The sequence below is a fragment of the Argiope bruennichi genome, chromosome 3 (genome assembly GCF_947563725.1).
Source record: "Argiope bruennichi chromosome 3, qqArgBrue1.1, whole genome shotgun sequence".
Lineage (NCBI taxonomy): Eukaryota > Metazoa > Arthropoda > Arachnida > Araneae > Araneidae > Argiope > Argiope bruennichi.
The window spans coordinates 75,152,875-75,224,963 of record NC_079153.1 but is presented as its reverse complement, the minus strand read 5'-3'; the positions used below and the strand labels follow the sequence as shown (position 1 = coordinate 75,224,963).

The following is a 72,089-nucleotide window of genomic DNA, read 5'->3' as shown; positions in this document are numbered from 1 at the left end:
AAGCAAAAATCAAAGTTCTGTTCATCTTGTGGAATGAAATGAGAATTATCAGAATTAAAGCAATACTTTTACCTGTATTAAGATTAAAAGGTTAAAAATGCCAGCTTATAAGCGGGCACTAATGAGTAATTAACAAATTCTTCTGGAAAAGGAAGGAAATGGAGAAGATGGGATTCAGTCATTCCAACTTTGTCCATTTACATAAATCAGGCATTTATCAGAGGCCCCAGATTTAATAATGAACGCCCCGCATCGAAACTTTTTACGAAAATGACGCCTTCTATGGACTCACAGAGAAAGAAGAGGAGGAGGAATTAAATAGCTGTAAACCATTACCGTGAGATCGCATCAAGCCGGATTCCGGGAAACGAATGTCCGGGAATCCATTTTTAATATCCGAACGCATTTAAACAGGAGTCAGAGGAATGAAAAAAAGGGAGTGAGAGCCGTGCAGTCGCGTCCTGTCTTCCTACGAAAGTAAGAATTTTTAAGACCTGGAGGTAAAATCCCATTTCGCCCGGTAACATTTTTTGACAGCTTGATTTATTTCTTTAAATCATGATATCCGGCAAACTAAGGATTGAAAAAAAGAAGAGAGAGAGGAAAGAGAAGAGAGGTAGGGTGGGAAAAAAATTCCACCCCATCGAAATCGTCAGAATTCTTAACGTAATTAAGTGGCGAGGAAGAAGCTGTTATTAAATATAACTAATGGTTCAGAAACAGGGAATGTCACACAATGCACTTTTTGAAAATATTCGATTCGATAACTGTTTTAGTGCCTTAATGGATGCCTTAACGGAATCGGGAAAGGATGGTTTTCTTCTTTTTTCCTTTTTTTTCTGCATGCGGAATTTCATGACTATTCTAATTTCGCATATTCGTCAGCGGTGACATCGATTTGCGGGAAAGTTTTAAAAAGGCAAATCTTTTTCTCTCTCCCCCTCTCTTATACCGAGAGATAGAGAGTAGTTTTTCTATTCTTAGCTTTACTTTCTCATTGGGTACACCGTGGATTCCTCTGCGTTGTTTATTTAACATTTATGTGCTTTTTTTAACTTTCCCTTTTGTAGTACGATATATATCTTCCGCGCAGGACGATTTGGAATGTGAATAATCTCAAATGGAAATTAATGGCAATTCATAAAAAGATATCCACCTTTTAGTGGTTCCCTTCAGATTTTTCGAAGATATAATGTTAACGAACGTGACACTGCTAATATAAACGGAGAGAAGCGAAATCAGCTCTAGAAATGGAAGTGCAGCCTGGCTTTAAGTAGTTAAAACACTGTTATTATTGTTCTGAAATATAGGGTGTTCATTAATTATTGTCTGGGTTTCCGTACCTCATAACTTTCAAATAAAAAATATTACACAGAAACCGATTACGTATTCGTAAATTACAACTCAAAGAATTTTACGTGGCAACAATGCGATCTTAGTGCATTTGCAGTCTGGGTAATTATGACGTCATAAATAAAAATGGCGAGCGTGCAAGAAAAAGCAATGTGTGCATTGTGGTTTTTCGAAACTAAATCAGTCATAACTACTCCACGTCGCTTCAGGACCACGTACAAGAAAGATCCTCCTTCGGATAATTCTATCAGACGCTGGTTAACACAATTTCAGGAAACTGGTAGCGTTCTACACCGAAAGGGAGCGGGAAGACCGAGCACATACGACGATATGGAACGTTCTCCTTAACCGCCTTCAACTGAATGCCTACAAAGTACAAATTGTGCAAGCTTTACATTTTAATATCATTAATAAAATTCTTTGAGTTGTAATTTACGAATATGTAATCGGTTTTTGCGTAATATTTTTTATTCGAAAGTTATGAGGTACGGAAACCCCGACAATAATTAATGAACACCCTATATATTAGTTGCTTTGTTGATAAATTTTTACTTTCTTGCACACAAAGAGAAAATATTATAATTGTCAGAAAATGCGAATGCGGGATTTAAAGAATCTTCATTTTTCAGTTATCCCCTACTCAAAAGGAAAAGAAAAAATCATTTTTGAAATTATGTTTGTTTGTTTAGTAATGCGGTATCTTAAAAATGTTTTGATCTAGACTGATAAAATTTTCTACTTGATTTTTAGAAAAAAATTTCTAAATTTCTAAACTTTGAGCTAAATCCATTCACAGGAAGTCTAGCCTTCCGAACACAAATGAACATGGGTGGGTGTTAGCTCTCTACAGATCAGACCGTTCGACCTATAGCTACCAAATTTCGCACGTGTATATATTGGAGGTTAAAAATGTGCACCTCGGAGTGAATTTTTGAAATTTTTAATTTGAATTTTAAATAATCAAAAAATAAGCGAAATTTCAGGTGAGTGGGTGTTGTCTCTGTACAGCCACCAAATTTGGCACGTGTATACCTTGGAGGTCGAAAATATGCACCTCGGAGCGAACTTTTTCAATTTTTAATTATAATTTTAAGTAGTCAAAAAATAAGCGAAATTTTGGTTGTTTTTCGCAATAACTTCCGAAAATATTATCGTGCAAACATGATTTTTACATAACTTAAAGTTCAAAAAATTACTCTTTTAATAATACCAGTATTTTAGCTTAGGTTATAAATTTCTATTCCCAATGAATTTTTTAAAAAATATTTTAATCAAATATTTTATTAATTTATTTCACACAAAATAAAAATAAAATGTAACCTGCACGAGCACGTTACGCGCATATGGGGAAAAAATAGCTTTTAACAACGTTAACATTGACTAAAGCTCACATTAAAAAATAAGTTAACTATTATAACATATGAAGCCTATAAAAATGTAATTTTCAGCACGTGTGTGTATGAAATAAAATAAATATAAAATATGATATTTTCTAAAAAATATATGAAGTTTTACATACTTTAATATATACAAGATACCCACTCTAATGAGGGCCCAACTATTAATTTCTATCACTTCAATATTCAACGCATATATCTAATTAAAAATGGTCTAAATGAAATAAATACTTATGTTTTATGTTATTGTTTAGTTTCGATAAATAAATGTTCTAATGAATTCCGAATTTTATTTTTATTTTTTTATACATTTCCTCTATTCTGTAATTTATATTTAATAAAATATTCTTAAAAAAATTTCAAATCTTTTTGCAATAAAACTGATTGATTTTTGGAAATTTGAATTTATGTATTCTTTAAAAACGCTTGATCTCTTTATCGACCATCTTGAAAAAAATATGCCAAACAGCGCACTTAAATTTTGCCCAAAACTGATTGTCTAAAATGATGAAATTCTTGATTCTTCTAAAATAATGATAGGGGATACTGTGGTTAGTTGGCACCAGGGGCAAGTTGGCACTCGACTAATAGCGCTGTTAAAATGACAGTAGAAGTGGGAACAGAGTGAACAGGAAGTGTGACTTCATACAGAATAGGCTAAAAACAGAACGAGTACGACAAATCGAGTTTCGACTCTCGGCAGATCATTTTTGAAGCAGTAAAAGAGATATTTAATGAAGAATTGTTGTGTTTCTTCAAGAGATGTAAGAGATTTTACAATCGACTGCTGAACTATCCTCTTCTTGATGTCTTTTAAAATAAGTCAAATATTTAGTTACACAGAGAGATATTGGAAGGAATATTTCTTTTGAATGGGTAAAGAGAAAAGTTTCATTCAAACACATTTTAATTTTTAAGTGATGATTACATTATCAAAGAAATTAAAGTTAATATCTCCAATGCATTGCTTTATCATATATAAAGTTCCTTTTTCCGTTATTAGTTTCATACTATTTTAGTGTTTAGTGCAGTGTGGTCATATTTGGTCTTTACGCAGTAAAAATCTGCAAACCTTTTGGATATGCCCTATTTATTTCGAAACTGTTGGCCGACACAATAATAGTTCATTGTTGTCAGACCTCTTACAATATCTGTTATAATGTCATAATTTTATTATAACACGATATAAAAATATAGACATCCATTTCATAACAATATATCTATTATCTTTTCTATATTACCATTTCAATATGAATAAATAAAAAATGATACACGAGATACAATATGGTAATAATTGATCTATAAATATCTTCACATTTTTTGGGCCTGCGATTTATTACAAAGCTTTCAGCCGACACAATAATCGATAATTGTTGTCAACCTCTTACAATGGCTGTTCTAATGTCATAATTTTGGTATAACACAATGTAAAAAATATCGAATGTTCTTTCATAAAAAATATATCTAATGTCTTTTTCATACTACTGTTTCGATACGAACATATAAAAAATGATGCACTAGAAATGAATGTATGGAAAATTTTAAAACTGAAAACCTACTCTAGCCCAAAAAATTTTCATTAGTAAAATTCTTGCTCTATAAAATTGACCTTATGAGAAACATACGAATTAGGAATACGAAATTTATGCCGCTGTAAAAGTAATTATAAACACGTTAAGTACCATGTTTATCTCTTTCCTTTTTCACCGCTTCATTCAGCTGTTATTGACTTTGTAATTTTCTTTCTGACCTCATCAGTCACTATTGATTGACAATATAATTTTCGTTCAGGTTGCGTTGATCATTGTACATTTGCAATTCTATACATATTTAACAAATTATAAATTCATAGTAAATTTGTTGTTGTTGTTGTTGATGATAATGGCACTTGCCATGGACAAGCTCACTGACGAAGTCAGTGATTTTAAGCCAAGGGAGCGTCTCTTATTTTAGTAGCGCCAACTAGGGCCAAGATTACGTCTTAGCTACTCAAGCATCACATCCGCTTGCACAACCCCTTTTTACAAGGGGGAACATTCACACATCTCACAGATAGAACAGGAAGAACAACCATGCCCGAACCGGGACTCGAACCCAGGACGCCTAGGTCACGGGGAAAACGCGCAACCCCTATGCCAGGACGCCGGCAAAAACATTTGTCGGCTTCCAGCCTGGAACTGAAGACCTGCAAACCTAAGTGCCCCGCTCAATAGTAAATTTAAACCTAGAGATTACAAAACAAGTCACCTAAATACATGCAGTCTAATCGCAATGTTATGTATATCTCTGGTTGTTAGCATATTTAAAAAATCAGATATTGAAAACTAAACAGAATGGAGGACAAAATAAGCGTAGGTGTTAATGTGTTTACAGAAATATTTATTAACATTTCTACATCCGATTCAATAAACATAAATAGTTCTAAAGGATTCTTTATTTTCTTGTAGAACTGAATCTACGTACTACGGATTGAGTGCTACGACATTGAAAAAGCTCGATTACCGGCGAGGGGGTGGGGGCAAAGCACAGCGGTGAAGATGTTACTCATCGAACGAGTGAGTCGTCTTCTAAAAATAAACGATCTCTTGCGGTGTATTGATTATTCATTACAAGAAGCAAAAGTGATTTTGATGGAAATGGGGTGGAAAAAGTTTCTCCAGAAACAGGTTCGCTTCGTTATGTTTGCCTCTCCAAATTACCTCTACCCTCCCCCTTCAGAATATTGATCCCCTCTACGAAGAAATGCTTTTGTCCCACGTTCACTACTCAGAATTGTTTCTGTCCCATTCGATGCCAAAAAACACAAATCAGTTTCGAAACTTATTTCCATCCGTAAAAAATAATACTCTTTACATTACAAGGCCGAAAGTTCTAAGAAATTACATGTGATGTCTTCTAGTTAATTTCCTAATGAAAATTCGATGGAGAATAAAAAAGTATAAATGTTTTTTCTTGGTAAACGAAATAGAACGAAGTCAACGGTAATAATTACTCACTAATTTGACTGTAAATTATACGACTGTGAACACGTTTAATCTTGACAGTGGTGCAAATCTGATTATGTTTATATATATATATAATTTAAATCATAATTAATTTCCTCATTTTTATCTTAATTTAGCCCATATTAACTTCATTTTAAAATGCTCTCTTATTTCCTGATTCAATTCCATTTCTCATTTAATTAATTATACATGCACTCTATAAACAGCTAAACTCAATATTTTCTTACACTACGAGAGAAGGGATAAAAATCTTCAATGCTTACTAAATTCTTTCAAAGATGCCTAAGATTAACTGTCCTAAATAGATACATGTCAAAGAAATCCTTATAAAAATCTCATTATAAAAATCACTGAGGGAAAAATTTCGGACTCATTTGCTCTTCTGCTATTGTGTCGCAATGTAGACTGACGTATTTCTTACCACTTATTCTTGTAAATAAATTATGCCTCCAGGGATGGAAATACCTTATGAATAAATAAACGTTCATTTATAATTTATCTATTTTACTATTAGTAATATATATATATATATATATATATATATATATATATATATATATATATATATATATATATATATATATATATATATATATTTGAACAACTTTTTATTACTGCTTTAAGCTATTGCATTAGGCATGCAATACATGACACTATATTTGCATTCATACATCATGCCGAATTGAGAGGGGAGGGAGTGAAGTGGAGATTTTTGCTTTATAATAAAATTTTAAATCTGAAACAAAAGTTTAATTAGTAAAATTACAGGTATTTAAGTCAAGATTGTTACTTAGACCTAAAGCAAAATTTTTAAAAACGATTTAATCTATGTTTAGTCTGAGTAAAGCCTTTGAATTTCAACTCAGGTCCTGCTTCATAGAAGATTATATATGGTAAGAATTTCAGATCAATATATGCGTTAGTTTTTAATATATTAAACTTTTCCACAAAAAAAAGTAGGTTTGTTAAAAAATGCTGTAAGTGTATTTCTAACAATTTGAATTTATGAAGCAAAAATAATCTTTCTCTAAGAATGATATTCCATAATTTCAAAGGATTTCTGCATTACTGTTATTCAGAAAATGTTACGGATAAAAGTTAAAACAATATACCGTACAAAAAATGTCTCAAATTCGTGAAATCAATATTTATAATATATATTTTCAGCTGTTTATTAATGAAGAGCTTTTAACCAGTTTTTAATGATACATAAATATAAAATATTTGGTTAATTTAATAATAAGTTATTAAAATGTATTTAGTTACAAATAAATATTTGGAAACAAGGGGCTAATTTTTGATAAATGATATACTTGAATAATTACATTTAACCACTTAAACCTAAATGAAATTTGGTTTGCTATTCATTATTTTATAAATTAGTAATAATAAAATATTTGTTCAGTATACCCAAGTGCGGAAATTCAAATTATAACGGATAAAAAAAACACATTTCGCATACATTGTCATGTATTAAACTTCACTGAACAGAAAAATGTTTCCTGATAAATACAAACCAGCAGGAGTGATCTCCCTATGACTTTCTTGCTTACTCTCTAATCAACTCGTTGTGACAACAAAGCCTTGAATGGCAATTGTAACGAAATATTAACTTTTGGCGTGAATTCAGCATTTTTACTGAATCTATCGTTTTATACTTGGCGAGTTATTTGGCGATTAATTAATGGCATGCATTAATAATATCCAAAAATCGAATTTGTATTTTAAACACGTTTTTCACAATCGATTAAAACAAAAATTTGACACAAAACTCTACATGTAGTTGTAAAATCCCATATCAAATTTTATATACTTAAGTCATTATGTTTTTGAATTACCGTGTTTACATGCTTCTGAAATTACATATTGACAGACAGACAGTCAACCCGTAATTGTACTTGGCTCAAAATTTGAGAGGTGTCTATACTATTAATGTTAAACCGGTATACAGAAATTTATTTATCTAACTGGCTTCCGTTTGTAATTATCGTGTTAACTTGTATTTATATAGCCTCTGAACAGATTTTCTCGAAATTTGACAGAAATCTAAAAATTTGATGTAAAAGAAGAACACCAAATACCGGCTAGCTCAAAACGTTTTTAAGTTATCTTCTTGATCACCCTGTACTATAAATATATTCTCTTTTCGACTCTTGGGTAAAAATTCGTATCAAAAAATTGTCCCAGATATTGTTATGAGACCCCAATTCAAGAAAGAATTAATAATGATTCTAAAGAGAATAAAAAATGGGATTTTTGATGAGAAAAATATTTTTTATTAAAACTTATAAATATTTCAACATCCGAAATATTTCCAAGGGATTTCTATCGTAGCTTATTCTAAAACCAGATTTTTTATGGATTTTTTTTAAATTTTAAATTAATTCAAAGGGTATAGTAATATGATATATATTTTATGTCAATTTTTTGATCTACAAAACTAATAGTCTCAACAAGTATCTATTGTTTTTTTTTACATGTATCAGCTTTCATATGGAAAAACTTTATCAATAAGTCTTAAAAGATATCAATTCAATTAAAAATTATTAATAACACTAAACAAAGTCTAGTAATTTTGAAATAAAAATAATAAGTTCTTTTTAGTTATTCTCTTTTATAAATTTCAAGAGCATTCCAAATGAAATAGTAATATGGCAGCTATTTTTCTTCAATAGTGAAAAGTAGAAACAAATAGCGTCCATTTTTTTAGGCATGGACCATAGCTCAAATCTCGAAATTTTTCTTGGTTACTCCTGCAAGATTTCAACTCGAAAAAAAAATTATTAATAATTCCAACGAGAGGTTGAGGGAAACTTGAAATACTACAATTAAGATAAAGACCAAGACAATAAAAAAAAGTCACGAGAAAGTTCGTCTGAACCCAAAGTATCTGCCATTTCCTTTTGGCAGATGGGATCCAAACTGCTCCCGTAATGGTCGTAGAAATCCATCAATCACTACAGGTTTCATTCCGGACAGCCAAGGGAGAAAAAAAGACACAAAAGGAGATAACTTATTTTTCCACCAGTTTTCATATCTTGTTCTTTAGGAGAAGAAAGATACCATACTATCATATAGAGGAAACTGTAAGTTTTATAATTATGATTTTTTTTAAAGTTTATTTGCTTTTGATATGTGAATCAGCGAAAAGGCATGCGTTATTATTGATTAAAAAGTTTATTATTTATTTGAAATTCTCTTATTTTATTTTTATATTTTAATGACAGTTTTTGTCTTGTAGTAGTATATATTTTCACTTATGTCTTTATTGGTTATGTAAATTTTAATTATATTACTACGTTTTCATTGAAACTTCAAGGATAGCCTTTGTAAAAGATCTCAATTAATAAAGGATTGGCGAATTCAAGCACAGAATTGGCGTCTAATTTGGCGAATCGTTTTAATTAGAAAAAGTCTCTAAATATTGGAAGCTGGAATATGAATAAGCTGAGATATGGCATCTGATTTCGAGAAACGTTTTAATTAGAAAAAGCCTCCAGATAATAGGGGCTGGGGTAGAAATGGGCTCGAATACTGTGTTTATTTTGAGAAGTGTTGCGAAAAAATAACATGGATAAGAATAAGGATATACAGGATAAGGAAATAAGTACCAAAAAATGGATTTCATGTATAATTTTAGGTAGTATTTCAACAAAAAACGCCTCCAGATATGTGGTGCGTGACTAATTTACAGATAATGTTTATTCAAATCAAAATATTCTAAAAAATTGTTAATATAGGTTTCTTTTTTCTATTTTAAATATAATTGTTTATTTGTAATTGCAAATTCTTACACTTATGTTGTCATACTGTTGTCACTTATAAACGAATATTTTCCCACAGTAACCTCAAATGCAACCTATACAGAGACCTTAGCAAATTAAAGATAGGCATTGAAGTTAAGAGTTAGCAACTAATTTGATGAACCTTGAAGAGTCCATCATTTCACTGACTTAACTCAAAAGCTTCAGATTGTTTTGATTATACCCTGTCAAATTCAAATGATGGCTGTGTGAATATGGTAATAAATTAAAATATGTCAATTTCGTATTCTGTTAGATTATAGCGAAATCTCTCCTTTTGCCTAAACTCTGAAAAACTTAAGGGTTTTTTCAACATTTTTGCAGTCGAACTGAAAAAAACAACTGACCAAAATAGTTGGCTCAATTTTTATTTGAAAGTACTTAATTCTTCATTTAAACCAAGTGTAAAACTCGAACCATGAAAGTAATATTAAACTGAACGATGAAGCATGCTGTTTTTTATAAATGCAAGGTATCTAAGTTAATCAGCACCCAATAGCTGATTTTTATACTGTCAGAAATAGGCCTGTGCGTTCCCTTTCAAATGTGTTCTAAATGATGCGAAGAGGTAGGTTTTAAGGTTATTTTTAATGTTCTTGTTGTTTTTAAGTAAAGAAGTGTAATGTGGACAAATTACGAAATACAAATTTTTATACAATATCTTGTCATATTAGTGTTATTTTATAAAATATTTTTGACATAATAGCATTTTAAATAAAGTAAATTCCACTCTTTTGCATTAAAAAATCTACTCGAATTTGCTTTAAAAACTACTCTAATTTGCAGAAAAACTACTCTATTTGCATAAAAACTACTCTAATTTGCATAAAAACTACTCGAATTTGTATAGAAATTACTCGAATACAATTTTTTATACAATATCTCGTCATATTAGCCTTATTTTATAAAATATTTTTGACATAATAGCAATTTAAATAACGTAATTCTTTTGCATAAAAACTACTCGAATTATAAAACTTTAAATTTCATTATTTTAGGCCTACTAATTGACGTCTCGAAAAACGCCATGATTTTTTTTTTCATTGAAATGGTCTAAAATAGCCTAGATTATGATGATATGCATTCATGCATAAAACGGAGACCTTAATTTCCTTTTTTCAATAAATTTGACCTTGATATTTTTTAACTTGCAACATTCCGTTAATTATATAGACAACATAACATTCTTACAAATATATAGACAACCAATTAATAAAAGAAACGTTTTCAATCATTAAATTTCACATAATAATGATTTTGTTTAGTGATTTGCGTCTCTTTTTTTTTTTTTTTTTTTTTTTTTTTTTTTTTTTTTTTACATGAGAAACCGGATAGCAAAGAATTTTCAGAGAAATTTCGAAGAATTCTTTTGATAGAAATTCACATAAAATAAAAAAATCATATGTGTATCCCGTATTAAAAATAAAATTTTCTATAAAAGAAGCCATTAATATTAAACTGCTCCCAAATACATCTCCGTCAAGATTTAAAAAGCATTCATTTTGTTTCCCAAACTATTTCTTAAAAATTATTGGGATTTCCCTCACTGCTGTTGTTGTTTTTGCTCTTCCAAATTTTATTTATAATTTGAAGCAATAATAAAAGATTCTAATTCATTTTTGTATATGTAAAAAAAGTCATCTTTTGTAAAAAATGAATGATAATTGATTCAAACTTTAAAAATAAGGGTTTCGACCAGCCTATTATTTTAAACGAATCATCTTGAAATAAGTTATTTTTACGAGAAATATCTTATTCTTTCAGAGTCTTTGAAAATTATATTTGACGATACTTTTGTTCATGTGGTAATTGCCTTTATTACTGCATTTTTAAAGATCTTTTTTATCTTTTGATTGTTGAAAAATGTAGTTTCGTTTTTATAAAAAATAACTGATACCGTTAAGTTACTAAATACAGAAAATTGTCTTTATCCTTTTCTCGCACTCCAGAAAAATCAGTAATTCTATCATTTATGTTACATTAAATCTGTATAATAAATAAATTACAAGCTCAAAATGAAACAATATCTTTAAAAAACATTTTAATTATAAACTAACACCTCTCATCTTAATCTTTTTCCATATGAAAAAGATTTTGAAGAATTCATTAAAATTTAGGTTTCTTGATATAAGAAGTAAAGTTTTATAATTATCAAAAAAATCGGTATTGAGATTTTGATACAATTTTTCATCAAGTTTTATATCTTTCTGAGTTCGAAAAAATACACTTTCTAACTCCTTTATTCTGTTTATATACCTTCTCTGACACTGATAACAAAACAATGGAATATATATATATATATATATATATATATATATATATATATATATATATATATATATATATATATATATATATATATATATATATATATATATATATATATATATATATATATATATATATATATATATATATATATATATATATATATATATATATATATATATATATATATATATCTTAATATATATAAATTACGTGTCACGTTGTTTGTCCGCGATGGACTCCTAAACTACTTAACCGATTTTAATCAAATTTGCACACCGTGTGCAGTTTGATCTAACTTAAAAGATAGGATAGTCCTTTTTTTGAATTTTTAATTACAATTTTAATTATTAATTAAAAACTAACTTTCCCGCCAAAAAGATCTTTTCATTTTCCCCACCGCCAAATGAGTTAGTTTCCAACTAACTCATTTGGCGGTTTTTTCCCAACAGTCATGAGGCTAGGCTTAAGATTTTTCGGCTGATTATTTGAAATGATTCTATTTATTTTCTTAATGTTTGATGCATTTAAAATTAAACATTGTTAATTAATCGATCTTTCGGATTCATTCTTAAGTACTTTTTAATTAAAATAAAACAGAATAAAGAAAATTAAAAATGTCTAATCTGCATAGCGTTACCCCAACTGGCGTAGAAAAACTCACGCATTTGCGTTCCGTAACTGGGGTTGAAAATTCACGCATGCGCATTGTGTTCTGATTGTCGACATGACAACCATTATCAACGGATGATTTAAATTATTTTTAGGCTAGTTGCATGTTTTTGTAATTAAATTGTATTTATGTTAGTTATATATTTTTTTGTATACGCTTATAGTTTTAAATACATCGTTTTTTAAGTAGTTTTTTTAACCTGTTTTCAACCGATTACTTTAAACGATTCGTTTTATTTCCTTAGTGTTTGATGCATTTAAAATGAAACATTGTTAATTAATCGTTCCGGTCATGATGAATCTGAGAATATTTTGTTGACAAATTCTTGAAATATTACATAAATTAGGAAAGATATTCTTTAGTTCCCATAAAGTTTAAACGCTCAGTGACTGTTTTCAGTAATCATATTCCAAAAAAATACTTTGTTTCAGTAAAAAATATTATTATATTAATTGCAGATTAATCCTTTCCACTTTAATTTGAAGTATAAATTCTACGGGAACTAACAGAAAATTAGAGAGATACATATTACGTTATGACTGAAGGCGTTTATAATATTATGAGTGAATTATATATCAAAATTTGAAGTTTTAAAATATTTTGATGAAGAAGCTATTAAAGTAGGAATTGCATAAAATATTTAATTATTAAAATTTAAACGAACATTAAGATTGGCGAACCGGCTGGTCGCCAAAGGCGGCTAGTATATATATATATATATATATATATATATATATATATATATATATATATATATATATATATATGAAAGTATTAAAATCAAGTTAATAGGAAAATCAAAAAAACCAAATAAAATCCCTGCCTGAGGGTGACCCTTGAAAAAGTCTTCAGGCCAGATTCTTTTTTATATTTTTTTTGGTTCAATTTTTATTTGGTTTTTTTGATTTTCCTATTAACTTGATTTTAATACTTTTGTATCAATTCATCTGTGTTTTAGAAGTAGCTGCAGATGCGCTCTCTAAATACTATGAAGTTCTTTTTTGGTTAGTTTGAATAGGTAATAATTTTTAGTTGCGATTTCGAAACTGTTTTGTTTCGTTTTAATTTTAGTTTCGTTTTCAAACTATTTCTTACTATAGATTGGTTACTATATATATATATATATATATATATATATATATATATATATATATATATATATAATGCTCTGTGCTTTTATTCTCACCATCTTTTATATCAGATTCCGCGTCAAAATTAACACATAACGGTAACTATTTGATCTTTTTCCGCTCTTGCATTCATTTCTAATAGAACTTCTCATAATCTTGCATTAATATTCATATGAGCATTTTCAGAACACGGGATTCTTCGGATGTACCCGACAAGTAAAAGAGAGGGGATGCCGAATGGAAATGTCTCTCTTGTGGCCGGGATATTACGCGGAAATGGGGAAAAAGTACTTCAACAACAAAACGAACCGCTCACGTGCCACAAAAGGCGAAACGGGCGGAAATAAAAAAAAATGCAGAAAAATTCAGAAATGTATTCGATATTCGAATGTTTGTGCTGAAAAAAAGGGAGAAAAGAGAAAGAGAGAGAACCAAATTTCCCGATCGCTGTAAAGCGGGGTCGCCCTAGGGCTGCTCTCTCTCTCTCCGCCCCGGACAATCCAATATTCGCCTCATCGTATGGTAATTGCGGTGGGACGCCCCTCCCTTTCTGCCCGCTTTGCTACTAGAGTGTTATTTTTTCTTTTGCCTTCTTTTTTTAGCCAGCCAAAATGTCTCGCATTTAAATCGCGGCATATTTCGTAGGGAGGGGAGTAGTAGGTATGTGTCGAAAGGCGCCTCTAAACGGAGAATGCTGTATCGAATATTGTGTTATGGGAGGAGAAGGGGGGAGAGAATGCGCGAAATGGCCGTCAAACGACATTGCCAGGGAATGTGAGGACAGAAACTCCCCGGGGACAGCGAGAGACAATTCGCATTCAATAACTTTTTTGGCTCTCCACGAAGGAGAATGTTTTTGCTTAATAAAGGGAGACCAAAGCCTTTCTCCACCGATAAGTACTGGAACATTCTCCTAAAATATGCGAGCCTGCGCGGCAGGAAGTCTGATTTGTCACCTGCTGATATCGGCACCTTCAAGCCATTCGTTTTAGGAACTGAAACAACCTTACTAGAGAACTAAATGAAGTCCTTGGAAGCTCTGAGACCAAGACAGTCCCAATTTGTTTTCTTGAAGACAATATTACTTTTATCCCATTTCAATATTAAATGATATATGTAATCTGGAAGCTCAATTAGAAGGAAAAAGGCTTTGATTGGAATCTGGTATATCAGATAAGGTTTAAAACCATATTTAACAATAGAACAAATAGTTCTCGTTATGCAATATTTTTGAAGAGTTTTATTTAAAAGAGTAATTAAGACTTTTTTAAGTTTCAACATTTTATTTAATTGAACACTTGTATTATATGGTAAGAAAAATGCCAAAGTGTCAGGTAATCTTTTCTGAATTCTCGATGAGCAAAATGATAACAGAGTAGCAATGGCGCATGCGCTGGGTGTGAAAGAAAAGAGAGAAGAAGCACATCATCGTGCACAAGTTCATTCGAATACAATTCAAGTTCATTCAAATGCACTTCAAGTTCAATCAAATGCAATTCAAGTTCATTCAGGATGATATGAAAAAAATCTCTTCTGAAAACGTGCTACACATTAAGAAAATTGATGTCCAGGTTCAAAGCAAGAGAATAGTTCATTCAAGGAGGGATATTGTACCTGCATAGCAATGCACAATCATACACACCAATACAAATTACGGAATTCGTTATCTGGAATGGGAGCGATTATCTCTTTTGAACATACAGCTTAATATTATCCAATTAGATATTCACCTTTTTTCCTTTATTGAAATACTATCCTTACGTCATTTCAGAAGCAATGTAGAGGTGCAACACACTGTGAATAACTTCTTGAAATCAGAGAGTACCCTTTTTAACCAGAAAGTTTCTTGAAATTGTTTTCAGATACAAAAAATGTATAAATTGGTTAGTAACTATATAGGCAAATAACCGACAGTTTGTATTTTGTTGTAGTAGTATGCTTCCTCATTTTATGATGCATCATGCTTGTGATAATATTGCACCTATACTTTCTAAAAACGTATAGAATTTTACAGAAGGTTCAGCGGATCTCGGCTTCTTATAAAGAGTTCGACATAATTCTGGAATTTTCTAAAACCTTAAATCTTCGTGCCAAGTTTGTTGTTAAGGCTGGCGGAGATCATTGATCTGGCACCCATTCTGCATCGATTTAAAATTGCTATAAAACTCTAGACATTTTTAAATTACTCAACATCTATTAAGATCTACAATTTAATTAATCTCAACAATTTCTCAGAATCTGTTAAAAATATCTGTAATCTCTCTTTTCCAGAAATCTAACAGTAAAGGAAAGCAATATAACAAATTCGCAACAAAAAAATTTATACCTGTAATATATATTACAAGTAATCTATACTACTATTATAAATGTGAAAGTTTGGATGGATGGATGGATGTTTGTTAGTCAATCACGTCAGAACGGCTGAACGGAATTAGAGAAAATTTAGCACAGAGGTAGATAATAGTCCGGAATAGGACATAGGCTACTATTTATTCCGGTTAATTGAGTGGTTAATTTTTTATTAATTAAAAACTAACTTTCCCGCCAAAAGACTGAGGCCAAATCCCGCCAAAAATGAATAAGGCTTCAGTTTTTTTTTTTTTTCCCCACGCTAATCAGGTTAAGCTTAATGTGTTTTCGACCGAATATTTCAAACGATTATATTTATTTTCTTAGTGTTTGATGCATTTAAAATTAAACATTATTAATTAATCGATCTTTCGGATTCATTCTGAAGTACTTTCAATAAAAATAAAACATGAATTAAGGAAATTGAAAATTTCTAATTTGTATTGCGTTACCCCAACTGGCGCAGAAAATTCACGCATTTGCATTACGCCAACTGAAGTTGAAAATTCACGCATGCGCAGTGTGTTCTGATTGGTGACAACTGTGTTTTCATTTTAATTGAAAGTTTAAAAATTATGTGTAGCTATGTACTGTTGTAGCTATCTCAATCTCGATCGATAAATAAAATAGACTTGACTTGATTTTAAAAAAAACAGAGACTTGATTTGCTGATTTGTTTTATTTCAGGTATATTATATGCCATCAAAAACATAACTTGTAAAAAAAACCAAGTCTCGCAACTCAGTTCTTCTATCGTAAAAAGTTGTGAGATCCATGTAATACCAAGTCGGTCCATTTATTCAGTCCCTACTTAAGGGTCCTTCTGTCTTAAGTTATTACGTAATTAGCTAACCTAACAACATCTTATGGTGACCATATCAATATTAAAAATCTTTTATGGTTTAAATAAATAGATTGAATTGGCAATCGCATGAAAACACAATGCATTTTTACATTAAATTAGATTACATTAACATATTATATTAAATTAGTTTGCTTAGTGCGATTGCCAAGTCAATCTATTTATTTAAACCATAAAAGATTTTTAATATTGATATGGTCACCATAAGATGTTGTTAGGTTAGCTAATTACGTAATAACTTAAGACAGAAGGACCCTTAAGTAGGGACTGAATAAATGGACCGACTTGGTATTACATGGATCTCACAACTTTTTACGATAGAAGAACTGAGTTGCGAGACTTGGTTTTTTTTACAAGTTATGTTTTTGATGGCATCTCATTTCATTTTGTAGATAGTCCTTTTCTTATTTTTGTATGTAGTCTTCCCCTTTTTCTTTTCCGGTACTACTTCTTGAGATTCAGCCACAGTTTTTCTCAAAGCCCAGTCTCTGTCTCTATGGGTTTTTCTCGTAAGCTTTGATGTTACAATTTTTGACAAGTCTGGACGGTAAATGCTTCTTAGTCTGTTGTATTCACAAATTGAGGATTCCTGCTCTTTAATACTTGCAAAGTCGACATTTATTAGATGTAAGCCGTCCAGACTTGTAACTCTTGGAAGTGCCCCGTAAGCTTGACCGGATGTGAACGCTGTAGAACCAATATCCATCAGTGCATTATTTACACTCAGACCGTGACTTTTGTGTATAGTTAGAGCATAGACTATACATATGGGAAACGGTTCGCGATGAACATAAGCTTTATTAATAATTTCAAATTTAGTTTTGACCGTACTAGGCTCGTAAATATGTTCTTTATTAAATGCAATGTATATTTTCTTAATTAATTTTTGTATTTTCCTGATTAACCTTTACTCTTTGTACTATACCGATAGAATCATTAACTAAACCAAGACTCACGTCAACATTTCGCCTTAACATTTTTGCTTCTATTTTTATAATTATGTTCTCTTCCAGGCCTGCAGTCATAGAAGCATCGTCTTCATATTTTTTTATGCATTCACGAGCTCTTTTTGTTAGGTATCTGGGGAAATTTATGCTATCTACAGATGTAAGTTTTATTTTGGGATGTAGAAGAGATTTAAGCATTGCAGTATTTAATTGTTGACACATGTTTTTTGTAGATAATAAGCAAACGATATCATCAGGAAGTTTCGAGAGGTGTTCAATTATTTCAATTAATCTGTTTTCATTTGAATTGGATTTGAGAGTTATTAATCTAGTCGAGAGTAAGTCGCTGTCTTTTTGTGTAGTCACACCTAATCTTATTCTATTTAGCATTTCAACAGAGTCAAAATCATTGAGCTGTCGCATGTTAATTGTAAGTTCATCGTATATGAACAGTTCAGTCCACAGATTCGGTACACTGAGGGAATCTAATAACTTGTTAGTTTCAGCAGTTGAGAGTTTTTCAAAAGGTGACGCTGTAAAAGATCTCCGAAAACTGCAAGATGTTTTTTTCCAAACTACCCATTCTGATCGTCTCTTGTGTCGAATATTTCAGATAAGCGTAAGTAAATATATGTTAAACATTGGATATCATCGACACTTCGTCTATTATAAACAACACTACTTCTTTCAAATCTGATCTCAGAAGGAGCACTTCATCAGAAAGTGGTTTGTACTTCGGTGTTGCTTGTGTTCTACAGGCAGCTGCAATAGTCTATGTATAGTCAATCTATTCTATGTATAGTCAGCTATTCCTGTTGGAGCAATAACTGCCACTTTTTTTGTTTAAATACGTCTTAACCCAAATTTTCAGAGTTTTTATTAAAAAGCTCTTTCTAGTGCCACCAATTCCACTCACAAAACAGCGTAAAACGTCAGCGTTATTATCGGTTGTGTCCATTTTATTTGTGATCATATCGAAGACTCTTTTTTGATCGACATTAAGTTTTGCGATCATACTTTGAAGATCAGTTTGCTCTTCTTCTACCAGATTGATTCTCTGAAAGTCATCCATTGCGTTTGCAGCTTCCTGAGCTTCAAATTGACTTACTTCCAAGTTAGATATTGTTACAAACCTGTGATTTTGAGATTTAATTAATTTTTCCCAGCGAGAATAGTGTCATCATACGAAAGACCGTTTTATAGTAATCTGTATTGGATGCTGCCGGATGCCGATCCAGTGAAGCCAGAGCTTGGTGACAAACTTGGCGACCATTTGGCGACTTGGCGACGAATTTGCCGACAAAATGGATAATGCTCGAAACTTCGAAACATTTATCGATCCGTCCATTATTACATGGATATTTTAGTTTTTCCTTGATTTATACACTAAACACTAATTCTATTCTAAATTTGAAGCTTCTATGTCTGCTAGAAGTGCCTTAGAGTTTTGATGATCTGTCAGTCAGTCAGTCAGTGACAAAATTCACAAACTTTGACTAGTTATAATTCTTCAACTACTGGTTCAAATTTAATGAAATTTGAAATATACCATGTTTATATAAGGCCTGCTTGGTTACTGAAAATTCAGGCTTCTAGTTTTATCCACAACGAAGTTATAGGGGGTTGAAAATGGCCTGAACTGCTTCGAGAAAAGGATAGTACGGCCGTGCCGCTTGTTTTTGCTCGACTTGGCGGGGGCACTGCCGTGCCCCCAGATAAATAAATTGTTTTTAGGTTAGTTGAATGCTTTTGTAATTAAATTGTATTGATATCTATACTACTATTATAAATGTGAAAGTGTGGATGAATGAATGGATGTTTGTTAGTCAATCACGCCAGAACGGCTGAACAGAATTGGATGAAATTTAGCTGAGAGATAGATTATAGTCTGAAATAGGACATAGGCTACTATTTATTCCGTTTAATTGAGTGTTTAATTGCTTATTAATTAAAAACTAACTTTCCCGCCAAAAATTGCGAAATGAGTAAAGTTTCAGGGTTTTTTAACCTCCCACGCCAATGAGATTAGGCTTAACTTGATTTTGACTATTATTTCAAAAGATTCTGTTTATTTTCTTAGTGTTCGATACATTTAAAATTAAACATTGTCAATTAATCGATCTTTCGGATTCATTCTGTAGTACTTTTGAATTAAAATGAAACAAAATAAAGAAAATTAAAAATGTATAATCTATATTGCGTTACCCCAACTGGCGTAGAAAATTCATACATTTATGTTGCCCCAATTGGCGTTGAAAATTCACGCATGCGCAGGAGTAACAAAAGATAAAGCCATTGATGCTATAAATCTATTTCCATGCGTACGAAGTCGCGGGTAAAAGCTAGTTATAGATAAAATTGATTGGGATTAATGATGGTTTTTATAACTTCATAACATGCAATATATTGTAACAGATAATAATGGCTGGTGCAGTGTTTTAAAGAGGCTCGCCCTGCTTTATAGAGCTTAACGAATGAATTAAGATAGAAAAAATTATATAAATTTAATTTCTAAAAATGCATGTGAAAATATTGCTAAATACTCCATGTTAGGAATTTTTTGGGATTTCTTCCAAGAAATATAACTGAAATGTCAAGTAAGACTTCCTTAATGGGAGAATTTGATAAAATTCCAACTATATACAAATAATTCATTATTCAACGGATCAATATTTTCTTATATTACAGCAGAAAAAAACTTATGTGCCATTATATAAAACTCTTAATCCAAATATTTTAGTGTGCAAAGAGAAGATTTAAGAATCGGAACACAAGACTACTAAACAAAGTATCTTGGAATACAAACAACAAGAATCGCATCTGCATCTGCATGCATACAGCTGTACTTCCTTAAAATGCCTTCTTTACCACATTGAAATTGAAGATCGGGGAAGCATGTTTCTTTGAAAGAACCTTGAGGAAATATTAAAACCGCTGCCTCCTTTTTCCGATATTAGGAAGGAAATGGAGGCTGGATAATGACTTACTTCGATGATGATGGAGGCTAAAAATAAATTCCTTCAACGGAAAGAACACTTACGCGAGTCTTGTTCGAGCAATCAATACCCCAGTATGTACAGCCTGCGATATTTTCCCATCCACTAGAAGATCAGTCTAATTTTTCGGTTTAATCTTCCGCGGTAATATGTAAAGTCATAATTAGGATACTCTTTATAGCCATTTCTGTGATATATGAATCAATGAATTTGGCGTTGGGCATGAAACAGCGTTTCTCTTTTGTTTTACGCACTGTTTTAGTGCGGAAATTTAAATGCCATTGACAAAGCAATTGTTTAAACAAATATTCTTTATTCGCACAAGATTATTGGCAACAATAACATTGATTACAAATAGTTAGCCGCCCTTTAACGATTCACAAACTCTGGGTCTTTTCGGTTGTTTCAATTGTCCTGTTAAGTGCTATATATAACTGAATTGTTAGGTTAAGCGACAATAGTTCGCATTCTACAATGCCTTTCCAATCCTACCAACAGACGAATATAACTTTCTGGGCATGGATAATTGGTTTTCAGATTGGTTAGCGGCAATTCATATCAATAACTAACTCCATTATCGTTTTCACTTAGTATTAGATTTTAACAACACAAAAGATCCATATCTCATCACCCGTTAATGTTCATTTTGAAAGTGAATAAATTTCATTATGTTTGAGTAATAATCGCATAACCAAATCTGATCCACTTAATGTTTCTCTTAATCCGAGAAATATACAAACATCAAAGTGAAATACGAAGCCTAATCATATCAAAATGTTCCAATTCGATACTTTTAAAATTTCTTCTACTTTAAATATTAATTATCACTACTTTTCTGTTAATAAGTCGGTTAATTCTAATAAGCATCTTAATTTTGCTTCTTCAACTGCAATTAGTCTGCTAAACTGTCAATAAAGTGATCAATTTAATTAAAATTTGTTTCCATAACAGTGGCGCCATCTATAAGTGAATTTGCGAAATAAGTAGTTTCAAGTCTCTATAATGTTTGCAGCTATTCTTAAAACAATAAAATACACCAGAGAACAAGAAACATTTGTTTAGAAAAGCTCGGTTATGAACTTCACTGACCAGAAAAAAACCCATCCGTTAATTATAGAAAAATAGTGGTGTAGGTTGTTTGAAGTAAGAACAGGCGAAGTGCATACAAAGTTGGGTGCCAACTAGAGAAAAGAAAGATCTCGTGATTGTCAATCCCATCAAATGATGGTGGTTGAGGATCAGTTTTATATAAATTTACAATTAACACACATTTACCTGAATTTACAATCAACACACATATGAGAATTTGGTGGAATGATTCATATTTCTACGTATACAACTGATATTCAATGGAATTTTTATTGGACTGAATACTTTTATAATTGTGAAGCCGAGACATTTATTATTGCGCTAGGTCCAAACGCTTAACTGCACCACTAATCCAAACGATGTTATGTTAAATCATTTATATTCACTCTTATATTAAATCATTTATATTCTCTCTAGTATGTAATAGAGATTCGGGAAGTGTTGCGCCATGTCTATTGCTCATCTCTTCGCTTGACAGCTGTACAAAATTACGAAATCTACAATAATTATAACGCAGTTTCTGAAAGGTTGTGGTTAATATACAATAATTATAACGCAGTTTCTGAAAGGTTGTGGTTAATCTACAAAAATTATAACTCAATTTCTGAAAGGTTGTGGTTATCTACTACAAATGTTCAAAATATCATCCAATACTTTTTATTTTTTCATATTCCAAGTATGCGAAGAAAAGATTTTCAAAAATTTCGATCTCGAGATTTTGACAAATTTTCACATTTTAGACCTCTCCCAGTCCGAAAAACATAATTTTAGACTATGTTTATTTATATGCCACTCTTTCTGTCTTTGAACACGATTGTTCAAAAATGTTTTCAGATAAACAGATGATATTTAATATGCAGTCCCACTTAAACCATTTATTCTCAAGAAATATTTCTGTCCGACGGTATACAGTTGATAAACCTTACAGTTGCAAAAAGTAATTCAATGTAAAAGTAAATACGGTAAAAACGATTAATACAAGGCAAAAGAAATGTCTGAAATTGTTTTACAGTATTATCTCCTGGGTACCCACCATAAACTGTCATAATAATTATCAAAAACTGTCTAAGATTTCCTATTCTGCAAGTAATATAGATGTGGTTACAATTATTTTCATCATACGGATATCTGTTCGTGTGTATGTGCCATTTCTTTTTCTTTTGAGTAGCATATTTTACATTTGCTTTTGTCCATGTTAATTGGTTTTGTTACATTCCACTAGGAGGGAATCTTTTAAGTATGATGTATCCTTTATTATATTCAGTATTCTATTCCTTTAAATTGAATTTTTTTTTCATTGTTTGATATTACTACAGTCGTTTTGAGTTTTCAGTGTAATTACTAAATTAAATGATGATTTATTTTTTACAATATTGGGATTTTTTTAGTAGAAAAATTTCCACTGAAATTTTTATTTTTTGTTCTGCTTTTATTGTTTCATTATTAACTTAGTAATAAATGCATTGTCAGAGCGTATTGTTAAAATCACTTAGAAATATTTGTTTGTTTCTGTATCTTCATTGAATTATATTTAAAATGCTTGTCGATCATTTAAATCAATAGTAAACATAATATACTTTATTAAGCCAATAATTTTATTCTTTTTAAATTAATACTGCGCATTTCACATTATAGATGTTTTCTATAAAAACTCTCGTATGCAGAGATGCAAACTTTACTCGGATACTGAGAGAAATTCTGGAATGGAAGAATCTGTCAAGGCTTTTACGATAGCAATTGTGAATCCCTAGTCTTCAAGGAAAATCCTAAGAGATCAGCTGGAAAATCCTAGCATTACATCGAATCTGGAAAAGATACTAAATTCGGAAGAACAACCATATTGGCAAGAAATAGCTCGGGATAACCCTACCATTAAACGACACTATGCTCCTTGAAACTACTTACATCTTAAGTATGATGTTTTATGTCATATGTTGGAGAATGAGGATGGAAGTTGTCTATGGCAACTGATTCTCTCAGAGAACAGAACTTCAGATGTTTCTGCAGCAGGCACATTGCAACACAAGCGAAGTACGTTTTGGCGTCTTCAAATCGTTTAGGGAAACTCAAAAAGGATTTTACAAGAATCGTCATCGCGTCGATGTTGAGAAATGAAGCAGAGAATGTCACACATGGAAGTCCGAAAAAAATCCAAAGAAAGAAGTAAAGTTAGGAAAGCAACTCCTAAAGTGACTGAATGGACTCCATCAAAAATGTTTTTGGATCGAATTGTCCCATTGATCTGAGGTATCCTCTTTGGACGATCGAATGCTATGCCCTGTTCGCCGAACGAATATGTGAGGAATCTAAGGCATCTTTTGAAAGATCATACGCATTAATCATTGACAAATTTATTTGTCAAGTGAACGAATAAGGACACGAAACAATGTAAGAAAAACTAGCCACCGTTGTAAGTCGGATGGCCAAATTTGAATGAATAACCCCAAAGCCATGGACAAGTCTGAGATCGAAACTCCAATAGAACTGGAAAGGATATTATATTACCATTAGAAATTAAACAATGGTCATCAAATGACAAGCTAAAAGTTATTCGCATTGATCAAGTAGTCCCACACTAGGGTAATGTTCATTCTCTCTAATTAGATAACACTTGGGTTTTAAACTTTGAAGGAGGGAACAGTGTTACGAATCAGGTATATTGATTCCCCGAAGAATTAATTGCATTGTAAGGTAGAGAGATTTAAGACAGCCCTATCCCCCAGACTTGGCGACCAAATTTGATAATTTTGGCGACAAAAATGAAAGATCCCAAAGTATCCCAGAATTTCGGCGATAGATCCGTTAAAACTAGGGTTCCCATGTTTGTTCCAGAAGTTTCTTTGCTCTGTCATAGAAACTATAATGCTGAGAGACAAATGCCAGAATAGTCAGAAGACGCCAGTTGAGTTCGACTCAAGTGAAAAAATAAGTAAGAGTAATTGAACAATTCTGCAAGTGCTATTTGTGTAAGTTTCAACCGCGTTTTTTTTTTAACTTATGTATTTGTATTTTTGTGTAGAATAAAGCATCTTTTACAGTCATGGAGCCTGTTGGACGTTTCACCGTACACCCATCTGACGGATTCTCCCATAAAAATGTATAGAGATTTTCTTTATTTCTAAATATAACTGATAGAATTAATACTAATTATATTGATTAATTATAATTTGAATTCGATTATAATTACATTTATTTCAATCAACAAATAATATCAATCCTTTATTGCATTCATTTTAATAACTTAGTTGAAAATTGCCCTTTGAGGTACAGCAGCAGAAATAAATATTTGGATCTGTTTAAAGCTTTATATAGATTAAAACTATATATTTCACCAGACAGTAAGAACCAATTATTATGAAATTTCATTCTGGTACTTTTAGGAGTTAATATAAAATATTTTTACATCATTATGCTATCAAGGTTTGCTCCTTATAAGTTGATGAACATGTAGGAAAAATTCTCATAGGGAATAATCTCTTCATGTTTTATTTCTGTGTAATTCTTTTCACAATGTCTTCATTTTTATACCTAAAATTTCAAAATTTTAGGTATAAATTTTAGGTATTTATCATCTAAAGTGTTGGTCAAATTTTTTATCAAATCAGTCAAAAGATTTGCCGTACATTCGTATGACGTAAACGTGATAATACAAAAACGCAACATTTCAATTAAATGAAATTTGGCATGCAATCTCTTCACTGAAATTGTGGTAGTATGATAAATTTTGCTTTCAATTAGTTGAAAAGGGGCTTCCAAAATAAACATTCGGGTTTTTGTTTTTCATTATACTATGCAGAATACTTATGAAACCTATGAAAAACTCTAAAAATAAGAATCTGAGTAAAGGTGGTGATCTCGATTTTACCAAAGTTTCACAATTTCTTTCTAGAAAAGATACCATCTTTATTAAAGAATATGTGAGAGCGTTTCTTTAAGACCACTCTCGCAATTTTAATATTTTAAACAGAACATTGGGCCGCCCATAATATCAGTAGTAATGATTTTTTATCTGAATCAAACTTAAAAGAATTTAAAATTTAAAACATTTTTTTTTTTATCATGAACAAAATAAAAACCTAAAATTGTAAACTACAGTTACTTTATTATTTAATTTTATTCTTATGATGAATCAATGTATTTTTCCATTATCAGGGAAGTTTAGCTATCAGTAGTCGACAAAAATGGATTACAACGAAGTAAATAGTAGCCAAATAGTAACTAAACGTAATAAACAAATGTAGGCAAGTTAGTGCTGGTTTTAATCAAGCATAAGGCCAGTCGCCTCTAAGTTATACTATTGCAACTTTATTTCCTTGGTGTTGGCATGTCAAGCCTTACAATGTCATTAAACATTGCATTTTAATATACAATGCATTGTATATAATCAAATATTGTCGACAAAGTAGTATAAATAATAGCCAAATACAATAAGCAAGTATTGACGTCAAAGCGTGGTGCCTTAATACTGATACCGTGTTAACAGAAAAATGTCTAAGTTAAAATTATTCAAGATGATGTGCTACAAATATAAATATACTCTGGATGATTTCTCCTTGATTTGTTACTGGTTTGGAAATATTTAAACTCCTAGTTTAAAGTTTTAAACAAAATCTTGTATTCCTATCTTCAAAAATATATTGCACTTAAGTAATCATTTACAACTTTAATGCGAAGTATTTTGGGAAGAAATACCTCGCATTAAAGAAAGAAGGGAAAAGAAATGGGAAGGGGGGGTGCTTGTTTCTTCAATGTTTTTTCCTGGTATCTGTTTTAATGATACAAAGATGTGTGATAAGTACATTAACAAAATCTATTGAAAAAAATAAACTTTTTTTATTTTTTTCTGTATTATTTTATGTTTTTGATACACAACAAAAAAATAAAAGAATATAAACTTCTATATATTATTCAGAAAATAAACTTTTTTATTTTCTGAAATTTATTCTATATTATTTTATGTTTTCGATACACAGCAAAAAAACAATGTGTAAAGGGAACTAACATCTGTATAAAATTTCAATATTTTAGATGTTTATATTAGAAAAAAGGGGGAAATGCTTATTTCCTCTTATAACTACATAGACTATCATCGGATATCTTTAGATGAAATGAAAATATAAACTGAAATAAAAAAAACAGCTATGTAAAACTTGTGATATGACAAGATCGTGGGTCTAATGAATAAATGTAAATGTCATTCATCGTTGAAACTATAGTTAATGACACATTTGCATGCGCATTTGCTTAACTTTTGAGTTCAAACTAACATTTTAACGTATATGAAAACTAGAAGCTGCAATATTACAATAACATCAATAAGCTAATAACAACTTTAACCACAACAAAAACGTTATCATCGACTTTTGAAAAAAAGACCGTTTATTTTAATGGAAAGATAGCAGAGAAAGGAGGTAAAAATTTCATTTTACAGTCGACGCCAAATAATAGTACAGTTTGGACGAAACACAAAAAGTATGAAAAAATTTAAATTCCCCACCGAAATCACCGTGGCTTCTCTTGAATTCCCACCCTTTTTCGAATTCCCAAGTGGTAAAAATTTTGATACAAAACCAAGAGGCTCAGAAGGTAAACTTCTTCAACTTTTGTCGGAAGCATTGAATTTCACATACAAATTGATAACTCCTCCTGATCACCTTTGGGGTAGTCGCTCACCCAATGGAACCTGGAGTGGATTAGTTGGCCTGGTAAGTAAGGGTGAGGCGGATATGGCATTATGCTCTTTAGGTATTACCAATGAAAGAAAAGAGGTCGTGGACTTCAGCGAACCGTATATTTTTCAAGAACGGACATTTGCTACTAATTTTCCCAAGGTGTTACCCAAAATATATACTTATACCTATCCTTTTGATATGAAGACTTGGTGTGGGATTCTGATTGCTTTATTACTTGTTTCATTCTTATTGAAGTGGTTCAAGCTAGCAAAATTCAGCTATATGTTCACGCTTCTTTCAGTGCTTGGAAATCTTTGCAGTAGAAGTACTGATGAAGGAGAATTCGAGAGAAGCGTCTTATTGGTCAGTTGGTGGACATTTTCTTTTATTGTTTCATCCAGCTATGCCGCTGTACTTGCTTCAGTGTTAGCCCTACCAGTTTATGACAATTCACCGAAAAATCTAGATGAGCTTGCAGAATTTCTGAAACAAAAAAGATATCGGGTGGTTATTGTGAAAGATACGTCTTTCCTCATCAATATGCTTAAAAATCAAAGAGAAAACGTAGTGTATATTGCTGAAACAATGGAGAAAAACAATTGGTTTGTTTCAATGGAGAAATATATAGATGAGAGCAGTTTCGATGACAATACAGCTGTCTTGGGGACTGGCTTGTTTTTTAACTTCAAATTCGGAAAGGCACCTTTATCTACAAAATTTATTTCTGATGATATCACAGAGGTGGTAAAAGTAGGCCTGATTATAAACAAACACTTTTGTTGCAAAGAAGCTTTAGATACTGCCGTTACGAAAATTGTAAGAAGTGGCTTATATCAACAAATCGTTAATTTTGAGATTTACAAAGCTTGGTTACGTGCTGCAAACAGTAGCTTAAAACATGATGAAAACTTTTCTTTTGTTATAGAAGATGTTTTAGGTCCTTTTATTGTGCTTTTATTTGGATATTCTCTTTCTGTTGTTGTATTTTTATCTGAAATTCTGTTATATCACTCCTATTATAAACAGTTTATTAGATCGTAATATTTATCATATACATCATGTTAAGATAAATCATTCTTATTGTTCATAATACATCTGCACATTTTTTATCTGAAATTATATTTTAGCACACATATTATAAATATGTTATAAATTTATATAATCTGTCCCTCATAAATAAATTATATTTAGTTTTCAAAATATTTACACAAAATATTTACACTTATTGAAAAGTATTACTGAAGTATTTATGCATTCAACGTTACCATTGATTTCATTCTATTTATACTCTGAGTTTTGCTTCAATTTGATGAAAATACATATTATTATTGATTTCTATTTACAATGTATTTTAAAATTAATCATGATTAAAATAGATTATTGTTGCCATATTTCTAAACATATTGATAATATATTTATATGTGTTTTGATTTCTAATAATCTATTCCAAAATCCGCTTTGATCGTGATCTCAGTATGCTATAAAATATGGCAGGTTTCTCTATGCTTATAGTGCCACCTGTAAATATGACACATGTATACATATGAAATAAAATACTGTACATATGTATACATACCTTAAAATAAACGCCTATTTTCTATCTTTAAAGTAAAAGAAAATTATTATCGTTTACTATTAACTTACTGCGCCTGTAAATTTGCATTAATAATTATTTGCCTAACGTGAAATATTGTGACTATCATTTTAAACTGTAAGGATGTTTGCTCCTTTCGTTTCATTTATTAGCAACTGTATTTTTCATTTCATGCGTTATTATAGTCTATGAGGCAAATATTAATTATTAAAAAATCAATAATTTTAATTTAATATTCAAATTCTAATAATTATTTTAAACTTTCCACCAATGGCAACCAGTCGGTTCGCTAGGAACTATTTACAATAATACAAAATGTGTCGACTAATTTTCATTTGTGAAAAGTACATTTTTTAAAAATAGGTATCTTTTCAGATTACGACAAAATATTTATTGCTTTTAATTGTATTAAAAGTAAAATTACTAAAAAATGAAAGATTTATATATAAAATTATGATATAGCTGTATTTTTGCTCGGTCCTCAGTCTATTTTTGTTAAGAAAATTTAATAAAAGAAATTAAACGTTAATTAACTTATTTATCTGAAAAAAATGAATATGTGAGATCTCGATGACAGAGATTTATCATAAATAATACAGCTATTTCATAATAAATATTCTTTGTTTGCCGATATTTTATTAAATATTATACCTTATTTAATACATATTTCATTTTATTTGGAAAAACTTGTTTATTTATTATAAAAATATGCAAGGTAATAAAGTGATCGCTTAAAAAATGCTTATTTTTCTATTGTGTCGTTTTTTTCTCAATTATAGCATTTATAATCCTATATTTCTAACAGAGAATAGTAACAATTAATTCTATAAAGCTCTGAATAACAATTATTTTCACGGTTTATCCGGTCATGAAATAAAATTGAGCTGCGTATCAGAATATAACTTATTGAGATTTTCAGATTAGAATATTAAACAGGTGTTTAATATACTTATTTTTAAAATAATATTTTTCCCTTTTGGATAAACTGAAATTTTTTACTAAAGAACGTCTACACCTCATACACTATTTGTAAGTCTCTCAAAAAGCAATTGTAAAAAATCAGATAAAAACGTAAATAAAATTAAACTTTTCTTTTATTATTTTAAACTATTTAGGAAAAAATGTCGGATTAGAAAAAGTTAAACATTTTATTAGTGTTTAACCATAATGCAGCAATTTTGTTTGGGAAAAAGTAAAGTTTTATTGCTGTTTTTGTTTCATCATATTCAGAGCAAAGTAATTTATTAAATTTTCTTTAAAAAATATGCTTTATAATAGTCATAAAATAATGTAATAGTCATAAATTACATAAAATCGCTGTGCGAACTATCCATTTAAAGTAACAAATTTACAGGATTAATACATAATTAAGCCAAATTTGCTTCATTTGCTTAATTTAAATAATTTGGCTTAATTTAAACATAAATTAAGCCATTTTTTTAAATTTATTTTTCAAGTAGACCCCAATACACAACATATAAACCTAAGTATAACTTACATTCATCCATTTTTTTTTCTTTGCGTATCATAAAAAATCAAGTAGATTTAATATTGTTCTTTTTAGAGCTGAATTTCAGTCATTAATGTATCTATATTGGAATTGTTTTTGTTTTGATATGATTAAATTCCCATTTCTGAGAAATATTAGTTACATACTAAAGACAATTAAAATCTAGTTATTGTGACTGCTTTCTGATATATTCTTCTTGTACGCGATAATAATCCCATTTATTTGACTAGTCGCATTTAATCAACCATTTTTGGTCTAATGTGTGCGACTTTTAGACAAAAACAGAATTTATTTATCCTTTTAAGCAATTTTAATAAAATTGTGTCGTACATTTTAACGAAAAAGTCTTTCTGGCAAAGATTATAAAAGAATAATAGGATTACTTTCTTTAAAACAGCAAAATAACTATCAAATTTTGTTCATAAGTTTAACTAATAGCACCTAAATGTGAACATTTTTTCCACTTTTTCTTTAATTGCCTCCAAATAATCTCTAAATCAGTAGAAATGGTATCAGAAAGTATTTAGCATATTCTATAATAAAGATATTATTGCCTTATATCCCCATCCAACCCCCCCCCCCATGTCCAATCACAGATATCGGGTAAGGCCATGAATCCCACAAATGTTCAATATTTTATTTTCAGTATTACACACATGAGAAATGTATGATTTGTAATACAGTAAAAACCACAGAATAAGTATTTTGAATACATTTTCTTTCGTCCGACTGAAACCGAAATTTGACACAAAACTATAATTTCATGAAAAAAAAATCACCTACCAAATTTTATTTACTTAAGATTTTGTTTTTATATGGAAGGGAAAGTACAGAGTAACAATTGTCAACACTTTGGCGGATTTAATCAATTTTCTATGAATATCAGCAACTCTAATACTATAACTATACACAAGAATTTTTGAGACATCTCACGATTTGCAGTTATTGCATTCACTTGCCTTTGGATAAATAGAGAGGCAATCTTCTTTTAAATGATTTTCATTCAAAATTTTATAGTAATCAAAATAGTGAGTATTAAACCGCATGGTATATTTCATTTGTTTATCCCAAATGAATTTAAACTATCAGGTCCACAGATGAGCAGACAAATAAAATTCCAAAACTGAATTTTTCCGAATCAGTGAGTTCTGAAATACTTCGAAATTAATAGTTCAAATTTTTCGATGATTACAATACTTTTTTGCACTTTTTTGTATTATGAAAGTAACAATGATTCCAAAACCACACTTGCATTATTGCTTTATAAATTGCTAATAGTATGGCTTACTAGAATAAGGATACAGTTAGTTAAAATATCACGAAACTTCTCCATGCTCTGAGTTTTCTGATCAAATATAGGGAGCGTTCTTTAGATTTTTTTTATATAATGAAGTGAATAAAATGCGCTTTATAACTTATATCCAAAGCTGTACCCATTTATAAATGAAATCAAAAATAATGCTGTATATCTCTTTTTTAAAAGATAAAACGACAAGAGAATTTCACGTATCTAAATTATGAAGTCTTGAGCTTAAGAATTTGCATGCATGCTTCCCTGGATGGGCTTCTTCCAAAATTTGATATAAAAAAAATCTAATTTTGATGTAGAAACCACATATTAACTTCCTTTTATTATTCGATTTCAGATACTTCAGGTTCAAAATACTGAAAGACCCCAATTTTGTTTTCAAAGATAAGAAAAATTTGCTATTCCTGCTTAAAATCCGCAATGGTAGATCCTGCTCTGATAAATATATATATATATATATATATATATATATATAAAAATCCAAGTTTCCTAAATTTTTGCCTAATTCAGTCCATGTCAAAGTCATTTTAAAATATTCTCTTATTTCCTGATCTCATTCAGCTTTTTAAAACTGAAGATGTGTAAAAATTACTGCGCGATCAGTTGCCCTTGTCATAGGTCAACACGCGTATTGAAATCACGTGTAGTGATCATTTGTTTCGTTCCTTCCTTACTTCTGCTTTTGCTCCGCGTTGTTGTGTACGTGTTCTGCCCGCGTCTGCTTCTAAATAAATTGCTTTCCCGAGATGGATTAAAATGAATTTTAAAATGTAAAAAGTAACTTCAATGTCTTCAAACTTGCCTTCTGTTTGTGTGTGTGTGTAACATTAATTTTGGTTGTAGCAGAGTGCAGGTTTGAAGACGAAGACGAGATGTTGTATTTTTAATTTTGTTTTATTCTCTCTTTAATATTCATCTCGGGAAAGCAATTTATTTACAAGCAAACGCAGCGCAACTCAAAAGCAGAAGTAATAAAAAGGGAAGAAGGGCAAAAAGGAGAGAACAAATGATCACTAGTCTTATATAACATAAGATTTTCGGCCACGCGCCGATGGAATACATATGTTGTCCTCTGACAAGGGCAACGGAAGTACCATTTTCATTTGATACGTAGTGACACATTAGTTTTACAGGGGAATTAATTAAACCGAAAGTGGAATTGGATCACGAAATAAGAATAAGAATGAAGTTACAATGGGCTAAATTAAGATGATAAAATCTTGGAAATTAATTAAATTGAAATTTGAATTAAAATATCATTACACACACACACACAACACACACATATATATATATATATTTCATTGAATGGGCATTTGTGATCTTTCAGTGTTTTTAAAGACAAATAAGAAGTATAGGATTGTTTAAAATGTAAGACTTTTTCAAGAGTTCAAGGTCTAATTTTTTGAAAATTCTAGAAGGTTCTCTTCATATATGTAGAAATAAAAAGAAATAAAATCAGATTTTATTTATAAGATAAAATTTACTATTTAATCACATAACGATATTTTTTTTTTCGAGAATCTGTCGGCAATTTGCGCTAAATTCTATTCCTACAACGTTAAAAATAGCATGCATGAAGCTATGACAGCAAGCATGATTACTTTCAATGTTATTTATTCACTCTTTCGAATCAGGTTTTGTTCAACAACCTCGGAGAAATACATTCATACTGGAAGAATGGCAGCTGGAAATGAAAGTAATAATAAGAAGCCTTTACAACACACTTATATATTTACTGAAAAGTAGAAGCAATTAAAATCATCAAAAATCGGAGACAAAACAAGTTTTATCAGCTGACAAAAGTAAGATGCTCATAAAAAATACTCTAAGAAAAAAGGAGTTCTACTTATATTCGTAACATATTCTAAGATTTAAAACTTTTAAAATCTTTTATGATACACGTTGGAAATTTATTTTTTCATAGTGTTTTTTACCACGTCCTCCACTTTTATGATTTCATTTTGAAGTATATTTTTTGATAATAAGTAATTATTTTTAGCACCCTAAAAAGTATATGTTTATATATATATATTGGAAGGAATTAAATTAATTTGTTGGCGAAGATAGACACAAACTATGAATTCATGTTGTTTAAAATTAAACTTATTCAAATACATTAATTACTTTAAAATATGCTAAGGTCACATCAAAACTATTTTGCAGAAAATAATGATATACCATATAGCTTTCATATGATCAAAGTAGGTTATGGCTATTTCTTCTATAGCTTGCATTGGTGGCAAAATAAGGTGAGTTTTCAAAGTCAATACAATAATTGTTAAAAAATTAAATAAATTGTTTATCTACAATATTGTAAAGCCAAACTGCAATTTGAAGAACTTTAAATGGCTGAGTACTATAATAGATTAATATTGAAGAATCAAAAATGATGATCAACTGTTAATAACTAAGGTTTAAAACTTACAACAAAACATATATGGAGAAGAAATTATCACTAAAATAACATATTATCCTATAGATTATTTGCTTTTAAAGTTTTTATGTACATATAAACAAATGTAGAAATAAATGTCTGATTATTTTGTCTATAAAGGCATTATACAAATTTATAGTTAAAAATTTAAAATTTATTTAGTAATTATTAACAGTACAGTATTATTATGTATGGTGAAGCGGGACAGCTTCTTAAAGAAAAGACCGTCATTACGACGCACGAATCAACTGGAATAAGAGTTGATGAGAAATTAGTGCTGCCATCTTTTAGGTGACATACTAAATATAGACATTCCAATCATAAAAAATATTGATAACTGAAAAATTTTTTCCCATAACTTTAGCAATTAATTATGTTTCTCAATCTGTTAATTACTATTTTTTTGCTTTTTAAAAAATTCTCTATTTTAAACATATGCGAAGATAAAGAAAATTAAAAACAGTTCGGTGCTCCTTTAACTTTAACTTAGGTATAGAATTATTCTTGGACGTTCTTTTTCTTCCTTTAACGGTAAATATATAGTTATATATATATAAATTTAAATACCCAGGATCTTCAAATCTATTTATGTTTATCGTGTTTATACATTTCCTCAAATTCTAAAATAAGAATTCATTCCGCTGAATGTCGTGCTGCCATCTATTAGCCACAACTTATTTAACTATTTCATATGCAATTGTCGAAGATTAAATTAACTAATCAAAATTATTATAAACACAATCTAAAATTGAGATATATTGGTTTTCAAATAATGGTCTAAAAGAAGGAATCACATAGAGAGAGTAACTCGCATTCACACAAATTGCCTTTTTAAATTTTATACCATATAGAGAAGAATCAAATTTATATGTATCATTATAAAAGTAATTTCAGATTAAAAAAATCAATGTATTTAAAATCTTGCTTCTTTTATTTTAAAAATTAATAATTTCAATAAAATAATAATGGCAGTTAAACTGTATAGACAGTAATAGTTACGAGAACTAATTACCGGAAAAGAAAATTTTTAGTTTTTTCACTGATTGCGCTACTTTAATTTTTCTTTTAATTAAGAGTTAAAGCCAGGTTTATATTTATTATAGCACCTGGGAGAGTTTAAATAAATTTATTTGTTTTTATTGATTACAAGAGCAGTGGTATAACACAAAATTACAAAGTTTATGAACTTTCCAATTATAAGTCACCCTTTAAGAACAACGATTTTACTTACGATAACCTTAAAAAAGAGAAACTTTTAAAGCTTTCATCTTTATTATTAATAATGCAAAAATGTTAATAATAAATAAAAAATTAAAATGTCATTATTGCTGTGACAATTTAGTACTACTAATTCCCAACACTCAGATTTTTACATAATTAGAAAAATTAAAACGAATATATATCTCATGTGTAATATTTTTCACCTATTTTTTAGTATCTAAAATTAAAACATCATAAAAATAATACTTTATAAACCTTAATAATACCCCTTTTAACCTCTTTTAAAAAATTAAACTTGCAAAGTGGCGTTAAATATGCATTTTTTTTTCAAATTGCATTGATTCTTTTAATAATTTGCAATCACCGGCTTATATAAATAAAGTTTTTGAATCAGAATGTTCTAATTTTGTAAATAATTCTCAGAAAAGGCTCATTTTGCTTTCAAAAGAAAGAATTATTTATTCGAAGCTTGTTTTTTTAACCAATGAAGAGAAATTTTGCGAACGGTATTTGGCTGCGTAATCTTGAACTAAATAAGATAGCGACTCATTTTATCAGTATCAATGTTATGCTTTATCATAGGGAGCAAAGTAACTGCTGAAATTATCTGATTTTATTACTTAACAGACATTAAATTGATATTAAAAGCATATCATATATTTTAAACTATTAAGGAATGATAACAGAATATTTATCTGTATAAAATTCTATTATGAGATTCTTCTTTGTAAATGCTTAGTGAAGTTACTTTCTTCGTTCAGCCATTTGATAAGTAAAGAATATACTGGAAGATAACGTTTAATTTAAATAGGTGAGTTTTATTTTTTTATTAATTGTTACAAAAAAAATAAAGAAGGCGAATCTCCCAAACTTTATTCTAGAAACGCTGTTTGAAAAATTCTAGAAATGAATGTTGTATTTATCAAAAAAAAAATGTTCGATATCAATAACAAAATATTTTTTGAATACTAAATTGTATTATTTTTAAACTGCGAATTTGTTTTTTAGAATTGTAATTTGTCATTAACAATTACAATTACAAAAATTCAAAATTTTAATTCTTAAAACAATAAATTGTTTGTTTCTTAGTGGCAATTTAGTTTTAGATTGCTTTCCACTCTCTCATTTTTATTTAATTTTAGAAAAAACAAAATTGGACCAAACTTAAAATTATTTTTAAAAGTTGTTTTCTGTTTAATTCAACATCAGTCCATTAAAAAAAATATTTATATTTACTGCGTAAAAAAAGATATATCTGTTCCAAAACATAATAGTGATTATTTAATTTGTATATAAAAATAGAATAGTAATTATAATTATAACATGATTGCAATAATATAAACAGATCACTTATCTGCCATGCAAAACAATTCATGGATTATTTTCACTAACACTGTGTCAGTCATCTCTGAACTAAAATATTGACTCCAGCTATGTCATCATCAAATATTTACGACAAAAAATAAATAGTCACCCAACATAATAGAAACATTAAGGCCGGAATTTCAATTTTAGTGCTGAATTTAAACGTTGTAAATAAGATCCAAGTAAATAATTGGCGACAATACTGAATAAATAGCGTCCATACTTAGTAGCCATAGACCTTGGCATCTTTACATCGCCTATAGACTAATGGGAAAATGTCAAATTCCTCATTTTTAAAAATACATTTCATTGGTTTTTAACGAAGAAGCTTATTTATGCATGCATTTCTTTGTTGCCAGGAAGATACCATGTCTGTACCATATAAAGATTTCTTCGGCTTCCGAATACCTGTTGGTGCTGATTGGGAACGCTTCGAAAAAGCGTCTAAGCGCACCCTCAAGCATGAAGAAATAATAATTTCTTCCTACCCAAAATGTGGCACTACGCTCATGCAGCATATAGTCTTTCTGCTGCTACGTGGTGGAAAACCTGCGGATAGTATAGCCGAAGTCATTGGAGCCATACCTTTCCCAGAACAGGATGGTTTACCAGATGGAGTGCAAACTTTAGCCCTCAAGTATCATCTGCCTTTCAGGCTGACACCTTTCTCAAAAGATGCCCGTTATGTCTATGTGGCTAGGAACCCTAAAGATGCCTGCGTCTCCTATTATCATTTTCTAAAGGTAAGATAATGCTATTAAAAAGTTATTCTAGTCTTTCTTCCCACCGATGTGGGGAGAAAAGTACCAGAAATGTATGAATTCAGGTGTCGTCCTCGAGATCTGACAAAGTATAATTACGTATCTTTCTAAAAATTTATCGCGTGTGACTTAAACGGAATATGAATTTAATTTTAAAAGCTTGTCAGCCTGTTTTAAATTCTTCGTTTAAAAATGGACTTAAAATGATAATAATTTAAAAACAAGAAAAATGAAAGTTCTGATTTACAACAGTTTGAATACATTTTGAATTTTTACACAACTCTCTTTTAGTCTTCATCTCTAAATATAAATACTCACTGTGGAAGCATTTAATAGTTTATTATGTAATCATGCATTATTTTAGCTTGATAATATATTTATGCATGCATATTGCAAAATGCGTAATATGAAAATAATTCTTAAAAAAAAGAATTCTATAAAAAATTGATGTAAAACAAACTAGCGGCATTTTGATACTTTAACAACACATGACACTTCTGTTTCTAAAGCTCAAGTGGCCTGTATTCGGTTTAATAATGTAAGTGGAATTTATTTTTTTTTTAAAAAGAAAGAAAAATTACACTGCAATTAATTGCAAAGAAATATACAAGTGATAAAAATATGATTACTTACAAAATTGACAATAATTATAAAAACTAAAATGAAGAATGTCTGAAGAACAAGAATATACTGAATGAAATAATGTGGTAGTGATCGATACGATGAAAAAGTGAAGCATCGCATAATCTCCTTACAAAGTAAAATAAGGAATAGTACATAATGCGTCGAATTCAAAAGTACTTGAGAAAGCAATTATGTAAAAATGAGTTACCAGAAGAGGATTAAGAATGTGCCATGAATAAAATTCAGAGAATACTACTGTTACTGTCAATTGAGAATTTAATCATGTTAAAGATTTTTTTCTGTCAAGAAGAATTGCTAAGGACTATTTTATACCAAAGATCTTCCAGCGAAAGTGAAGATTTTTTTAAGGTGTTACGAATGAGTAAAACCAATGCCAGAAAGTGCATAAGGTCGCCAACTTCTTTATAAAAGCAAAAGCCATCATCTGATAAATGAAAAGGATAAAGCAAACAAGGATATTAATTATGTCCTCCGAAAAATAAATTATTTTCATGACTTCAGGCAAATGGTTGCAGTCTCACTGCTTTGATGACTTTATAAACAAATTAGCCATGTTTTCACTGCCCCAATGATTTTGTTCTTAAAAAAATTTTCTGTAGGGACTATTTTAGTTGATACTGAGACTTTAAAGCTCCCAATGATACGCCTTAGATAATAGTTGCTTTAGCGGGACTGCCAGCTGTTTAGTTACTTTGGTAACTAACATGCACTTTGATCTGCCTTATGAAGATGTGTGGATTTTGGATGCGAAGAATCTGATGTCTCTGGCAAATTAGTGAGATATAAGGGAGATTCAGTATTATAAAAATGTTAATTTTTTTCCAAATTTTAATTATTTTTTATTTTTTTACTTACTCGAAAAATTGCTTCTTTCTGTCTTAACAACTCGGCCTGAAAAATTGCTACAATATTGTGTTGAAATATTCTCGGTTCTCCTCACCATTCCAGGATTTTACAGCCGTTTTTAAATGTACAATAGAAGCATGCTGTTTCCATTTCTATTTTAGTATTATCTATGTATAATGTCGGATTATTATCCTTCTCAAAGGCTGTAATGTTAAGACTTGGTTTTCAATTTTAAACAATGAAAAGTGGATAATGACATTTTTTATTTTTCTTCTCATTTTTTGGAGGAGAATAAACCTTCGAATTCAGTTTCTTTGTTAAACTCGTGGCATTGCTGTAGATAGCCTCTTGCTGGGCTTTTAGATGTAGTGGTACGATATCTGTAACAATCTGCAAAGCTGCCTGCTGGTGGTATTATACGTTAAGATAAATTAGTAATTAGGAAGTTGATCCTTTATACAGACCTTTATTTTTCAACAAGAAGTTATACAGACCGTTTTTTCCCAATATAATACAGATGGAGAATGACCATGAGCTTGAATCAAACAGGAGCATTTCTCTGTGACTTTCTGATATCGGGTCCTTCAGAATTTTATTTTTGTAGTTCCCAAAGAGGACTTTCTATGCGGCAATGCAGCAGGTATTCTACAAATTACAACAAATAAAAAACTTCACACACAAAATGTAACGTGAGGCTATACTTAAGAATAAGGTCCGTTCGCCAAATTTGAAAATTTTGAGAGATCGATTTGAAGTTAAATGAGGTAATTTATTGCAACATTAAAGTGATAATTGAAACTAATCTGTAGTATGCGGTTAATACATAAGTATTCTTTTACTAAATAGGATCATTGAAAGGATAAGAATTTATGTTTGCATATTAAATATTTTTCAATAATCATTTCTTCTGGTTTCTGTTTTGAGTAACTTCCCTTTTAACTATTTATATGGATGATATTTAAATTATTCAAGTGCTCCTAATTTCAGTTAGAAATTCTAATGTATTTTTCATGTATTTGATGATTTTATGTCATACTTCTTACTAATGTTTTGTACATTAATAGAATCTTCCAGGATATTCCATTGAAAGCTTCGATGAATTCTTTGAAGCGTTTTTCTCTGGTCAACTCCCGTACGGAGACTTAATGGATCATGTTCTAGAATGGCACGAGGCCTCTACCAAACATTCGAATATTTTCTTCACAACTTACGAGTCATTGGTCAAGAGAAAAGAGGAGACCGTGAAAAATCTTGCGCAATTTCTGGGCCTTGCAAAGTTGGACAGTATTACGCTGAAAAGTAAGATGAATTGAATGGGATAAGTTTCCTCTTTATAAATTATTTAAATTTATTACAATCACGACACACAGATACTTTCATAGACATGTACTAAGAAAACATCTTTAGTTTCGTTAACAAGACCAGATTATCACAAAAATCCTAATGGCTCTGCAACAATTTTTCGGAGAAAGGCTAAAGATTTTATTTATTTCCAGGTATTTCCTGGACAACTTAATTTGATACTTTTAAATTATTTACGATAACCGTATATACGAGTTATTAAAATTGAACTATAATATCGTTTAAATTTCAAAATAATGTTTGTAATTTTTTTATGTTTTCATGCATGTTTCTAGATTAAAATTGATCAAATTGTTTTTACACTGACTGACTGACAACAATCTTATTAGAATATTAAGATTTCATTTAAAATATTTTGAATTTTTTTTTCTTAAACTACTTTAAATTAGTTTACTCTTCTAATGCTGAAACCAATTATCTTGAAACTGAATCCTTAAGAAATATTTTGTTATGTCTTTTAGTTAGCAACTGCTTAAAAAGGGATGCTTAATCTGCTTAAAACGTCAGGTTATACAGTTTGGCGCAGAAAAAGAGGACATCCAAGAATGTATTCTCTAAAACTATTTCATAATTTAAATCGGCAATATTTGGCGAAGTGAATTCATATCCTTTTCTCAATAGCACAGCTATCTTTAAGGTCGTAACTTTCCATTAAAGATGACGTTTTCCTGTGTTCTTGTGCTTGGTTATCACAATATCAGATTTAAAAATCATGAATAATTTCCTAAGTTGCCCCAAAGAATTAGATCACATATTTTCTGTCATCAAAAATAATTGTATTTGCATACATAATGATACATTCTCAACTTTCATCCTTAAATAACCTCAAAAATAACCTTTCAACTTAATAATTTCTTCCTTTATTTATTATTATTACCATTCAAACTATAATTTTTTGGTGATAGGAGATTGTTATATGACGGAGATAAAAAATTTTATTGTCTTAAAATATTAAAAATCAACATGTTCAATGATTCCCACTGAAATTTTATGCCATTTCTTCTGTAATATGTCAGTAATATATTTATTTTTTACTATTTTTTATTTTTTTATTTTTTATAATCACTAATATATTTATTCTTTGCTCACTTCGATCACTAACCTCCAAGAATTGCATTGTGATTTTTTTGAAGATCATTATGTGATCCCAGTTCGTTATAAAGTTATAATTTGTTATTATTAGTAGAAATGTAATAATTCTATATCAATTAATTAAAACTATTATTTATTATTTCTAAAATTAAAATTTTCTAGTAACAGAGATATATAATTGGTAATGTAATGTAATTTTCGAAATCAGAAATATGACATATATTTCATCAAAATCTGTCGACATAGTGCTAATAACATGGGAATAATCGCCTAAGATGGCGAATATTAATAAGAATAATTTAATTATGTCAATCAACTTTGAAGAAACTTCTTTTTGCCATAAAAATAAAATAATATCTTTATTACATTATTTTAAATTATACTTGAGCAATAATAATCGAGCAATCTTAAAGGCTAGTTATTCTTCAAAGAGGCGAAACTAATTACTGCTTCTCTAGTTTGGAAACTTTGCCTCTCTTAAATTTGTCTCTTAAATTCTGATGAAAAAACACATTTTCATTTAACATCACTCACATTTCATTCAGCTGACCTCGCAATTTGTTCTCCATCTCTCTTACCTGTTTTGAGTGTAACAGTTGATAATAATTTGTATAACAGTTACCATTTTCCATTAATTATAATCGATAATAGACATAATCCAAATACTGATTTCCGGCCACCTAAATATATTTTAAACGCAGCCAACTGGTAAAAGTTCACTTCACTAGCTAATATTGATACTGAAATTATTAGATATTCCACTATCGAAGATGCACTTAATTATAATGACGAAACCATAATTGAAACAGCAGATAAATCAATGCACAAGATGACTGGTAATTACAGAAAAAATAAACCTTGGTGGAATGCCGACTGCCAACAGGATTATAAGAAGCAAAGGAAGGCTTGGGATATATTCAGAAGATAATCCCACTACCAAAAATTTCATTATTTAAAAAAAAAAAAAAAAAAAAAAGCAGAATCCAGAAGAATTCAAAGACGTCATGGCAGAAGTTTGTTTCTGGCATAACATCAACTATATCCAGCAAAAGACTTTGGTATAAAATTTTAAAAATCTCTGGTGTCTCTTACTTGAATAGTATTTCTGTTTTAGTTGATAAAGGAAGAACAATACCCTTTAAAGGACATTGAAAAAACCATCGCCTACTGCTCATACATGCAGTAGCGAAAATTACCCCCTTACAATTTTGGAGAACAGAAAAAAAGCAGAAAAAACAAAAGTTACATTTTAATTCTTAATTAATCTATCCTATAACTGTGATTTTAATCTTCAGGAATTTCAAACAAGCCTCTCAAAGATGCATGAATTTACACCTGGCCCAGATAATATCACCTATACCATGATCTGATTCGATTCTTCTGTGACTCTATCTAACAATAGAGTCACAGAAGAATTTGTTGCATCTATACAACCGCATTTGGCGAGAACACCACTTTCCTACAATTTGGCAACAGGCTGTAACTATTTCTCTATTAAAATCAGGCAAAGATCCGACGAACCCATCTAACTACCCTGCAATAGCTTTGACAAGTTGTCTTTGTAACTTACTGGAAAGAATGATAAATAACTAATTTATTACCTGGAAGACAATAAACAACCATCCCATAGTAGATTTAGAAAGTGTCATTGCACAATCAATAATCTTTTGGCTCTTGAAACTGATATTAGCCTCTCTTTTCTCCAGAGAAAACATCTATTTGCCATCTTTTTTGATACTATGAGCTGTACATATCCTGTACAGGAATGAATATGAATTTTATCCAAAGGGAACTGCAGATTGCAATCAATAGTATTACTTAATGGTGTAACGATAATGGCTTTACTATTTCTGCATCGAAAACCGCTTGTGTCCATTTCTATTATAAACTCAATATTCCTTTTGACCCTGAATTAAAATTAAATGGAGAAAACATACCATCTGTCAATGAAATTCGTTTCTTAGGTGTTATCTTTGACAAAAAGTTCACCTTCTTGCCTCATATACAGCAGTTACGAAAAAAATGTGAAAGGTCTCTAAATATTCTGAAAGTATTCTCGACTACAGCTTCGGGGGGGGGGGATAACAGAATCTCCATGCTTAAGATTTACAAGGCTATTGTATTCTCTAAGCTCGATTATGCCTTTGCCAGGAAAAGTATTTTGCAAACATTGGACCCAATTCACTACGCAGCTCTTCATTTAAGTACAGGAGCTTTCACGACTTCACCCATTAAAAGCCTGTATGTTGATGGATTTGAACTTACCCTTGAATCTAGAAGCCAATGGCTTTCATTGAACTATTATTTTAGGATCGAATATAAAAATATATAAATCGAATAGAAATTGATTATATAAATTGAATATAAATTATCCATTTCATGATTTTGAACTGAGCCCATTCTTGATTCGATTAGCCAAAGCCAGGCAATCCTTCATTCCTGTATTTCATACACTCTTACATAACACTCTTGCAGATTTAAATCTATTCTATTTAAACGTAACTCTTCGCCCGAAAAATAAGTTCCCTCCTTGAAAAATTCCGGGTTTTTTTATTTTTAAACCCTTTTACACTCTTTACCAAATCTGATACATTGGATATCACCTGTCAACAAATCTTTCTTGAACACGAGCAGCATTATGCTGACTTTATTCCAATTTAAACAAATGGATCCAAATCAGCTTGTAGTGTATCTTCTTCAATTATTTTCCCAGATAATGTGTTTTCTTTTAAAATTAATTCTTTCTATTCAGTGTTCACAGTAGAGATAACTGCTATTTTATATGCACTGGAAGAAATTTCTGATGGTCTGCAAAAGCATTTCATCATTTACACAGACTCTCTTAGTGTATTAGAGTCACTTGAATCATTTCATCCTCAATCTCGTTATCATCCCCTGGTTTTAAATGTTTTGGATATTTTAAATAAACTAGCATCTCGAGATTTTAATGTTTTATTATGCTGGGTATCATTCCATGTTGGAATTGTGCGCAACTTAAGAGCAGATAAGGCTGCCAAATTGGCGACTGCCACAAAGAATACTACTACACCTTTGACAGACTTCAAAAAGTACATGAAAATATTTCTTTTAAATAAATGGCAAAGAAAATGGAATATTGAAAGCGAAAGCAAGCTTCATGGAGTTAAACCTACGATCGAACTTTGGCCTTCTCAAATTAACAGAAAAGCGGATACAGTTCTCACTAGATTACGAGTGGGTCATGTTCGATATACGCATCGTCATCTGCTGTTAAGAGAACAAGTTCCAATGTGTTCTCGGTGCTACTGCACTATGTCCGTCAAACATATACTTTCTGAATGCCCAAATTTTTATACACAGCGTTTACATTTTTTAAAATTTAATAATATTGTTTTATCTACTTTACTTGGAAAAACTCCACATGATAATCTCTTACCCTTTCTAAAATCAATTGGTTTTTATTCACATATTTAGTCTACTGTACTTTTTTTAAAGGTTATCTTTTATTAATTTCTATTTCACATTGTTTCCTATACCAAGGAATTTCGAAATTTTAACTTGAAAGAATTTTACCTAGTCTGAAGCAGCATGTCAAATCTATGGCCCTTGTGCTGAAAACTCCAAACCAAACCAAACCTTGGAAACTTTGTTCTATAAACTAAAATCGGCTAAGCTTCGATATACAGTCATTTGGCGCCGTGCAAGGTTGGCAATTTGGTAAAAGTGAATTTTAGTGTGCTTCTTGCTGCGTCAACAATGCCAAGTCGCCAATAAAGATGGCGGACAAAATAAATAAATACGTTGAAAAGAATTTTTTAACTTAAGAAAAACATCCTACAGCTTCGCTAGCAGCGGGAGCGAGAACCTAGTAGCTTCGCTAGCACATTGAACATAAGGACTGTGTGGATAACAGGAACAGTACATAACCAAAAGAAAAGAAAGAACGGAGAAAGAAGCAATCGGAACATTCGCCATACAAAATTTCAAACAAACATCCTTTTCCCTACTTCATCAACGCGTAAAAATATACATTCCACTCCTCCTTCAGACGATTCAGAGAATGCAGACGATTTCGTAAATTAAGAATTCAGACGATTTTTTAAAGCTGACATACAGACAATTAAAAATTGCAAAAGAATAAATATTTTCTGTTTGTATTCACATTAAAAAAAAGAAAGAAAGAAAGAAGAAAATAAATTTTAATTATAAGCTAAATTTTTTTTATTTAATAAACTTTTAAATAATCAAGAGCAAAATTAAAATCTTTAATCGATATTTTTTAATATTTTTAATTTAACATTTTTCATAATATGATTGTAGTTTATGTACAACTCAACCATTGCAAAAAGTAGTAAACAAAACAGCATTAGGGTTGCTAGAAGAGCGTTCCGGTGGGTTGCCATGTTGGCGACAAACTCGGGGGCACACTATTCTTCACTTCATCCGGTAATTTTTCATTGGCGTTCGGTTTACTATCATTATGCTACAGTTGTCGTTCGCGCCACATTCGGCCATTTCGCTAAAATTCGGCGATAAATTATTTTTTTGGTGAAAATGAAAGCTGTTCCCTAAAACCTGTGGTGACGCTTTATAAGCCAGATAACAGCTACAATACATGAGAAATTTCTTTTGTCTAGTGGTCTTGTTACTCGTCTACGAACCCAAAGGTTGCGAGTTCGATCTTCGCCTATCGCCAATTGCAACATTGGTGACCCGATGACGTGATACGCAAAAAAACCTTCATACAACTGTTGTGGCGCCCTCTACCAGAAATAAATAAAATCAAAGCTGATAAATAATCAGCCAATAAAAAATGAAAAAAAATGAAGCTGATAAACAATCGGCCAATAAATAAAATGAAACTGATAAATAATCGGCCAATAAGAGAAAAAAAAATGCAGCTGATAAATAATCAGCCAATAAATAAATAAAGCTGATAAATAATCAGCCAAAATAAAATGGATAAGACGCTACAGCCAATATATCACCACTAATAACAGCAAAAACAGGACAAAAAATCGTTCGTCTCACCTCCGACGCACTGAAGGGGGAGTAATGTGGTGACGCTTTATAAGCCAGATAACAGCTACGAGACATGAGAAATTTCTTTTGTCTAGTGGTCTTGTTACTCGTCTACGAACCCAAAGGTTGCGAGTTCGATCTTCGCCTATCGCCAATTGCAACAAACCTATAAACCTCTATTTCCTTCATACTGACTAGGTGTTCTTATGATTGACATCTTCAATATTTTCATTTGCTCTTACTTCTCATTTTAAACGATTTCTATTTATTATCGAAACTTATTGATTTACAGGGAATTTTTTCACATTATTCAACTCCAACAACTAACTTGTCTTACATTTTTCAATCGAGACAAGCAAGTAAACAAACGGAAACGAGCTATTGCCAAATTTCGATCAACAAATTAGACCTGATTTTGTGCTCACATAAACCTTATATATATATAGATTGGTATCATTATAAATCTAAAATTAAATGTATTTACAATTTTAATCGGTGAAGTACCAAAGTGCACATAATCAGTTGAACAAAAAATTGAAAAGAAGTGTAATATTTTCATGAACTTGAGTGGCAACACGTGGTAAAGAGATGTAATAATTTTAAAAGTATATTTGCATTCAGCACTAATAATTAATTAAAACATTATATTTAATATTTATATTATTTATATTTTTAATCAGTTGAACAAAAAATTGAAAAGAAGTGTAATATTTTCATGAACTTGAGTGGCAACACGTGGTAAAGAGATGTAATAATTTTAAAAGTATATTTGCATTCAGCACTAATAATTAATTAAAACATTATATTTAATATTTATATTTTTTCGTTACTTTCATAATATAGGGAAAAAAGTGTGTATTTTGGAACAGTATCTATTCTCGTTAATCTACTGGATCCGAAATTCGATACTGATAATCAGTTTTAATTTAAAGATTACATGCTAAAATTCCAACATCTACATTTATATCTTATCTTAAAATTATCTTGAGAGATGATAGAGAGTTATCTTGTTTACGTACATATGAAAACATATAATCGCAGATGATTAACTTGATGATGAATTTGTTACAAAATTTGAAACATTTATCTATCTAAACTTCATATATCAAAAAAGAAAAAAAAAACAAGTTAGCTGAAATGTCAAATCTCGATATTAAGCATTTTGGATTATAAGAAAACGAATGTTTCAAAAATAATTTCCAAAAATGGAATGTTGGATGAAGTTGAGTAATACCTTCATGTAAATCGAAAGCAATTTCATCTTGTCTTGGTGTATGTTAAATAACAGTTGTAAGTAACATAGAAACACAAGAGATAAACCAATTAATATACACATACAAATAAACAGTAGTCATACCATGAGGATCTGATAATTTAAGGTGAGGATCTGATACCATGAGGATCTGATGTATATTTTGTACGATGATATTTCAGAAATTATTGCTAAAAATCTAGCCAAAATTCAACTTAATTTTTAATTAATTTAATTTTTTTAATTAGCTCAGTGTTACGCATTTCCATACTCCAAGGTATGTATATGTCAAATTTGGTAACTATGGAAGAAACAGTCTGTCCTGCAAAGCGCTATCGCAATCACATTCATTTTTATTATTAATAGAGATTATTGAATTCTCTTTCGGCTATTTGAAAAAGGATATTCCGTGCTTCGATATTTCAATAATAGAAAACAATCGCCATCTCATATATCATAATGGTTTATTTCGTGTGTCTTTAGATGAAATGATTTCAAATTTTATTCATTTAATGTTACAGCTCTCTCAGAAAGTGATTAAAATCTATTTAAAGTTCGTCCAAACAATTTTTTAAACTTTAATTTTCGTAAATAATTGCAGAACTGATTATGTACCTTAAATAGCTAAAAAATGACAAATAATTTCGAAAACTTTGTTCCATATGGAAAGTGGAAAAAATAATATGTATCATTTTGTGCTTATCTATTGGAAAATAGAAAGCTTATTTATGAATAATAATGAGATGTGTTAGAAACTGCTTAATCAGAGATTCTGTGGAAGCTACTTGAGATAAGTTACAAAAGAAATAACATTGTAATTATCTTTGAAATTCAATTTCATGTCTAGTCATCAGAGCCCTTATCAGTAGCATTTTTCAAATGAAAGATTCTATGAAATTGCAAGGTCAGATAATGCATACTTTGATAAGAAGAAATGTCTGATTTCTGTCTAGTTCCACTTTCAAAAATATAATTATTATTTCTTTTTCCTTAGCCGTATTTTTACCTAGGCGGCTTTGGTTACTAGCTGGTTCCCAAGGATTAAGGCTTTCTAAAATTTTCAATTAAATATTTATGTACCTTGGTCACTTAGTAAGTTCGTCAGCAATATATTTTAAATATTTTTAAGCTTCAAATTTCGATAGTCATATAACTCATATAGAAGCCTTAGGATATTTTGTTCATTGTTGTATAAATTTCTCTAATTTGCTGTCAGCTGCCGTAAAATTTAAATTTGAATTTAAAATGAGCGATGAAATTTCAATAAATATGAAAACTTTTTAACTGAGACCAAACATAGTTTTTAAACATGACTATTGAAAATCGAATTCTTCAGCATTGTAATCTTACGTGTACCACAAATATATTTTTATAATTTCTGCAATATCTCAAAAAACTATTCATTAAAAAATCTCCGATTCGTCATAAAATTCAACTTTCTGTTTCATTTTTAAAGAGATTTAAATGCTATAAGTAATATTTTATTTTATTTTTACCAATAAATGTACGTCTGAAAACAATTATGAAGACTAAATTTTATACAATCCTTTTATTCTGTATAGCATATTCAGTAAAATAATCTTAAAAATTTAATGTTTCTACCTTCTATGGTCAAGTCTGGCCTAATTATAAAGCTCTGAATATTATTATTTTAGGATAATAAAAAATTTCATTATTTCAGGCCATTCAGACATGGGGAAAGTTCAATTCCTGATTGGCGTGGCGTACCTTATAACTTTAAACGAGCAATTCTTATACATGAATAAATTTATTTCGTGCATCTCCGAAACTGTTCTAATGATTTGGATCAAATTTTATATTTAGATAAAATTTTGCTTTTTATCTTATATAGGTGTCTTTTATTTAAAAACGTGATTTTACTCAAAAATTTTTTAACTAACTGTTAAAGATTCTTTTTGTCTGTTCTCATGCTGACAGTGTCATGTAACGCCTTATCGTAAATTCATTCATTTTTAGCATTCATTTTTTTTAGAAAATATCACATTTCGTACTTATTCCATTTCCTACAAACGCATGCAGAAAATTACACTTTTCTAGGTTTAATTTGTTTTAATAGTTAACTTATTTTTTGTGTTTGAGCTATTGTTAATGTCAACACGCGGGTAAAAGTTTCTTTTTTTTTTCTCATACATGCAGAAAGTGATCGTGCAGGTTAAACTTTATTTTTATGCTAGACCTTAAAGATAGCAAATGGATGAAATGATCCTTGATCCGAGCCAATGAAATTCACGCGTCATCATGACGTCAGAAAGAAATAAAAAAAGCAACGGATTTGGCGGTAAACATGAGTATATTGTATTATTAAACTGAACTTAACATCAAATAATAATGGGACTAGTATTTTATATGAAATTCTGAAAAATTCTGGTCCAGCCGAAGAATACGGTTTAGATTTGTCAACCAAATCATTGGCATAATTTGAGAAACATATGAGGAAAGACTTCAGAAAGCTTTTTAAACTAAGCCTTCTCTCTTTGCTGTCTTATTTTTTTATTAATGTTATGTTTCTATAAAGATGTCAACACAATCCAATTAAGATGGGGATTTGTTAATTTTAAGAAAGGTTGGGGATATTCAGAGATGAGATTATTTTTAATACTAATCTTATAAAATTTGACTTAATTTTTTAGTAAAGCAATTTATACAATATTTTTTTGCAAATTAAAATATATTTTATTTTACAACAGAACTTTTAATTAACAGGAGAACTAAACTATTACAACAGAACTAAATATTTAAAAAATGCACATTTAAAACTAAGATGTACATAACTTTCAATAAAAACTGTGCATAATTACAAGACAGACAAAAATATATGTCAAAAAACACAAAGATGCTTCATTTTTGTCACCAAGATACTTAAAAGTATTAAATTTTTACAGCACTTTTTTTATAGTAAGTTCACAAAATTGAAATTAAATATTATTCTTTCCGATTTCTTTCATTGTTAATAATTTGGGAATCCTTTTTAATACATTAATAGTTCCTTACTGCTACTGATCTTCTTTCCTAAACTCATTTTCTTAACGTATGACAGCATTTATTTTAAAAGTTGTCTAACATTTTAAGTTAAAACTTATAAACTTTAAAAAATTTATTATAAACTTTACGATATAGAACCAAAAATTATCCACATTTTCAGTTATATAAACTAAAAATCTCAGTTAAGCCAAAATTAATTGATGATTTGGTTGACATGGGTGATAAATCTAAAGCCTATTATTTTGCTGGGCCAGAATTTGGATAAACCGGAGTTTAACCCCTTCTTCGCCAAGTTGAAATAACTCGCCAAAGCTAGCAATCTTTATTATGCACTATGATTGGGCATCTTCTCCCTTGCTTTTGAACATTTCGCAAGACCGTTGTTGGCGATTTTTGAAAATTTTGCCAAGCAGGGGGTTAAACTCCGGTCGTACTCAGAATTTTTTCAGCATCATATTTTTTTATATAAATAATGTCATAAATTTCATATAAAATACCATTATTATTTGATCAATAATAGCGTATACTCATACCCATTATGACTTAACAATGTTCACAACCAAGTCTTCTGTTTGTTTTTCTCGTATTTTCATCTCTTTCTGACGGCATGATGATGCGCGCTTGATCCACTGACAGACAGACTACAAACATAATTCAGATAATTTTCGGATATAGAGAGATATGACTCTTCGAAATCCTGAGTTCGATTTTTTTCTCTCTTTTTTCATTTACAATGCTTTATCTTCTTATAAGAGAAAGTAAAAATGAAATCAATTATTACATATCTGGAAAACCAGTCAGTATTTAATGGTTTAAATTCTAAACGAGTAAAAGTTATGTTAGAAAATTTTTCAGAAATAGTGATAATATGTATAAGTGACTTAGTTTCCTATCTGACATCTCTTCCCAAAAAAAGGCAAATAAAGATTTTTGAAAAAAACTGAATATTTCTCTACTTAAAATTAAGAACTATCATAAAATTATTTGAAATACCATCAGATATGAGCTGACGGTATTTCAATTAGGAAAGTTTTATGCTGAAATTGAATCCAATAATAATCTTGTTCAAGAACAACAGATGGCAGTCCTCTGAATTTTATAGAAAACGCGATTGCCACTTTATTTGTTCTATGATGAGTTATTTATTTGAATATATGTTCTTTGAACAATTCGCTTCCTATCTAATCTGTCAACGCACTGATTATTCCCTGCACAATCAAAAAAAGAAATGTATAATGAATCTTTTTTTCCACAGATGTGCTGCAATACTCCAGCTTCGAGTACATGCGCAGCTTAGCATCTCGGGATGATTTCTATAAGAAGTACCTACAGGCATCTACAGGTACCCAAAAAGAAAAGGCGAAAGAGGAAACTCATCCCCAGATGATGCGCAAGGGGCAGGTTGGCGATTGGAAGAACCACTTCTCGGAGGATCAGAGCCGGCGGATGGATGAATACTTTGAAACCAAAACGAAGAACATGAAATGTACCTTTGGGTGGGAAGAAGATATGCTATTTAATAAAAGAAAAAATTGAGCCAACTGAATTGAAACTGGAAACTTTTGACTTCGCTATGGAACAGGAAACTAGGATAGCATTTTATCATCATTTACTTGCCATTGTCTTGTGCAATTCATTCCCTCTTTATTTTACCACATTAAAGATATTTTTCATACTGGCACTTTGTAGATCAGTACATATAGAAAAAGAAGAACAAATAAGAATAACAAGGGGATATAAGAATAAAATTTCTCCAAATATACATAATTCTATTCCTTTTTGATATTCATTGAGGTTATGCAAACTTCGAATAAGATTTGAAATTCTATAGCATCAAATTATTACTCTTTTAATAACATATTCAGATAACTATTATACAATTATAATTAAAATAAAATACTGTAATATTAATATAAAACATCTCTAAACATCACTGCTTTAATATATTCCATATTAATACAAAAGAATAGCTTTTATATTTGCTTAAATAGTGAAAAAAAGGTATCTGCGATTTTTTGCAACAACTAAAGAGAAAATGATATAGCTCGGGAAAAGAGAAAACTATCATATTACTTGAAAATGGATTTAGGATTGCAATTAATTCATAAAGTCATATGAAATAGAGCGAAATTGTGTAATCATTCGCAAATTCATTTACCTTAGCATAACTAGCAGTACCCGCACAGCGTTGCCCGTGGCATAACATCTAAGAGGAAAAATTAGCTTTAAACTTAAGTCTAGCCTCCACCATGGGAATATAACATGGAAATGTCATGCGAGATCAAAAAGATATTTAGGAATCATCAAAAATAACTACAAAACAATTTTTTATAGCATATATTCAGAAATATTTAGGGTAAAGCTTTGATATACAGTCATTTGGCGCCTTGCGAGGTTGGAAATTTTTCGATGGCGCTTTATTTGGGGTTACATGACCGCCATTTTTTTTTTTTTTTATGTTACTCTATACGACTGTATTTCGATCTTTCCTTTTCGTTTCTCTTGATTTTTTTTTTCCTGCTGCACATGCTTCTTCTACTTACTTTCATTATTTTTGATTATATTTTTTTGCATACATTTCATTTTACTGCATTTGTTGACTTTTATATATATATATATATTTCCGTTAATTTGCTGCAGCGTTCCTCGGAACCTTTAGAGTGGAAACGCTATTGTTGCCGTTCGTGCCACATTCAGCCAGTTTGCTAAAATTTGGCGATAAACTATTTTTGGGTGAAAATGACGGTATATCAATGCTGTTCCATATTTAGACTGTTAAAATGGTTTCAATTTTCCCTTGTAAAAACACATGCCTTTCGATTCAACTTTCCATTTTAAAGCTGTGCTAAGCTTTGATTATACTGTCATTTTGTGTCTTGTGTAGTTGGCAATTTTTCGGTGGAGCTTTTGCTACCGCTACCCTATTGCTCCATACATTCGACCATTTCACTAACATTTGGCGATAGATAAATTATTTTTTGGCGAAAATGAGTGTATATCAAAGCTGTTCCTAAAGCTGAACAATATGGACAGACTATAGACATTGTTCCTATTGAAACCGAGGCATCATCTCTGTAATCCACACATGGATCGAAATTCAGAGCGAAGTACTTCTTTTCGGACCAAATATCAGGAACGTTTCTTCTTTCACTTCTTATGTGTCTCAAATTTAAATGTCCTTTCAGCAAACAGGCGAGATTCGTTCTGTCTCTGTAATTCAATTTCAGTGCGATTTAAAGAGAAACGGTTACTTCGCTCATCAAAAGACTCTCTTTTGAAGAAAGTGTGGACATTCTTTCTCTGATATTCGCTAACCTAACGTTTCTTTCCTCTACATTTTCATTATCGCGCAACAAACGAAGCATTTTGGCATTTAATGTGCTCCGGCCAAGGTTGAATTTCCTTCTTTTGGGGATGATGAAATTTTAATCGCTGTTTAAAATCAGACGTAAACAAAGAAATGTACTGCATATGAATACCACAGCTCTTGCTATTTGCACATGCGAAGTTTGAGATTTCAGCTCACGCGTGGATAAGTGCAAAGCACAAATACTCCTGCTTTACGCATGCGCGAATCTTAGTAGGAAAAATAATTAAAATCGCATTTATAAAACTCCTTTTTTTTATTTTGATATGATTTCAATATACTAGAACCTTCCTGATCAAATATCTCCAAAATTAGTTAAATATTTCTCGAGTTTTTAGGGTTTCAACATACAGACGCTTTCAGGAGACTTTATTTTATACTATGTATAGATAAGAGATAGGATTCAATATAGAATAATGTATGTATCTGATGATTATTACAAGGACAACATTGCATCCTATGACAACATACGAAAAAAAAACAGGACAAAAGAGAACAAGTAATTCAAAGGAAATTTTGTCACCTATCAACAACTCGAAGGTCAAGCGTGTACAGAGACCTTTAGAGCAATGGACAATGGACCGGTAAATAGAGCAACAACCTGGAATTGTTTTTTTCCGTTTTCTCAGCACACGTGTGCGTGTTTGTGTTTACTGTCATGTTGTCGAATAACGTAATCTTCCAATGTTTTTGCTCCAACATTCTCCCTCTGTAAATAAGGACATGTGGTATGAGCATCTTCGATAATGATAAAAAAAGAAAGAAAAGAAAAGAAAACGCTTGCAAGAAAACTTTCCTCATTTTTTTAAATTTACTAATTTGTTAAAATTTCTTCATTTTGGAATAGATTTCCTTATTTTGGAATAAATTTCCTCATTTTGGAACGTCGGAAGTATTTGGTTCTAAGAACTGTGAATTCCTTAATTAATAAAGAATCATCTCGAAGAATGTTTCTTCATTGTGAATGAATCATTTTATAGTATGAAAGTTTCTGCTTCCAGTATTAATAGCAAAAATCAATAATTTTTCTTTGGCTATAATTATATTTGATTAATTTTTAATTTGTTTGCTTTATGTATTTTTATAAATATTTACATAGAGAAAATGTTCAGAAAATGAGACGAAATTAAATGAAATCGAAAATATTACATCTTGTGGAATTCTACACATAATGTGATCAAAAAGTATAAAGAATGTTGCCATAAAACAAAAGAAAAACTTTATTGCATTTCTTTCGACGTAATCTCTTACGAATGCAACGTACTTGTACCAATATATATATATATATATATATCCTCAAAACGTTCTTAAAATAATGTGCTTAAATAAAAAACGTGCTTTTTTTTTTTTTACTCTTTTGTTAAAAAATTAAAATGGTATTGTACGAGAACGCATGATCTTCATGCTAAACTTATGATATATTTCACCACAATTCAGTTGTTATCGATACTTTTAATATAGAAGCCTATTAACTGTTACACGTCAAACACTAAAAGGAGATTCTTTGTTCGAACAAGTAGATGAATATTGTTACGAAATTTCCGGGTTCGTTTGGATAGTGGGAGTTATATGGTGTGGAGAACGCTCAATCAACAGGCGGCAGTAGAAAATAAAACAACGACATTTATTTACACGAAGACACACAGGACAGCACAAAAGACGATTATCTTCAGCCGAGACGTGCAGCATACAACAGCATACACAGCAGCATACAAAAAGTCTCTACTGTAGACAGTAGCGCACAGCTTAGTTCAGCACTAGCTTAGTCAGCACTAGCTACTCCGCTTATCTCTGGAAGGCCAGTTCTTTACCGTCGATCCTGACTACGACGACTCTTTCGCTTCCGACTACTCTTCGACTCCACTGGTTCGTGACTCTTCAATTCACGACGACGACAACTCACTACTACTCAGCAGCTGCGGCTGCTTCCTTTTATGGGTCTCAGGAGGCGGGGCTAGACGCCTCTCAACCAATCAGGAACGTTCGAGGCGTAACTCGTTTCCTACTGAACGGATCTGGAAAATTCTCAATGTTTCGGGTATAATTTAATTTGGCGCCAAAGTCACCAAATTCGTCGCCAAGTTTGTCGCCAAGCTCTGGGACCTCCTATGGAACCAACTATGCTTGGAAGCTGCATCACAGATTCGTAACAATATACTAGCTTGTCAGAGTATGATTGATTGATGACGCTTGTTCTACCTTCTTTGAATATTTTATATCATTCAAATATTATTGTTTTTTTATAAACTTCCTAATTTTTTTTTTACTTACATTTCATGTATATCAGCAACAGAAATTTCACTGCTCGTTTAAATTCACCATTTTGGAAAAATCAACAAAGACAAAATTCTTATTAAATAAAAATTTATTTTCAGATGCTGATATGAAATCAAATATTGAGGGTTTCCAAATATTTAGAAGCTGTTTGTCATAATTCTAAAATAAGATCACAATAAATAACAAGATATTCGTAAATGACATACCACAGCTGCATAATTACTCATTCTTCAAATACATCTGCAGAAATAGTAGTATACCGAAAAAACACAAAAAAATATATATAAAAAAATACTCTCACATTTTCTTGTCTTAAATAATCAGAGATGAGTCTGCTAAGCTAATACTTCTCAATACTTGTGAACCTTCCCAATACTTTATGCTATTTTCGTTGTTGTTGTTGTTTCAGAAATTAAAAATAATTCAGCTAGCATATTCACAAATCATGTTCTTTGAGTTGAATAATTTTAAGTTATTTTATGAAGTTTAAAATTTAATGTAATCCTAAGTTTACACCATAAAACAAATTAAGATCTAAAATTAAGTAAGCTAATCAATTTATGTACATTTGATACACAAAATAAGTGTCATCTAATCATTATGCCATAATATGTACCATCTAACAACAAAGCCTAACAATTTTGTCACAAACCAATATAATTGCTGACTAAAAATAGTACAACATAAAATTTCATTTACTTGCATATTGGCTGGCATATGTTAAATAAACTTATATTATCTCCGTTCATTTTGCAAGTTATAATGAACTTTACTCAGTACCGATTATTTAAAGTTCCATTATTTCTAGAAATTTATTGCCTTCTAATCTTAACATGTTATACAAACTCTTTACTCTGATAGAGCATCTAATTTCTTATAACAAGATCAGATGAAATTGGAGAAAAAGTCAGGTGCTTTAAAGAGGCTAACTTAGGCCTGAAATTTATAGAGAATTAGTGTATTTTAAAAATAAAATAAAACTTTAATTGATATTTCTTATCCAATTGATGTCTCAGATCGAAAAGATTAGACTCACTGAAGACTTCATTATCTTTACAAACTATTACACAGAAAAGTTAAAGAAATTTCAAAACTCTCACAACAGAGTGATAGTTCAAATTCAGTTGGGAAAATGCAAAGAATCAGGAAATTTTAAAAAGGACAAAAATTATATCTGTCGGGGACTTTCGCATACTTACATTTCGTATACATACACCTTTGAGTGAATGTTTACACCTTAAAAGAACTTAGATTTAGACAAAATAGAAGACAAATAATAGAACTATAAAACAATATTCATGGGTTATCTCTGAAATTCAGATATTATGCAGCTCACAAATAAACGACACAATAGTGCATATAAATTAGATTAGACGAATAAGATAAGAACAAGGTGTTAAGAAGTTGTAAGAAAAATTATATACTTCAGTGGAACAATTTTTGTCTATAATCTACAAATAAATAGTGCATTCGAAAAAAATAAATCTAATCGATTATTATAAACTTGATCAATTTTGAATTGGTTAGGCTCTTTTCTTCTTTTTCATTTTCATTTTTAAGATCATTATAATTATGTAATTACCGTAAGACATTTTTTTTATTTCGTATGCCTTTCTTCTGTGCGATTTTTCAATGTGCGATTATATAATTTTTTCAGATAGTGATGTGTGCTGTTCTTTCAGTGACTGCAACTTGAAATTTATTGTTGCGTAAGCTGTTCATAAATTAGAATCTCTCCGACATAATGCCTCAACAATCAGTTTTATTAGATGCAGAGTTGATACAGTTCTGGATATGAAGTCGAATTCACTATCTGAAAAATTAATTTGCAGGTGTATGTCGATTATTGCTTTTTCGATTGGATTTCTCAGTTTCAAAAATCGTTCCATCATTAGTAGTAAACTGTTCCAACATGTTTTAGAATCTAATATTAACATAGTTTTATTTTCCGTTAGTATATATTTTTGTAATATGGCATTTTTTGTAGGGAAAATGTTTAAATATTTTAACAATTTTTCGAACTTCATAAATTATAGGAAGCAATTCTTGATGGGTTAATATTTCATCCTCATAAGCAATATCTTCTTCAACAATTACATTGTCATTATCTTCATTGTCAATATCACTCTCACTGTCTTCAAAGTCGGAATCCGAAGTTTCTATATTCACAATATTTTGATACTTCAGTTCTTTCTTTCTTTTCTTTTTTTTCTTTTTTTTTGGTATAATATATCTGAATACTCCTAACTGAATTCCATGAGCATAGCACAATTTCTGATTTGCATCAATCAACTTACCAATTTTTTTCATAAATGTTGCTCCATCAGTCGTTATGGATACATAACCACATTACCAAATTTTAAGAACAGAAATTTTTCATTTATTCATTATAATTTAATGTTTTTGTTTCTTATATTAAATAAAAATTGCTCTGAAATATTTTACTGTGCATTAGTACCTTTTTCCTTCTGTATTACAAATTATCTGTAATGTTTACGTCACTTAAAACAGCGAGTCTTCATTGTTAAATGTAAACATCTCCTCCTTTCGTCTTTCCTCTCACCCCTATTTTGTCGAATTAAACCCATCCTAAAGCATGCGCAAAAGCGCGGAGGGTTTTACAATCCATTGTCAAACAGTATTTTATCACTTCTCTTGTTTGTACGATGCAACTTTGTATTCACAGTCTAATTAATTTCGCCCGTTAGGGAGACATAAAAACAAAAATGTATACCATTTCGCTATAGTGACGATCCCTGACAATTAAAAAAATTTCTAGTAAATTCCGAAAATACCGGTATTTAAACTTGTGAATACCGGTATTATAAAATTGTACAAATGGCTCAAAATACCGGTATTCGGTATACCGGTATTGCAATCCCTAATTCCGTCCTAAGCTCAATCTCTAGTTATCCCACAGAGCAAACTGTAATATTCCGTCCTAAGCTCAATCTCTAGTTAGTTTGTGACTGTCTTCTTTTAGATTGGACAAAAACAGTTGGAAACCTTTTAATGACAAATGTATCTTGAAGATAAAGGATAAAACATATATCTGCTGAGATTTCATGCGTCTTCATATCCTTGCACGGAAAATTGACATCATCAGAGAGTTAATTGGACAAAACTGACATCATTTCAGAATAGTAAATCTTTATCTGTTATCTAAAAATCCACACCTTAACCAGTCTTCAAATAAATCAAAGTTGTATATGAATAGAATTATCAAGATTATGGAGAGAAAAAGTTTTTAGACGCATGTGATGATACGATTAATCCTACAGCTCATACTGAAAATTAAATAAAGCATAACTTAGCCAGAAAAGATGTGGCGTAAATTTGTATCCTCCCTGTTACATTTAAATATATAATAGATAATCAACGAGAATTTAGTTTATGGTAGGTAACTGCGCTGAAAGATCAATTTTTTTTTTTTTTTTTAACTGTTTGATGTTTTTTATTCAAAATTCTTAATCTCTGATTACTTCCTTTTATAAAAAATAAAGAAATTTTTATTTATTTGTTTAAAATAAATAAGTCTTATAATTAAAAATTAATTTCTTTCTTTGCTCATACATTATGAAATTACATTTATTTTTATTTGTTCAATTTATATTTTAATACCATGTATATTGCTCTTCCAAATTCTTATAAAAACTCTCCTAAATGAAATGCAACACATACTCTTTGAAGTTTGGTATAATAATTTCTCAAATGTTCTTCGATAGAACATTCTGCCCATTTAAAAAGACATTACAGTTGTTTAATTTTGTATAATGTGAAAACAATTGGAAATTTCATACCACCTATCAGTATAAATCCAATATTATTAAATAGAAATGCAGCTTAATTAAGAGTTCAAGAATTAGGTAATATATATCTAAAGTCATGTAGAACAATTTAAGCAAATCGTTTGAAAAAAATTCTAAACTATAATGTTTTTGATTTGAACCCGCTTCGAATTTAAAAACATGCATTTCTTCCAATAGTGATCTGTATAGGATCAATCTCTCGTTATGTTCCTAGTACAAACTCCAACAATGCCACCTAATTATTTCCTGGCCTTATTATTTTATATCAATGCTCTTAAATGACTCTGTCTAACATAATTAGTAAAAATTATAATTTATATATATATATATATTTATGTTTAAATCTTAAATTTAAACACATGCACTGAACTAGTCTTTCTATTTGCTAATTTTATAAATTGTTTACATTCGTCTTTTCCGTGTTTAAGAGGAAAAAATCTATATTTTTGAAATCGTCCGATCTGTTTATCTTTCCTTTTGTTTTCCTTTAACCTTGACTCATACACTGATTTGCATATCTTTCTTCCATTCCCTATTATAGGTCTTTTCTGCAACCGAATTGATGGACATTGAACTGATATATGAAAAATCACGTGACTTTCGAACTAATGGCAATGATAAGAGAATATTTGTCTTTAGAAAGTTCTGTAATAAAATATTCGTGTGATAGAAAAGTTGTTTTCTTTTTTTGCTTACCTAACGTAAAAGGCGGCTGTGGTAGCGTAAGAGCGAACTGAATTGGTAAGTTTCCTTTTATTATTAAAAATTACTTTACAAAGTAGCAAAGAGAACTGAAATCAGGTCTTCCAAGTAATATATAAAATTACTGGAAAATTATAAATATTTTAATAAAAACATTTTTTTTACTATATAACAGAAAAATACTTTTTAAAATCAAAAATAAGATCAAAATTATTTTAAAGAATTATTTTTATTTAATAATTATTTAAATTTCATTACTTCATTTCATAATAATTATTTAATTTTTATTTTATTATTTTAATTTATTAATGTATTATTTTTTATTTTAATTTATTATTTTTAAAAATTAAGTTTACATAATTTAAATTCGTGATCTTTTGTTAAAAATATATTAAAAAATAAAATTTTAGTCACATTTATAATATATATTTATTTTTTATTAAATTTTGATTAAATTTCATTATTAAGAAAATTAATTTTCTTTTAATATTACTTATAAATATAATTTTTATAATCTTAATAAAATAATTTTCTTTTAATATTACATTTAGAGACTCAGACTTCACCATTTAGTGTCGGCTTCCGCAAATTTAATAAAAAAATTATTTTATTCTTTTTATTTCTCCAATAAAAACATGTTTTTAAAATAATTATTATTTCTGTTTTTTCTTCGGGCAAGTCATTAATTTATTTGATGAGAATAAATCACTATAAATATTAAACTTCTTTTAAATTATTTTTTCGCTAATTGACAATCATATGACGCCGTTTGTATTGAATAAAAATTTAATTAAAATGAATTAATTAGCTAATAATTAGATCTCAAAATAATAAAATACTATGTTGCCTTCAGAACTGCATATTAGAAACAATTTGGAAACTTTAATTTAGCATACGAGAAAATAGCAATTGAAGTATTCCGCAGTCACAAACATAAAGCAAATGAAATGAAAGCGTTTATAAATTATAAAAAAAATATGGAGTATTTTTAATTATTTTAGAAATAAATTCGAAATTATTAACAACTAAATTGTATCACTTTTAAACTGGCTTCATTTTCAAAGATACCCCATAACAATTGTGCTTTTGTTGGTTTTTAATTCTATTACTTTATTTAATTTTAAGTAAAAAGTATTATTGAATAATGTGTGAAACTATTTCAATTACTTATTCTCAACTTAATCAAACAACATTAACTTTGAACAGTATATAGAAATAGCAGCGCGAAAAAAACATATTTATTGCAAAACATAATTAATTTTTTATATCATTTTTTTCAAAATTAAATTAATTGAATAAGGTTACAGAGATTTCTTACTACGTAATAATTCTTTGTATGCCATAAAACAACACTGTAATGCGAAATATATTCATAAAAAGTCATAAATAATACTGAAATTTATTAAAACTTCACAAAATTTTTCATTTAGTATCATTTATATAATTCAGCTAATGCTTAATTCGTGCATTCTTTCTTTTTTTTTTTAATGCCAGGAGGATACCATGTCTGTGCCTTTTATATATTTCTCAGACTTTAAAGTTCCTACTAGTGCTGATTTGGATCTCTTCGAAATGGCATCTCGGCGTGCTCCTCTACATGGAGATATTATAATTTCAACCTTTCCTAGATGCGGCACTACGCTCATCCAGCACATAGTCTTTCTACTGCTACGTGGTGGAAAACCTGCAGACAGCATTGTTGAAGTATTGGACGCCATACCTTTTCCAGAACAGGATGGTCTGCCAGATGGAGTACAACCCATGGCCTTGAAGTACCACTTGCCTTTCAGGTTGACACCTTTCTCAAAAGATGCTCGCTACATCTATGTAGCTAGGAACCCTAAAGATGCATGCGTATCATACTATCACTTTCTAAAGGTGAAAAATGTTTATCAGAAAGATTTTTTACATGTTTGTCCTATAATAAACAATTAAACAGTAATGGTACATGAGATATCCAGTATGCGCTGCATGTATAGTATAAAGTAGTGATGTAGCACCGCTTTTTCCCCTTGAGCAGAGAGCGCCCTCTTGTGGCCTTTTACAGAATCCCCTTGTGGCGTTTACAGACATGCAGTTGAACTGGAGACCGGCATCCTAAGGTCGACTTTTTCCTATGCGCAATCCTTGCGCTAACGCCGAATGCTTTCGGTTGGAAAAGGAGAAATCCCTCTACCATACTATTTACTTTAACCTTAACCTCAGCCTTTCATCCCTTCAGTGGATCGATAAATTGGGGACCAAGCATGCTTGGGAACTAAACATTGGAGATTCCTCGTTAGGCTAACCATCTAACCAGGACATATGCCTGGCACCCCGGTGCCCTCGGTCAAGAAAGCAGATATGGACACTGTAGGCCTTTGCCCAAAAATGCCCACCTGCTCCAAAAATTGTATGGGGGTTAATGTAGGTGATGAAGTCTGCATAAAACCAAAGATATTTCCATAATAAATAAACAAAAAGGAAATGTTCTTTAAAATGTAGTTATTTTCATGCGTATTCATTCAGCTAGATTTCAAGTTGCACATTCCATCTTGCTCTATGAAAATTAAACATATCTGAAATTTGTAACTTTTGGGAATTTTATTTTAAGTGACAATTATTGTTATGAGATCTATGTACATAATTATGCACAATATAAAATAAAAATAAAATATTTAATATTTAAAGTCAAAGAACCTTTTGGGTTTACTTCTCTTAAAACTGATATTCTCTTAAGTGAGAATTTAATCTCTTAAAGTTGTTATTATCGACTTAGAAACTTTGTTTTCTCCAACGGCCAAATAAGACGTGTTACCAAGTTCTAGGAAATTCCAAATAAGATTTGCATGTTACGAGATGTGAGAATAAAAGTGATTGTTTATCCGAAGTTTTTAATATTAATTAATTAATTTTTATTCAGAATAGTTGTGGGTTTTAAACAGCATCTGAAGAGGTTGAATATAAAAATTTGACAACGGTACGACTAAAACTATATATATTTTGTTTATTCCTGTATATGTGTGTGTGTGTGTGTGTGTGTGTGTGTGTGAGAGAGAGAGAGAGAGAGAGCTGCTAACAGATCACAAATCCTGCATGCCGCCAAGCTCCGTCATTGATCACATGATGCTTTCCCGCCTTAAGTGGCAGACAAGAGCTTGATGGACATCAGAAGTAGGGATTGCAATACCGGTATACCGGGATACCGAATACCGGTATTTTGAGCCATTTGTACAATTTTGTAATACCGGTATTCACAAGTTTAAATACCGGTTTTTCGGTATTTACTAGAAATTTTTAAAATTGTCTCCACTATATGTTCAGGTATCGCGAACATAGCAAAATAGTATACGTTTTTGTTTTTATGTCTCCCTAACGGGCGAAATTAATTAGCTAATTAATGGCTTAATTAATTGCTTAAATCTAAATTAGCGAAACATGGATTATCCCTGAAAGAAGATATTGTATCCATAACGACTGATGGAGCAACAATTATGAAAAAAGTTGGAAAGTTGATTGGTGCAAATTAGCAGTTGTGCTATGCACATGGAATTCAATTAGGAGTAATAGATGTATTATACCAAAAAAATAAAGAACAGAAGAATCCAAATACTGTGGATATAGAAACTTCGGATTCCAACTATATTACATTGAAAAATCGCACAGAAGACAGGCATACAGAAATAGAAAATGTCATATGGTATTTACATAATTCTAAGGATTTTAAAAATGAAAAGAAGAAAAGAAAATAACCAATTCAAATCTGATTAAGTTAGAGAAAAGTTTCTAAAAATTTTCCCCACGAACCTATCTACATTCAGAATTCGGTTCAATTATCGAAGATTATGATGTCACTACTGTCGATAGTGAAAAGGAATTGTCTCTTGAACAAAAATTAGAATTAGCGATAAATAAAAAAATTTCAACTAACCAAAATACAATACAGAAATCAGCTATATTCAAAACCATCCGACGAGAAATCGATTTATTTGAAGATGAGGGATTTAGAGGTAAATACTTGGGAAAAGTATATCGCGCATTGCTAACAGTACCACCAAGTAGCGTAGATGCCGACAGAGCATTTTCGATCAATGGTAATTTTTGCTCAAAATTATTTTTCAGGCTTAATGGCAGTACAATGGATGCATTACGTTTTTTTAGATCACATTTAAAAAATTTGTAATAGCACCACAAACTGAATAGTGATATTTACACTTTTTTTGTGATTTAAATAAATAAGATGTTTCTTTACTTTTTTATGATTATACACTGTTATAATTTATAAGTTACAAATTATTTTTTGTGATATTTACACTCTCTAACAAAACTGGCAAATAAAAAAAAGAAAAGCCTATGTTTTCTTTCTTTTTCCAAAATTTCTAATACCGGTATTAAAACCGGTATCCCGGTATTAAGATCTAAAAAATACCGAATACCGGTATTGAAATTTTGATCCGGTATTGCAATCCCTAATCAGAAGGTAAAAAATACCACTGACGCTCATGTATCTTTTCATATGTTCTATGTTAGTTAATGCTACAGAAACTCTGTAAAAATACTTAAATCAGGGGTTCTCACGCCCCGAGTGAAAGAATAATACCTATAATTCTCTTACCGAAATCGACACGTGTAAAGAAATCCCTATCAGAATCTCAAAGTATATAATCATTGGGCAAAATATTTCTGACCCTCTTTTCTCTTCCGCTCTTGTATGGGGTAGGTAGATTGATGTACCTCGTCTCTCCTTGCTTGGACATATATTATGCCTCCCGGGATGGAATAAAAGCGAAGTATAAAAATTCAAAGTGTCTCTCTCTCTCTCTCTCTCTCTTCCGCCACAAAATTGCTCAAAAATATGTGTTTTGCATTATATATATACGGAACTATGGGACATAGGGTACCGACTTTCATATGTTCCGTAATTGTTTCTTAGAAATTAGATTCAGTTAGAAATTCTTGTAATTTTATATATTTCTTAAATTTTTTTATACTTCCTTTTTTTTTTTTGTATCCTAGCAGGATCTTCCCGGGTATGAAATTAAAAACTTCGATTATTTTTATGAAGCATTTTTGTCTGGGCAACTGCCACACGGAGACATATTGGACCATATTCTGGAATGGTATGAAGCATCAACCAAATATTCTAATATTTTCTTCACCACCTACGAGTCACTAGTCAAGAAAAAAGAGGACGTAGTGAGAGATCTCGCAAAATTTTTGGGTTTGGCAAGACTGGATCATACCACTATGAGAAGTAAGATAAATTAAATATATTAATTTGAAATATCAATAATACTTACCTTTTCCCCAAAAACAATCAAATAAAAAAGATCACGTACTATCTGTGATCAAAAGTAATGTTGCTATTTGTTGAAAATCGGACATTGGCAACTTCTAAATATTCTCTAAAATTATTTTGGCTTACTTTTCTCTATTGACAAGTTTTGCTATTTTGTTTCCGGATTATTATTTCTGAATACTGATTGTTTTCAGATTTTCATAATTTTATTTAACGAAAACAAATATTGCATTATAAAGTCAAAATTCAAGTTTTCAATGAAACCCATGCTATTGTTCTCTTATTTTGGAAATTTCTTATATTTATTTTTCTAACTTGTAATTCCAACCTTGATAAATCTCACATAAATATATATTAATGCATTCATTGAACAAAACATTATTCTACAAGTTAATAAACGATATAACTAAAAATAAAAATATTTTCTTATAAAAAAGCAAAGCAAACCGTTGGAAAATAAATTGAAGAATTAAAAAATGAATAGAATATTTGGAAATAGAAGCATGTATGTTAAAAGAATTCATGTAAATATGACTTTTTTTCCATTCATGTTTCATTTTAATGCGAGTATTCTCCGTCAACAAATTTATTGATAACTTTATTCATATCTAAAAGTTTACTATAAAGGCCACGTGAAAGCCATCTGGTTAAGTGAATTTTTGAATTACCATTCACAGACATACAGACAGATAAATAATTATAGCAAAAATAATAAACGAATTTAATAATAATTATAATGAAAATTGATTACGAATTATAAATCATACAGAAATACAATAGATGGAAATTTTAATAATTTTTCTTATATAAAACTTGCCGCCTTCGGCGACCAGCCGGTTCGCCAATCTTAATGCTCGTTAAAATTTTAATAATGAAATATTTTATGTAATTCCTACTTTAATAGCTTCTTCATCAAAATATTTTAGAACTTCAAATTTTGATAGTCATATAATTTTCTCATAATGTTATAAAGGTCTTCAGTCATAACTAGGGATTGCAATACCGGATCAAAATTTCAATACCGGTATTCGGTATTTTTTAGATCTTAATACCGGGATACCGGTTTTAATACCGGTATTAGAAATTTTGGAAAAAGAAAGAAAACATAGGCTTTTCTTTTTTTTATTTGCCAGTTTTGTTAGAGAGTGTAAATATCACAAAAAATAATTTGTAACTTATAAATTATAACAGTGTATAATCATAAAAAAGTAAAGAAACATCTTATTTATTTAAATCACAAAAAAAGTGTAAATATCACTATTCAGTTTGTGGTACTATTACAAATTTTTTAAATGTGATCTAAAAAAACGTAATGCATCCATTGTACTGTCATTAAGCCTGAAAAGTAATTTTGAGCAAAGATTACCATTGATCGAAAATGCTCTGTCGGCATCTACGCTACTTGGTGGTACTGTTAGCAATGCGCGATATACTTTTCCCAAGTATTTACCTCTAAATCCCTCATCTTCAAATAAATCGATTTCTCGTCGGATGGTTTTGAATATAGCTGATTTCTGTATTGTATTTTGGTTAGTTGAAATTTTTTTATTTATCGCTAATTCTAATTTTTGTTCAAGAGACAATTCCTTTTCACTATCGACAGTAGTGACATCATAATCTTCGATAATTGAACCGAATTCTGAATGTAGATAGGTTCGTGGGGAAAATTTTTAGAAACTTTTCTCTAACTTAATCAGATTTGAATTGGTTATTTTCTTTTCTTCTTTTCATTTTTAAAATCCTTAGAATTATGTAAATACCATATGACATTTTCTATTTCTGTATGCCTGTCTTCTGTGCGATTTTTCATTGTAATATAGTTGGAATCCGAAGTTTCTATATCCACAGTATTTGGATTCTTCTGTTCTTTATTTTTTTGGTATAATACATCTATTACTCCTAATTGAATTCCATGTGCATAGCACAACTGCTGATTTGCACCAATCAACTTTCCAACTTTTTTCATAATTGTTGCTCCATCAGTCGTTATGGATACAATATCTTCTTTCAGGGATAATCCATGTTTCGCTAATTTAGATTTAAGCAATTAATTAAGCCATTAATTAGCTAATTAATTTCGCCCGTTAGGGAGACATAAAAACAAAAACGTATACTATTTTGCTATGTTCGCGATACCTGAACATATAGTGGAGACAATTTTAAAAATTTCTAGTAAATACCGAAAAACCGGTATTTAAACTTGTGAATACCGGTATTACAAAATTGTACAAATGGCTCAAAATACCGGTATTCGGTATCCCGGTATACCGGTATTGCAATTCCTAGTCATAATGTAATACGTATCTCTCTAATTTTCTGTTAGCTCCCGCAGAATTTATGCTTTAAATTAAAGTGGAAATGATTAATCTGCAATTAATATAATAAAATTTTTTACTGAAAAAAAGCATTTTTTTATAATATGATTACTGATAACAGAGTCACTGAGAATTTAAACCTTATGGGCATAAAGGATATCTTTCTTAATTTATGTAATATCTCAAGAATTTGTCAACAAAATTTTTTCAGATTAATCATGAGCAGATTGATTCATTAACAATGTTTAATTTTAAATGCATCAAACACTAAGAAAATAAACAGAATCGTTTAAAATAAGCGATCGAAAACAGGTTAAAAAAATTACTTAAAAAACGATGTACTTAAACTAACATAAATACAATTTAATTACAAAAGCATACAACTAACCTAAAAATAATTTAAATCAAGTCCGCATCCGTTGAAAATAGTTATCACCAATCAGAACACAATGCGCATGCGTGAATTTTCAACGCCAGTTATGGTAACGCAAATGCGTGAATTTTTCTACGCCAGTTGGAGTAACGCTATACAGATTAGACATTTTTAATTTCCTTTATTCTGTTTTATTTTAATTCAAAAGTACTTCAGAATGAATCTGAAAGATCGATTAGTTAACAATGTTTAATTTTAAATGCATCAAACATTAAGAAAATAAACAGAATCGTTTGAAAATAATCGGTCAAAAAATGTTAAGCCTAGCCTCATTAGCGTAGGAAAATGAAGATTTTTTTTTTTGGTGGGAAAGTTAGTTTTTAATTAATAATTAAAATTTCAAGAAAGGGACCCCAGGTGAACATTCCCGACCTCTAAGGTATACATGTACCAAATTCGATAGCTGTAGGTCAAACGGTCTGGCCTGTAGGGCAAAAACACTCACACACACACATTGAGCATTATATAAGTATAGATAGATATACAATAAGAAAGTGTTATAATCGTCAAAAATATTGAGCCTGAAATTTTGATTAATTTCTTTATTTTGCGGAACTTCTGGAATCTAAAAAATTAAATCATCGAATTTTTTTCTATTAGACCAGATAATCCAAAAGCAGAAAATTAGATACTGGTATAAAATATAATAATTAGAAAATATGACAAGAATAAGAATTATAAAATTCCGACTCTATTTTTACACTAAATTTTTGATCAAATACTTTAAAAGGATACTATCCATCAATTTGTGTATTTCTATGTGCAATAATTCAAAACGGCAAATGGCTAGATGAGTTTGATCCCAGATCTCATAACTTTGAGCTAAATATATAAATTTTATGTAATAACAGTAATGAAGATTGCAATTTATACACCACATATTTTGATTATCTTGTTCATTTTAAAATCTTCTTGTATTTGTCATAATCTTCATTGTTCTGTGAAGATTTAAATACCCTTATAAGAGTTCTTTGCCAGTCACCACAATACAATTAAATACTAATGCATTCCCTTTTCTTTTCGCAGATGTGATATATTACTCCAGTTTCGAATACATGCGGAGCTTGGCAACTCGAAATGATGCCTACAAAAAGTATCTACAGGCAACTAGTCAAAAAGGAAAGGAGAAAAAGGAAACCTACCCCGAGATGATCCGCAAAGGACTGATAGGTGATTGGAGGAACCTCTTTTCAGAGGATCAGAGCCGGCGGATGGATGAACACTTTGAGGCTAAAATGAAGAACTTGAGATTTTCTTTTGGGTGGACAAAAGATATGTTATATAAGAAAAATTGAACAAACTTTTTCATCACCGAAAGATTTTAAATGTTGAGAAAATATTGCATACCACTGTCATTTACTTCCCATTTCCTTGTACAATCAGTTTTACAAGATGTGACATTCTTTCCAATTGTTTTTGTTGTTATTGTTACAAAGTCTCAAAATTGTATCATCAGTAAAATAAGAAGCAATCCATCCACTCTAATTTTCTGGATCGGAAACTATGCAAGTTGTAACAAATATGAAAGCTAACAACCGTAGTCCTGTCTTAACCGTATGTCTTAGTTAATGGAATAAAATTCTGTTTATATTTACTTGAAAAATATAAAAGATATCGGTGTGCTCTGGCAGCAGACAAAGAGGAATGATTGAATTCGTAAAAATAAGGCTCTCGTATTATTTGTTATTAAACTTAAGATTGCAATTCATTCGTTAGTATTAGAAAGACATCTTGAAAAATAATCTATTTATATTTCCGAAAAGAATGCGGAAACTTCTTGTTAAATCCATCTAACATAGTACGATAATGGAAATATCCAAGATTTATTAACGGAATAATATAGAAAGCTCACTGAATGATATTTACCCTAGGACAATCTTAGGCAGTAACTGCACCAGGTCAAATGTCCAAAATTCTTTAATTGCACCTACAATTTTCCTGCCATCAGTGACAAACAAAATCATTCCACCGTAATTGACAGATGAATAAAGCATCAGAATTGAAGAATAAAACATCATTGTGGGACCGAGGTATCTACATTTTAATGATGCAACGGAAGAGGTTTGTGGTGGTGGCGAAAGGTTGGATTTCAATCACGCTTTCAAGACTGCAATTGTAGCTTCCCACAACAACAATCACTCAATCATAAACTCTGAGCGTCTTAGCTGAAAAGGATTATTTCGGATCGGACCTTCGTTCGCTCCTTCTTTGGGGTATTGGGTATTGTGATTATATATATATATATATATATATATATATATATATATATATATATATATATATATATATATATATATAAAGAGAGAGAGAGAGAGAGAGAAAGACTTTTAAACTTCTAATATAAAAATAAAATGCCTTTGTTTGAAATTTCAAATTTATTTCATGTAACTGAAAAATACGTGTTTAATAAATAATCTATATATATTTCTAACATATATTTGATCAATATATATTTTTAGTACTTTCTCAGGACATATTATAATCAATATACATTTCTAAATATATATTTAAATATATTTTTTTCTAAAATATTTATACCAGAACTATACAACTCGTCAAATTAATGGGGTTTTTTCTAAATCTAGAGTTAAATAAATATCTTCCTAATTAGTACCGAATGAATACAAAAAAAAATGTTCATCAATAAATAATATATTTCTAAAATCTAATGATACTTGTAGAAAAATTATAAAAGAAGTTGCAAAAACTTGCTGTTTAATGGCATTTCTAGAAGGCAGATGCTTTTTGTTGATGATCATTTGAAAGCAGTATGACTGACTCAATTGTAAAGAGTCAGTTACCTCATCAAAAAGTCGATTATATCGGGAATAGTACGATCGGAGAATGGCTCTTTCGCCAATAAATCAAAAATACAACCTAACCAATAGTGCATCATACTATTTTTAGAGTCACTGTTTTTAGCATTTTATCTAAAATATTGACAGTGATATAATTTAAGCAGCAGT

At 30.1% G+C, this 72,089-nt stretch overlaps 3 protein-coding genes across 4 annotated transcripts; all 3 read left to right on the top strand.

Annotated features, from left to right (window-relative positions):
* The first annotated feature begins 27,346 nt into the window (after positions 1 to 27,346).
* On the top strand, positions 27,347 to 28,585 carry LOC129962884 (probable glutamate receptor). The gene has a single exon (XM_056076885.1). The coding sequence runs from the start codon at positions 27,347 to 27,349 to the stop codon at positions 28,583 to 28,585; it is 1,239 nt and encodes a 412-aa protein (XP_055932860.1).
* A 7,658-nt stretch (positions 28,586 to 36,243) lies between these two features.
* Positions 36,244 to 52,620, top strand: LOC129962508 (sulfotransferase 1C4-like). Its single transcript, XM_056076251.1, has 4 exons — positions 36,244 to 36,426; positions 37,340 to 37,723; positions 40,297 to 40,531; positions 52,198 to 52,620. The coding sequence occupies exons 2-4, from the start codon at positions 37,349 to 37,351 to the stop codon at positions 52,476 to 52,478; spliced, it is 891 nt and encodes a 296-aa protein (XP_055932226.1). The 5' UTR covers positions 36,244 to 36,426; positions 37,340 to 37,348; the 3' UTR covers positions 52,479 to 52,620.
* An 8,361-nt stretch (positions 52,621 to 60,981) lies between these two features.
* On the top strand, positions 60,982 to 71,379 carry LOC129964080 (sulfotransferase 1E1-like). 2 transcript variants are annotated; one of them, XM_056078757.1, is made up of 4 exons: positions 60,982 to 61,136; positions 62,592 to 62,975; positions 66,093 to 66,330; positions 70,150 to 71,379. In XM_056078757.1, the coding sequence occupies exons 2-4, from the start codon at positions 62,601 to 62,603 to the stop codon at positions 70,416 to 70,418; spliced, it is 882 nt and encodes a 293-aa protein (XP_055934732.1). In that variant the 5' UTR covers positions 60,982 to 61,136; positions 62,592 to 62,600; the 3' UTR covers positions 70,419 to 71,379. The 2 variants fall into 2 exon arrangements, with proteins under 2 accessions (XP_055934732.1, XP_055934733.1); XM_056078758.1 differs by having other exon boundaries at positions 60,985 to 61,136; positions 66,096 to 66,330; positions 70,150 to 71,378.
* Positions 71,380 to 72,089: the final 710 nt, after the last annotated feature.

Excerpts from the sequence above, each read along its gene's own strand:
- LOC129964080 (XM_056078757.1), top strand. The coding sequence starts at position 62,601 with ATGTCTGTGCCTTTTATATATTTCTCAGACTTTAAAGTTCCTACTAGT. Across the intron at positions 62,976-66,092 it reads CATACTATCACTTTCTAAAG|CAGGATCTTCCCGGGTATGA; the intron begins GTGAAAAATGTT and ends TTTGTATCCTAG. Across the intron at positions 66,331-70,149 it reads GGATCATACCACTATGAGAA|ATGTGATATATTACTCCAGT; the intron begins GTAAGATAAATT and ends TTCTTTTCGCAG.
- LOC129962508 (XM_056076251.1), top strand. The coding sequence starts at position 37,349 with ATGTCTGTACCATATAAAGATTTCTTCGGCTTCCGAATACCTGTTGGT. Across the intron at positions 37,724-40,296 it reads CCTATTATCATTTTCTAAAG|AATCTTCCAGGATATTCCAT; the intron begins GTAAGATAATGC and ends GTACATTAATAG. Across the intron at positions 40,532-52,197 it reads GGACAGTATTACGCTGAAAA|ATGTGCTGCAATACTCCAGC; the intron begins GTAAGATGAATT and ends TTTTTTCCACAG.
- LOC129962884 (XM_056076885.1), top strand. The coding sequence starts at position 27,347 with ATGAAAAAATTTAAATTCCCCACCGAAATCACCGTGGCTTCTCTTGAA.